At 41.0% G+C, this 72,089-nt stretch overlaps 3 protein-coding genes across 4 annotated transcripts in view; 1 reads left to right on the forward strand and 2 right to left on the reverse strand.

The window, feature by feature from the left end:
* Positions 1-7,096: 7,096 nt before the first annotated feature.
* LOC107388494 (glucoside xylosyltransferase 1) lies at positions 7,097-23,360 on the reverse strand. The gene is made up of 8 exons (XM_015964065.3): positions 22,967-23,360; positions 22,464-22,559; positions 21,089-21,266; positions 17,446-17,577; positions 17,115-17,366; positions 16,526-16,649; positions 16,172-16,344; positions 7,097-7,414 (listed from the first exon to the last, which is right to left on the reverse strand). The coding sequence occupies exons 1-8, from the start codon at positions 23,170-23,172 to the stop codon at positions 7,256-7,258; spliced, it is 1,320 nt and encodes a 439-aa protein (XP_015819551.1). The 5' UTR covers positions 23,173-23,360; the 3' UTR covers positions 7,097-7,255.
* Positions 23,361-28,460: 5,100 nt separating this feature from the next.
* LOC107388495 (YY1-associated factor 2) lies at positions 28,461-35,377 on the reverse strand. Its single transcript, XM_015964066.3, has 4 exons — positions 35,232-35,377; positions 34,849-34,971; positions 30,297-30,449; positions 28,461-30,186 (listed from the first exon to the last, which is right to left on the reverse strand). Exons 1-4 carry the CDS (start codon positions 35,255-35,257, stop codon positions 29,946-29,948), a joined length of 543 nt encoding a protein of 180 aa, XP_015819552.1. The 5' UTR covers positions 35,258-35,377; the 3' UTR covers positions 28,461-29,945.
* Positions 35,378-49,598: 14,221 nt separating this feature from the next.
* Positions 49,599-72,089, forward strand: part of LOC107372408 (periphilin-1) — a 47,894-nt gene continuing 25,403 nt past the window's right edge. For both annotated transcript variants that reach the window (XM_054732874.2, XM_054732875.2), the window contains exons 1-3: positions 49,599-49,774; positions 50,115-50,171; positions 57,337-57,410. In XM_054732874.2, coding sequence (XP_054588849.1) covers position 50,171; positions 57,337-57,410 — 75 coding nt within the window. In that variant the 5' untranslated portion in view covers positions 49,599-49,774; positions 50,115-50,170. The remainder of the gene's footprint in view (positions 49,775-50,114; positions 50,172-57,336; positions 57,411-72,089) is intronic.

A 72,089-nucleotide genomic window follows, 5' to 3' on the forward strand; every position in this document is an offset into this window, starting at 1 on the left:
ACTAATGCAGGAAATATGGGTAGAAGACTATTTTCATCTTACATACTTCCACTTGGCCATATCTTTCTCAAACACAAGATAAATCTCCACTGTTATGCAGATGACACCCATATCTATGTCTCCTCTGAACCTGATGCATCTTCCCTCCAACCTCTCTTTCTAGCTGTCTCTCTGAGCTAAAATTCTGGTTCTCGTCAAACTTCCTGAAGCTCAATAGAAATAAAACTGAATTTCTTGTCATAGGGAAACCCTCCACTCTAAACATATCTCCCAGCTTAGAATTAACTTAGATAATTCCTCCATCCTTCCTTCTTCACATCTAGAGTATGGGTGCCATCCTCAACAGCACACTGTCACTCAAAGCCCACATCATCAACAACATCATTCGCTCTGCCTATTTTCACTTAAACAATATCAATCAACTCCGTCCATGCCTCACTCCTCATGCTACAGCCATACACAGCCTTGTTTCAAACAAAAACAAAAGGTTCTTATTTTGGTGGCTCCTGAATCTTCAACCTAAGAATTCAGAGAAAACACTATGAACACCACTAACAGTATAAATAAAGACAGCCGTGAGCGGTAGCAGCTCGCCTGCAGCTTGGGAGAACATCCAGGGGGAGCATATTAACATTACCGCCAAAAGAATAATGTAAAACAATACTCACAGCTATATAAAGACTTTAACAATAGTAACTGTTCAAATCCTTATAAATGAGTTGTTTTAAAGAAGAAAGTAGCTCTGGAAGTCAGTCTGTACAGTTTAGACAAGTTGATGATGTATATTATGAAAGCAAATAAAACAGAGTTCCATTAAAATGGGGAAAAGCCCTCCTCCAAATTCATTTCCTTTATATTTATGCAGTTCATTCACTCCTCTGGATTCCTCCTTAACAGAAAACCAATATCAGTTCATTTATCTTTTGTTCCACACTCTTCACTTCCATTGTTGTAACCTCTAACATACAAGATTTTGTGCATTTGGTGTAATAAGAAAGTTGCTGTGTCTTCTATTGTTTGAGCATTTCTATGTGAAAAATGATGGCCTATTAACATTTAAAAACACAATCTCACCAAAATCAAATGCAGCTGCAGCTTGTTGCTAGTCAGCAAAAACTGCATCCAATCTGCAATAAAACACTCACAAGCTATTTAAACTTTTTAAATATAGCTATTGTTCCCCTTTGATGACTCTGCAGCAGCATTTTGTTTTACTTTCATATTTCTTATTTTGTTTTGCTAAGAGTGGCAAATTCACCTCTCAGCATTAAGCTAAATGATCCGTGGAAACCTTACGCTGCATGGTAAATTACATTAATTGTTTTGAGCCCTGATGTACCAGCACAATTATAATAGTCCCGGCAGTGTTGGCAAGTATATTATTGATCAGAATGGTTCAGTTAAATCATGCTAGCTGCAGGGGAGCTAGGGACGAGAGAGGAAAACGTTCCTTTATTAGGTCTGACTTTGGTTTATCTCTTCACGTAACTCACATAGAGACAGATGATTGTCACATTTACTTAGATAACCTGGAGTTTAAACATGTTTTGAATTAGGGTCACTTCAGCCGAGGGAGAATTTGTATAAGCAGCATGATGATAACAAGATCTGTTAGTTTACTAGTTGCATACAAAGCAGAACAATTTCAAAATTTTCGATTTATGTTTGCAAAACAATTTTTTACATTTTATTTGAACAAATTCAAGCAGTGTTGTTCATCTCCCAGCCCACCGTAGGGGGTTCTTCTTGGTTCGTGTTGGCCCATTTCTCTTCTGATTGGTTTAATTTATTTCAGGTGTTTAAACTGCTATTGAGCATCACATATAAGGCCAAGTAGTGCAAGCAATAACATGAATAATCCATTGGCAGCTCCTGACAGACCATGAGAGAAAATGTGATCTCTATTACACTCAGGGGGAAGGAAAAGCAGGCTGCCATGGCATTAGCCTGTCCACATAAACACACTTTGCATTTTTAAGCTGGAAACATCCATCTCTTTAAGAGTTGTGCTAAAAGATATTCAACATCACGGGGAATTTTCTCCACTGATATACTTTGGGCCAAAAATAAAATACCATTTTATTTATTTATTTGTTTGTTTGTTTGTTAAGCTCTTTTAGAGATTTTCTGGCATGTTGAAGTGAGATTCTATGGAAAGCTTTGGAACAATGTCATTATTAACCACTGTAGATAGTTCTACGAACAGACTCAGTTTGCAGAAAGAAAAACCTGAAACAAGTTTCCCAAGTGGATTTTGCCTCAATTTAATTTAAAGGTGTGGTTAACTGAAAAAAAAATTATTTTTATGATTATTTCTGATCAGTCACTGAGTTTTTCATGCAGCCTCAACATGAAAATAGTCTACTACATGTATCTCCTACATTAGCTTCTGATAGAAAATAGATGGTCAAAATCTAGGATTTGAAAAGCCTGACAGATCTACGTCTACAAAGGTTTGCCACATTTGTGGCATCAAGGAGGCAAAGCAACGAAAGTGTGAACTAGACAAAGAGCTAAAATCAGAGTGAACACTGGCACAGCCACACTTGTTAGCAAGGTATTTTAATACAATTGTAATTTCATTTTCAACCAGAAGGGTGTGAAATGGTAAAATTTAAGTTTTACTTTAATATGAATATTAACTCATTTAGTTTAACCAAGGGGACATTTTAGTCTGCGGTATTTTAAGCTGTGAAGGAGTAGCTAAAATTGCAGTTCCGCCCTCATCCACTAGGCACCAGAAGTGAGCAAATCCTCATTGACTCCCATGTTAAAAATGCCATTATCACAGCAGAAATAAACATGTTTACAGCCTGGTTCAAAAAAAAATTTTAGGTTAAATAGATCTAGTTTACATTCATTACAACTCTGAGGGGGGTGATTTTTTTGTAACTCTTCTGTTTAAGTGTAATAAAATGCTTAGAACTCTGAATAACTAATGAGAATCATGTGACTTCAGAGCTAGCAATGGGAGCTAGGTCCTGGGAAAGGCCTCAGCCTGGTCCTCACGTTCATAGATGTTCGGCCATTTTGACTGTCGAAACTTTAGTTGTGTCCTCGGTGTGTTCGTGTTTGGATGTTAATCATGGAATTATTTAGCCTGGCAAGCCAGACTAAATAAATATATTATTATGAGGAAGAAAATACATCAATTTTTTATATAAATGAATTAAGCACCTCTATCTGCTCATGCAAGTCTCAAAGAAAAGTCTTAATTGTCCAAAGGTGATGCCAAAGCTGTTTCAAACAAGTGCCGACCTGAGCAGATGCAACCTTTGCAGTTTTTCTTCGGGGACCTAACTGAGAGTAAAAGCTATTTTGAGAGAAATCAGAACAACTTTGTAAGCATGTAGGGTTAAATCAGGTGTCCAACCCTGGTTGAAAAGGGCCTCTATCCAGCTGTTTTAGTTGTTATCCTGCTCCAGCACATCTGATTCAATGGCTGAATTACATGTTCAGCAGCTCATCAAGATATGCAAAAGTCAATGGCCATTGATTCAAATCAGGTGTGTTGAAGCTGGGCAGCAGAAACTAAATAATGCTGGATAGGGGATCTCGAGGATGGCTAGGGTTGGGCACACCTGGGTTAAACATACTTCCATATACAGTGGGGAAAAAAAGTATTTAGTCAGCCACCGATTATGCAAGTTCTCCCACTTAAAATGATGACAGAGGTCAGTAATTTTCATCATAGGTACACTTCAACTGTGAGAGACAGAATGTGAAAAAAAATCCATGAATTCACATGGCAGGATTTTTAAAGAATTTATTTGTAAATCAGGGTGGAAAATAAGTATTTGGTCACTTCAAACAAGGAAAATCTCTGGCTCTCACAGACCTGTAACGTCTTCTTTAAGAAGCTTTTCTGTCCTCTACTCGTTACCTGTATTAATGGCACCTGTTTGAACTCATTATCTGTATAAAAGACACCTGTCCACAGCCTCAAACAGTCAGACTCCAAACTCCACTATGGCCAAGACCAAAGAGCTTTCGAAGGACACCAGGAAAAGAATTGTAGACCTGCACCAGACTGGGAAGAGTGAATCTACAATAGGCAAGCAGCTTGGTGTGAAAAAATCAACTGTGGGAGCAATTATCAGAAAATGGAAGACATACAAGACCACTGATAATCTCCCTCGATCTGGGGCTCCACACAAGATCTCATCCCGTGGGGTCAAAATGATCATGAAAACGGTGAGCAAGAATCCCAGAACCACACGGGGGGACCTGGTGAATGACCTGCAGAGAGCTGGGACCACAGTAACAAAGGTCACCATCAGTAACACACTACAACGGCAAGGAATCAAATCCTGCAGTGCCAGAAGTGTTCCGCTGCTGAAGCCAGTGCATGTCCAGGCCCGTCTGAAGTGTGCCAGAGAGCACATGGATGATACAGCAGAGGATTGGGAGAATGTCATGTGGTCAGATGAAACCAAAGTAGAACTTTTTGGTATAAACTCAACTCGTCATGTTTGGAGGAAAAAGAATACTGAGTTGCATCCCAAGAACACCATACCTACTGTGACGCATGGGGGTGGGAACATCATGCTTTGGGGCTGTTTTTCTGCTAAGGGGACAGGACGACTGATCCGTGTTAAGGACAGAATGAATGGAGCTATGTATCGTGAGATTCTGAGCCAAAACCTCCTTCCATCCAGCTGTTTTAGTTGTTATCCTGCTCCAGCACATCTGATTCAATGGGTGAATTACATTTTCAGCAGCTCATCAAGCTATGCAAAAGTCAATGGCCATTGATTCAAATCAGGTGTGTTGAAGCTGGGCAGCAGAAACTAAATAATGCTTTGAAGATGAAACGTGGCTGGGTCTTCCAACACGATAATGATCCCAAACACACCGCCCGGGCAACAAAGGAGTGGCTCCGTAAGAAGCATTTGAAAGTCCTGGAGTGGCCTAGCCAGTCTCCAGACCTCAACCCCATAGAAAATCTGTGGAGGGAGTTGAAAGTCCGTGTTGCTCGGCGACAGCCCCAAAACATCACTGCTCTCGGAGATCTGCATGGAGGAATGGGCCAAAATACCAGCTACTGTGTGTGCAAACCTGGTAAAGACCTATAGTAATTGTTTGACCTCTGTTATTGCCAACAAATGTTATGTTACAAAGTATTGAGTTGAATGTCTGTTATTGACCAAATACTTATTTTCCACCCTGATTTACAAATAAATTCTTTAAAAATCCTACCATGTGAATTCATGGATTTTTTTTCACATTCTGTCTCTCACAGTTGAAGTGTACCTATGATGAAAATTACTGACCTCTGTCATCATTTTAAGTGGGATAACTTGCACAATCGGTGGCTGACTAAATACTTTTTTGCCCCACTGTAATTCCCCTAAACATCCACAGCTCGTGCACAAACCGTAGAAGCAGGATATCAGTTGATAAGAGTTTACAACATAATCACAAAATACAATATCATAATTCCAGATAAGCCTAGCATTGCCATGAGTACCAAAATGCAGCTCAACTCATCTCACAGTGTTTTAAGCCCTTTTCACTAGTAACAGGTTCGTGGTTGGTCGCCAGCTTTTCCGTTACTGCTTTGGTGTAATTTCTGAGCGTAGCGAGCCAGGCTGAAAACCTCACAGCAGCAAACGTTCATCACCGCTCCAGAATTTTCCACCTACTGCCTCGCTGCCCGCAGCCTTTTCCAGGCTCAGTCGGACAAAAAGAAGCTAAACGCAAAATGTTCGCCATCACCACCGCCACTGTTGTGCTGTTTTTGTGTCACATAAGGTCAAGGTCAAATTTATTTCTATAGCAGTTAAAACAGCAAATACTGCCCTTTAAGTGCTTCTTCCACTTAGATGATAAACACAACATAAATAAGCAAACACTGAGGTGAAATCTTGCATTTCTTGATAAATCAGCTGAACTCACTTCAGTTATTGCTTTACTTCGGTATCCTATCATGGATTTAAAATTTAAAGGTAAATAAAAAAAGATATGTGGAGAGATAATTCTCTCCAAAAACACAGGAAGCCTTCTTTTCACTCTCGCTGCACACTGAGCTGCTCCTTGACAACAAAATGGATATATCAGGCTGCTTCTTAGCATAGAGACGATTTTACATTCATCACACAGACCCATCGCCTATTCGAAGCACGTCCGTCGACATGACTATGAAATGAATAGCCAGAGGCTACCGACCCAGACACATCAGCTCCTTTCAGGCCATCTAACAACACTTTCTCAAGTCTTCACATTGATTCTCTTATTTTGAGCTCACTGCAGCCTTCTAGGATGTAGTTTGGTCTTTGTGTGATGAGAGCAGCAACATGTGGAGTTCAGGAGTATGTATGTGTGTGTGTGTGTGTGGGGGGGACAACACTTGTACTTGACAAATTGACACAGATTTGAAGATTTGAAGTTCAGGCAAAAGAAGCATTTTTTTCCCCATAATTTATTAGCCTGAGGACAAACACAGTAAACATTGATTTCGCGACACCTTCACAAGTTGAAATAAGCACTTTAAATGTCACACCCATTAGTTTTAGTCAAATTTTAATAAAATATATCTTTATTTTTTTTATTCCATGACATAGAATGAATATGAAATGTTTTATATTAAATATTCTAATGTTTTACCATAAATTCAACTTTTTTCCCCCAGTTTTAGAGAAAATAAAATCTGCCTACAATTTCTTTTATCGGCTGTGCGATGATTTAGCACCAAGACAAAAACAAGGCATTATGATGCTGGCTGTGGTCATGCACCATTTCACCGTCTACAGTTTTAAACATAAGACTCACATTACAATGTGTAATAAAAGATGCAAACCGGAGTATGCTGAAATAAAAATAAAAAAAAACAAATTAAAGTCTTCAGAAAGACATCCCAGATGACTAAAAACAAACACTGATCACATTAAAAACCTCGCCACCTCTTCTTATTCAACAAGAATGCACTAAAGAGTACCTGAAAATGAAATGCGTACAAAATTATATTAAAGCTCTTTAAAAAATACCCCATAATGTTTTCATCTCAACCTGAATCGATCCAAAAGTGATTTTTTTCTCAAAAAACGGTGTAAATAGAAGCTGATTGTCAATAAGACAGGAGTGTGTCTTCCTTGTCACAAACAAATCGAAAATCTCTGCAGGATAAAAAGTGGAAAACTGTTTATGAATTATTTGTATATAAAAACAAACATTCTATAGATTTTTTTCCTCCATGTATCCAGTTTGTTGTCTCCACAGGAGTAGCACAAAGTCAACAACAAACATTAGGCACCATTTATGGAAGCTTATCTTGCTGCTGAACAGACTTGATGCTTTGTTTTAACCTCTTGGTAAACAGGTGGCCAGCTCTGCCGCAGTAGGTGTGTGTGGTCGTCTGCAACGAGGCCTCCAGAGGATGAAGCAGGGAGGTCTCCATGTTCTCACCAAACGGAAACTAAAACAAAAACATACATCAGGTTAAAATTAGAACAGGACCGATTTCATTTTATTCTGTGGTTTGGTCTCTGGTGGCTGCAGCTACTTTAAAGATGATGATTTAAAAATAAACTGCTTATTTAAATAGAAGACTATATTGCCATGGTCTGCGCCTCCCTCATGTGTCTCCTTGTGTTCTCCATCCCCCTCTAGGATCCCCGTATGTGTCTCCTTATGTTCCTCATGTGTCCCCTTGTCTGCAGCCCCTCCAGGTCCCCCCCCCCCCCCCCCCCCCCCCCCCCCCCCCAGGTATTCCCCCAGGTCCTGTGCTCCCGTTGGTCTCCCCTAGTCACCCCTCTGTAGTTTTTCTATAGGTTCAGCTTTTCATTTAATTAGTCTCTTTTAGTGTGTTTCTTTCCTCACCGGTTTTTTTTAGTTCTCCTTCCTCCTTAGATCATTAGTTATTTATCTTACTCTTCTTGTCTTTAGGCTTTGTTTTTATTCTTAGGTCATGTTATTTTCCCCTCTTCAGCTCACTTTCCTCTCCCTGATTAGTTAATTGTTTTCACTAGGTTTCTCTCCCCACGCACCTGCAGCTTATCTCCCACTCATCCTGCCCCAGTGTATTTAACCCTGTCTGCGTCTCAATGTGGTTGTTGGTTCATTGTTTCGTGTCAGTGTTGTTTTGCCCCCCTTTAGGTCTCTAGGTTTTTTAGCTTATGCCCAACTAGCTTTTCTTTGGTTCTGCCCTATTTGGTATTTTTGGCTTCGTACCACGCTTTGTTTTTTCGTTGGACTTGTCATCTTAATAAAGATGTTTTATTTTACATCCTGTCCTGCTTCGTGTCGTTCTGGGTGTCTGCACATCGGGTCCTACTCCTCCGCTTCTCAACATGACATACAGGTGCTGGCCAGTAAATTAGAATATCATCAAAAGGTTGAAAATATTTCAGTAATTCCAATCAAAACGTGAAACTTGTACATTATATTCATGCAATGCACACAGACCAATGTATTTCCGATGTTTATTACGTTTAATTTTGATATTTATAGGTGACAACCAATGAAAACATCAAATCTGGTATCTCAGAAAATTAGAATATTCTAAAGGCCAATGAAAAAATGTTTGTTTCTCTAATGTTGGCCAACTGAAAAGAATGAACATGAAAAGAATGTGCATGTATAGCACTCAATACTTAGTCGGGGCTCCTTTTGCCTCAATAACTGCAGTAATGCGGCGTGGCATGGACTCGATCAGTCTGTGGCACTGCTCAGGTGTTATGAGAGCCCAGGTTGCTCTGATAGTCGTCTTCAGCTCCTCTGCATTGTTGGGTCTAGCGTATTGCATCCTCCGCTTCACAATACCCCATAGATTTTCTATGGGGTTAAGGTCAGGCGAGTTTGCTGGCCAATCAAGGACAGGGATACCATGGTCCTTGAACCAGGTGCTGGTGGTTTTGGCACTGTGTGCAGGTGCCAAGTCCTGTTGAAAGGTGAAGTCTGCATCCCCATAAAGTTGGTCAGCAGCAGGAAGCATGAAGTGCTCTAAAACTTCCTGGTAGACGGCTGCATTGACCCTGGACCTCAGGAAACAGAGTGGGCCAACACCGGCAGATGACATGGCACCCCACACCATCACTGACGGTGGAAACTTTACACTGGACCTCATGCAACGTGGATTCTGTGCTTCTCCGCTCTTCCTCCAGACTCTGGGTCCTTGATTTCCAAAGGAAATGCAGAACTTGCTTTCATCAGAAAACATAACTTTGGACCACTCAGCATCAGTCCAGTCCTTTTTGTCCTTGGCCCAGGCGAGACGCTTCTTGCGCTGTTTCTTGTTCAGGAGTGGCTTGACACACGGAATGCGACACCTGAATCCCATGTCTTTCATGAGTCTCCTCGTGGTGGTTCTTGAAGCGCTGACTCCAGCTGCAGTCCACTCTTTGTGGATCTCCCCCACATTTTTGAATGGGTTTGTCGTCACAATTCTCTGCAGGGTGCGGTTATCCCTAGAGCTTGTACACTTTTTTCTACCACATTTTTTCCGTCCCTTCGCCTGTCTGTTAATGTGCTTGGACACAGAGCTCTGCGAACAGCCAGCTTCTTTAGCAATCACCTTTTGTGTCTTGCCCTCCTTGTGCAAGGTGTCAATGATTGTCTTTTGGACAGCTGTTAAGTCAGAAGTCTTCCCCATGATTGTGGTGCCTTCAAAACAAGACTGAGGGACCTTTTAAAGGCCTTTGCAGGTGTTTTGAGTAAATCAGCTGATAAGAGTGGCAGCAGGTGTCTTCTATATTCAGCCTTTTCAGAATATTCTAATTTTTTGAGATACCAAATTTGGAGTTTTCATTAGTTGTCACTTATGAATATCAAATTTAAATGTAATGAACATTGGAAATACATTGGTCTGTGTGCATTGCATGAATATAATGTACAAGTTTCACGTTTTGAATGGAATTACTGAAATATTTTCAACCTTTTGATGATATTCTAATTTACTGGCCAGCACCTGTATATTTTCATTTTCCAAGAATTTCTCATATAATAATCCTATATTTAAGTTCATTTCAAGTCCAGGGCTGGGCAAAAAAATCGATGTAATCGATTCATCGATTTTGTAGCTCAAAAAGATTTTTATTTTGCAAACTCAAGTTTTTTGCCACATTAGTTTTAACGGATTTTTTCGCGTTTTGTCCTTGTGGGTTACCGTAGTGCGATACAAGCCAGCCCCCTCCCCCGCGCAACACAGTCAAAACAAAATGGCAGTGTGTAGCAGAGAACTGTTTCCAAAGAAAGGCACGGTAAATTCAATCGTTTGGAACTGGTTTGGTTTTGATGCAGCAGACGAAAAACAGACAAAGCCTTGCTGCTAAATTCGTTTAAAGGCTTTTGCTACTGGAAGCAGCAGTACAGCAAATCTATTCCAGCACCTGAGGAATAAACATCCCGAAGAATGGGAGAAGTGCAGCCAGCTCCGTAGCCAAAACGGCACCTCTAGCACACCTGCTAAAATGCAAACTACACTTCTCGAAAGCTTCACAAACTGTGTGCCTTACGATAAGAACAGAGCGCGATGGAAAGCGATTACAGAGGCGATCACGTTTTATTTTGCCACAGACATGCTGCCAATTTACTCTGTCGACCAATGACGCTTTAAGCACATGCTAAAAGTATTAGATGCTAAGTACTTTGTCCCCAGTTGCAAGTATTTCGCCGATGTAGTGCTGCCTCACCTGGACAATACAACACAGAATCTCATTTACTTTTTATTTTGAGATTCGTCTACGCATTTTAAGTCTTGAAGACAATCACAGCAATAAAGTAGCACTTTTGACAATATCTGATGTCTGCAGTAATTTTTTTAAGTGCACTGAAAAAAAAAACCCGAAAATCTAATAGAAACTCGAAATTTCCTTTTAAAAATGAAAGATTTTTCTTCTTGGCAAAATCGCCCAGCCCTACACTGGTGTGAGAAATTCGTTCTCCGCATTTGACCCACCACCTGGGGGAGCGATGAGCTGCAGACACAGCCGCGCTCAGGAACCATTTGGTGGTTTAACCCCGCTATTGAACCGCTTAATGCTGAATGTCAAGCAGGCAGGCATCCAGTCCCATTTTTAAAGTCGTTGGTATGACCCGACCATGGATTTGAACTCACCATCTCCCAGTTTTAGGAAAGACATGCATCTAGGCCATTGAGCTGGTAATTTATATTTAAGGGTTGAATATGGAACACAGACACCCTGGCGACACCTAGTGTTTAGAGGTTGTAGCTGCAACTGAAAACATTTTCCAGCCATCGGGGACTTGATTCACTGCTGACACGTTCAGTGACCAGCCAGGATCATGTCCAGTTTCAAATTGTACAGGGAAAGAACTAATTTCTACTAATGTGTTTATTTTACAACAGTATTTATTGTTAGAACATTTTCTGGGCTCAGAATCAGCTGCTTGACTTATCAAGTCTGCCATTTTACACAATCTGAGTTTGTCATAAACATGGCGACTGAAGCGGAGTTCGCTGTGGCACTTTATTCTGATCTAAATGACTTGGACACATATTTAAAACCACAACAAGTAGAAGTGCTAAATGCCTTTCTTCAAAAAAATTTTTTTTAAAAGATGGTTGCGCCGTTGCCAGACGCCATTTTTGCCAACAGCTAAAAAAACTACAGCGTTGCAGCCGGCATTTCCGTCTTTTTTCTGATTCGTTTTTTTTAGCTGCCTAGTCCCTCCCCTCATGTGCCTCTCTGCCTGTGAGTAACCAGACTCTTTCTCTGTGCAGAACAGGGAGCCTAAGTCATGCCCATCTACTTCCGCACCATGGGTTCCCAGAAGAACGAAAAAATGAATGCAAAGTCAACGGGGCTTAAAACGCTAGTTTCTAATTCCGCTTGTTTTGTTCCATGGATTTCACATATGATGTCCAAGAATTTTAAAGACACATTTTGATACTAAGAACGTGCTTATTTTTGAACAGGGAGAAACGCTATTTTAGGTTTTGTGTGAAAATAAGTCCAGGACTACAAATTAGCTTCACGAAAGTGACGTCATTGAACCAGGCACGGAGAAAACTGAGGGAAAAGGTTTGTAAGTTCAGCGAACTTCCCACAGAAGGAAAGAGCCACCATAAATCTGGTCATGTGGTAAGTAGCAGCTATATTTGGGGAGAGGAGATTATGTGGTGATGTCACATTAGCGACGTGCTGATTTTTAGTGTGTAATCATGCTAATTACGAACTTTTACAAGCTGACAGATCTCAAAGTATGTGACTGGCGTGGTTGAAATACCCATCATTACTTTTCATTTAAAGCGCAGTACAACTTATGTGCGATCCAGGGTGTAAGGCTAAGTGGATTAGAAAATGGCTCTTTTAGCCCCGTTGACTTGCATTCATTTTTTTCATTCTTCCGGGGACCCATGGTGCGGAAGTAGACATAGGCTTTCTATTAAACAGAGGACGAGTCTGGCAGGCCAGGCTCTAAACCCAGTGTCGTACCCGACAAAATTAAAATTAGATTTTTATTTATTTTTATAGCTTTTGAAGGAAAAACTGTTCATTCTGCACACCCCTAAACTCCCCGAGGTGGCATTATTTTTTTAAATATAGCTTTTCATTAAAATGTTCTATATTCCTCCTTTAATATAAAAGGTTAACAGTGCCATAAGCATTATGCAAATAATACTTTCTTCCTATTAAAGAGTTTTTCTCTTTACTGTCGCCACATGCTCGCTTATGCTAGACCCCTTGAAAGTTATTGTGTACACCAGAGGTGCTCAAAATGTAGTCCTTAAGAGTAATCCTGTGCAGCCTTGAACTGCATTTCATGAAGATTAAGCTGCTGATGCAGAAAACCAATTTTTAAACATTGCCTCAGACTTTTTACTAATGCAATGAGTCAAGAAATGCAGACAAATTATATGCATTAAATGCATTGATAATTTGATAATATTAACACAACAGCTTCTTTAACCTATGCTAGTATACCAACCACCATTGTGAGTTAAGGGTTAATTTATGTATGAAATGAGTCTACATTCATGCTTTGCCCAACTAGTCAGTTATGGCTTCTAAAAAGCTAGCTCACACAACAATAGGCAGGAATTCAGATGGCTACATCCACTTTTTGTTTATGATCAATGCCAAAACATGAGTCATATTCAGCAAATTAATACAGAAACTGTTTTCACATGGTTACTCTCTGTATTGTCAGCAGAAGGACAATAAAACTGTATTCACATCATCTGAATTAGGTTGCTGTCGGGTTCAAACAATACCACTTTCCATTTGACTAATAATCTCACTTCAGAGTGTGTTGGATGATGAATATCCATCACAAGTGCTTAGTAAAGCGTGAAAATGCTGGAGAACAACACAGCTGCAGCGTTTCCTGTTAGCTTCCTCTGTGTGTCGTTTTTGTTTTTAAGAGCAAAGTACAAACTTTTAGTTTTCTAGAAAGTTAGAAGATAAATATAAAAATGTGCATTTGTCAGTATAGTTTTTAATTTTAGTGAATAAAAGAAATTGTTTATTTTAATTTGGAAAAGCACCACGTTACCAAAGTACAGTTTTTATTATCGTTCCTACACGGCACTATGCACTAGTGCCATTAACCGTCTCCTATCGATTTTTGTGTGGATGTGGCTTTTGTGATGTCCACACGGCCATCATGATGTCTCAAACTAGCATAGGCACTAAAAATTTTACAACTCTTCAGTGGGCTTGGCCGGGTAATGGTAGTGGCCTTTATTACGAGCTCCTCTGCTGGCTGGCTGAGCCTGCCTTTGGGAGCTGGGCCGACTCAGGAGGAGCTCTCTGCGAGATGGAAAAAAAAATCTGAGTTTCTTCCAGAAAAGCCTGCTCTAGGCTTCAGGATGCCGTCATTGGAGGGATGAGTGCAAACAAAATAAGGAGGTACCAGAGGAAAAGAAGAAGGTGAGCTGGAAAATGCTATTTTAGAAGATCGTTTTACAACAAAGACAACAAGACCATCAATAGTACTGCTTTCTGTGCTAAAACCAGGCGGTCCTAATGAACAGTGTGTGCATCTGTGCTGTCTGAGAGACTGATGGAACTAGGAGGACCGAGTGCCCCATAATGAAGCCTGCTCGTTTACTTAATAGCTAACATTGGCTGCACTGATAGCGACCAAACTAAGGCCTGTGCTGGTAATGGATGGAGACCACCTAATGATGCTTGTCCTGCTCCCCACAATATTGCTGCCTACATGTTGACCAGTGGGTTAAAATCCTAAAAGAGCAGACAGAACAGGAGCCACTAGAAAAATGGATGCAGAGTCCTCTCAGGCCGATTTGCTGATGCAAATGTACTGAACATTTAAGCTCATTAAGTTTAAATTAGCGCTGTCAAGTGGGTGCCAACAACAGCTACTAAGTGTGCTTTTAAAAGAGTCTCCTCTCAATAAGGTCCGTGCAATGGAAATCATTTTGTCTAGGTCAAAAGAGCTAAAGAGAATGTTTGAATGAATGCCCTTAACTTAATCCTAATATGGGATTAAGAACATTAAAAACATCAACAACAAAAAATGGGACATCTTTGAACAACATGACTTGGAAACAGCTTCTTGTTCCCAACGAGTCAAAAAAAAAAAAAGAAACATTCAAGACCAATAGGACTGGACGAGTCAGCAGAGAGTCCTCGTCTTCATCAACTTGAGCTGATAACTAGTCAGTTTGTTTTCTACCTCATCTTATCTCCTCTGCATTTTGTTGCACAGAAGTGAGCTGCTCTGAAACAATCAGCCCAGACCAAGCTCTCGTGTTCTCCAAAAGGAGAAAAGTGTAACCCATCTTACCACAGAACAGCTGCTCTGGATGACTGAGGGCTCCAAAACACATGTTCCTGGCTACGCAGAAGCTAACATTTTAAGCTGCAAAGAGCGGACAGATCTGCTCAAATAGCAGCAGATGAGAAAGCATAAAGGTGGACACCACCTATCCAGCCCACGAGCTTTTCTTCTTTCCTCCTTCAAGCAACAAAGAGCCCAGAAGACAGGGTTGATGTTGATGGAGGAAAACAGCATAGTCAATCCAAGTACATGGGTAGGGTTTGGAGTACACAGTGGGGATCTGGTGGTGCTGTTTGCAGGTTATTAACTATGCATTGGTGGGCGACTGCTCCTGTGACAAAAGAGCAGCTTTGGAGTACCCATCAATAAGAAAATGGCCGATTAATAGTTCTCTAAATCGTCTATTCTAGTCAAGAAGGAAGCCAAGAAGCAAAAGCCACCTGATCCTTTTAGGAATTTCCCATTCCAATATCGACATCAGAAGTAATTCGTATTCACTGCATCAAATTCATTAAAAATCTTCTATATAAGCAGTCCGTTAAGGTTCACATTTTTGCAAGCAATGGTTTAAAAAAATGTGTCTTTTTTCATTCTTACTGTTATTGGCTCTTGTTCTCTGACTGAGTAATATCACTTGATCAAGCCTTTCATACAATCCCCACTATGAAATAGATAAAAGTATGTATGATTTACGCTGATATCGTATCAGATTGATATCGGTCAACACTGAAGGCTGCAACATCTGTATCGTATGGAAGTGAAAAAGTTGCATCGGGACATCCCTAGATCCTTTCCCTTCAGCTGTTTAGGAATTCTTCCATCCAAAAGGTTTAGGCCCTGTCCACACGTAGCCGGGGATCTGCCAAAACGTAGATATTTTTCTACGTTTTGGCCTGTCATCCACACGAAAACGGAGATTTTTCACACGAAAACGGATCTTTTTAAAAACTCCGGCCAAAGTGAAGATCTGCGTTTTCTCCGTTTTGGGTGTCTGCGTGTGGACGGACAAAACCGGAGTTTTAAGGTCCGCAACGTCACTTTCCGCGACAAAAAAATGCTGACATCACGTGTGCGACCTGTGTTTACACTAGCCGACAGCATGGATGCCCTCAGAGCTGCGCTCGCTTTATCAATTGTCCAAGCGCTTTTTGCTTGTTTGTTTTTCCAAGCGGAATTGCTGCTCCTTGCGGAAGACCACAGACGAAGGACGAGGTTAAGAACGGGGGGAAGTACTGCCGCCTACAGGTCTGGCATGTCCTTAACAACGTATTTATCCGGGTACGTGTGGACAGAGTTTTTTTTAAAACGAGGTGGTGAGGATGCAAGTTTTTGGAGGGGCGGATATTCGTTTAAAAAAAAACCCGGCTACGTGTGGACTAGACCTGAGATTATCGTACTGAACTCATATGCAGACAACCCATTACACGTCATCAAAGGCTTGTTATTTTCACTGGTATCTGCCCACCTCTTTGATGGCCTCGTAGACAGCTCGAAAAGCAGGCTGCTTATCATTGTGATAAACTCCTCTGTTACCATGGAGAATAAAGACACCTTCTTGTTCAGCCTGCTGACAATTGCTGCCATAGATGCAATGGTCTGGACGGTAGTTCCACTGGCAGGAGAACACATAAAGGCTTTCTGTAACAGAGCAACAAAAACACAAGAATTATTAACAACATCAATTGTTCCATATGAATCCACTACAATCTGAAATGAATTATAAATGTCCCAAAAAGTAGGAAATCTCTGAGAAAGCCATGTTTGTGTTAATATTAACACATTTTGAATGAAATGTAGCTAAACAGAAATGCCACCTCACCTGGATTATGGTGAAATATGATATTAAGAAGATCCTGGTCACCCCAGGTGATGTTGAGTTTGTACTTTTGGAGAAGAGGCATCAGAATTTCCTCCCATTTCAACGGCACGGCCGCCATGTCATTCTGGAGGGAGGAAACAAAGCAACAGTGGTGTATTTCTAGTTTTTACATCAAAACAGCATTGATCTGAGAAACTAGAGGACAGATCTTTCAGTCAACATCTTTCATCACTTCTAATGAAGCTGTTAAATATCTGAGCTCACAAGAGGAAATCTAAAAAATGAATTACAAGACTGACCTCTACTGGCTAAATGTTTTAGTGCAGGAGCGCAGATCCATTTTATTAAAGTGTTTTTTATCCGTTTCCCCATTTCACTGGCTGTGTTACCGATTACCTGAATGCAATATGTGAAATTAATAACATTTCAACTCTCAATGCTGAACTGTGTTGGGTTTAAAGCCACAAGTACATAATTTCTGTTTAAGAACAGAAAAGAAAAATATGAAAGAGCCATAAGAACATGGACTCCAAGGTGCCAAACCCCTCAGGTGTTCGACACAGACGACGGTTTTGAAAAGGACTTTCACCTTGAAGAATTTTTCCCTGAAGCGTGTCAGGTTCATGAGCATGACGCCAGAGTTGATGCCCGTATTGCCGTGGTAAGGGTGACGTGCAAAACGGTTGTACCAGCCAATCCGGGGCTCCTCATGCTCCGGCGCCATGGCAGCCAAGTGGCTGGAGTTAAACTGAAACAGCAGCGCCCAGATGTCCTCAACTGGCTGCAAAAAGATAATGTCTGTGTCCACATAGAGCAAAGAGTCCACTTCCTTTAGGATGAGCTGGAACAAGAGAAGAAAAACATACTTTTTTCTGTTTAAACTGATGCAGGTGGAAAGGAGTGAATGAGTTGGGACCTACTGGGAGGAAGAGCCGCTGGGAGGCACAAGGTTTAAAGAGTCTTTTCCACTCCACAGCATTCTCCTTAGGAAACGTGATTGGATAGATGGCGAAGGTGAACTTGAGTCGGAACGTCTTTAGCCACACCTCCAACTTGAAAAGAAGACACACATGCAGAATAACCTTTCCTTAACCTGCATTTACAATGTTAATCATTTTAGTTTTCAGTCCCTGTATTTGCAAATATGATGTTAAAATAAAAGAAACTGAAGAACCAAATGGTAAATGGCCTGTATTTGATATAGCGCCTTCTAGTCCTGGAACCCCCCAAGGCGCTTTACAACACAACCAGTCATTCACCCTTCATTCACACATTCACACACTGATGGGGATGAGCTACAATGTAGCCACAGCTGCCCTGGGGCACACTGACAGAGGCGAGGCTGCTGAGCACTGGCGCCACCGGTCCCTCCGACCACCACCAGCAGGCAACGTGGGTTAAGTGTCTTGCCCAAGGACACAACGACAGCGATCGACTGAGCGGGGCTCGAACCTGCAACCTTCCGATTACGGGGCGAGCACTTAACTCCTGTGCCACCGTCGCCCACAAATGATCTGCATGATTAACGACTGTTTTACAGACATGTCTTCTGCTTTCTTTGCTGATTTAGGCAACATTTGCTAAAACATGACGTGATGTGGAGCAGAAATGTTATCAAAACTGCAGCAGACTTTGTGTAACTAGAGGTTGACTGATTAGACCAACTTATGGGATTCTTTTAGTTTTATGTCAGTAACCTATGCAAGCAGCTTAACGCTCTTACACTTGACACTTTGCCCTTTAGTCAATGCATGTCCCACGTTGGGAGTGGCTTCACATCACGGGGGGGCTTGTGTGACCTGTAGCACAGGTAGGAATATGTAGCGGTCCACATAAGCTCCCAGGTCTGACTGATTATCGTTATCAGGGCAGGTAGAAGAAGCATCCGCTGGGTCTTTTTGCTTTTATGTTTAAATGATCTGTAAGCGCATGTGTGTCAAAAGCCAGTTAACTTTTCTCAGATACTGTTGAAAATTATTTCTTTACTTTATCTCCAGCTGCAATGGAACAACTTAACTGCGGTTTATAAAAAAAAAAACAAGATCCCACAATGCTTTGCCTTTGTGATACTGCCAATTAGAGATGTTCCCCATCACATTGTTTCGCTTCCAATCAGTCATTTGATTTTGAGTCCTGATGCGAAACTTCAGCAATGCATTAAATAATGTGATAACAGTGATATTCTCATCTAAGCTGTTCCTTTATTGTTATGTATTTCTTTCTTTTTGTATTTATGTCACTTAATCAGTTTATTTACCAAAAAAGAACATCACTCGTCCTGGAAGTACACTGTTAAGTACTGATATACCTAAAAATTGCCTCGTCGCTCATGCTTCTAATTATCTAAACAGTGTGCAGCTGTAATGATTGGCTGACAATTTGTCCAAACTGCTGACATTTTCATTCTCCTGAGGCAACATGCTAGCTCTGTGTTAGCCTGTTAGCTAACAGCTACAGGTTATGGTTAGGGAATTCGCCGTCTTCCGTAAATCAGGACATTACTGTTTTTATGCTGTTTATGAAACGGTTCATTTTGACGTGGACAAACTTGTAAATAGTAAAACCAAGTCATTGTCACTACGTTTGAAAATCTGTCTCAGTAATCATTTAAAACGTTTTGTCGGATCTTTTCCACCGGATTCTTTAAAAAAAAAATCACACGAACAAGCTCGTCTTCTGATCATGTGAGCAGATCGGAGCTGACGCTGTCAATATCTGTTACTTATATAAAACAAATGAAGGCGTAGTTTGAGCAGGAGCAGTATTGGCGAGCAGGGTGTGGCAACATCCTTTACTGATCTGTAGCATGAAACATTGAACTCATTTTCAAGAAGCAAGATTACCGTAAATCCTCTAATACAGGCCCGGGCCTGTATTTGACTCAAGCTCATCAAGCTCCAGGCCTTTATTGGAAGGAGGGCCAGTATTAGAGGCAGGCCTCTATTTCTATTTGAGCAAAATGAAGTAATGGTTCGCTGGAGTTTTTGACAATTAAAATTGCGCCCACATTTTCAAAGTTAAACACATTTCTTTTAACAACGGTAGTTTCTGCTTCAGCCCTCTCCCCCCTCCCCCTGCGCAGCGGCCGCAAACTCACTGATGCGCCTGCAGCCTCTCAGAGTTCCTGCTGCTCTAAACATTAAAATAATTATTTCATTTTCTGTTCCTCACTTCTGATGACCTTCAATGGTGTCTGTTTGTTGCAACCAGCAGGTACAAAAACTAACTTGTTTTTATTTGACTAGTTTTCTGTCCTGTCTGTTTATTATCTTCCTGCATCTCCTCTCAATCCTAAAGAAAAACTGCTGCCTGGGTTCATATATATTCACCTTATGAGTTACCTTTGAACTGCAGTTCTAAAATATCTACCGACCGCAAAAACAGCGGAGCGCTCGCTGTTTGGCGGCTGTATCAGTGATCAGTGCGTCGGAGGACAAGGTGATGCCCGCAGCGCCCCGCTCCACAGCATGCAGCGATACACATCAGGCGCAAATAAAAGACAGAAAACATTAAAGGAAATGAACCGACATGAACGATCGCGTGTCAGTACCCACGGTCTGGCACAGCGCGTTGCTGATCACAGAGAATGTGATCATACGATAATTCAATAGGGAGCGTGGTTTCACAGACGCGGAAGTGATAGCGTCGGTGAAACGCCGGCTGCTCTAGGAAACCCCCGAGCGTTCGAGCGTCAACGAAGTGACACGGAAATGCCGGGCTTTCCAGAAGTAAGTAAGATAACTTACTATGAGCTGATAGTTCGTTGGATTGATCGGTAGGTTGGAAACTCTGATCATGAATCTGAAGAAACGATGACTGAGTGGTGAGCTGGAAAGGCGACTTCCGTTTATAGCCGCGGTTTGTGACGTAGGTGCGACGTGGAGGGAATCCCCGCGAGGGGCATGCTGGGAGTCCCTACTTCGCGGATTTTCACCTATCGCGGCCAGGTCTGGAACGCATCTACCGCGATAAACGAGGGATTACTGTAGTTCATACACCCCCTACTACTGCTCTCCAGAGTGTTCTGCAGCATAATCAGCATGTTCTCTTTGAACTTGATAGTGTAATGACCTGGCTGGGGTTGTAAGCCAGGTGCATTCTGGGTATTGTGTTATATGTGTTTCCTATCGTTCTGCTAGTTCCTATGTGCTGATTTGCGTGTTGTGTGAGTGTTATGTAAGCCACAGGGAAGTTGATGTGTGTTCTGTGGAGCAGGTTGAATTAGCATGGTTAACTGACACCGTGACTCTGTGTGGTAGGAGCGTGATAGAGGATCGTGTCTGTAGCGTTACAAAGCGTTGAAGAAAAAGCCTAATAAAGGTCTGCGTGAACCCCTACTGCCACCTGCTGGTAGATTTGTGGACTTTAACCTTGCCGCTGGGACGCTTGTACTTGCTTGTTACCACATTCCATCCGGCCACAATAAGAGACCGGCCATTATTTACCTCTGCTGACTCCGACACCGGCCAAAATTGGAGACCCGGCCTTTAATTGAATACCGGCCTGTATTAGAGGATTTACGGTAATTTCTTGTTGCATTTCTGGGCTGGGAAGGACACTCACTGCACTTCTGAAGCTGTCATGAAGCTCATCCTCAGCAAAGACGTAGAAGTGCAGAGGCTTTTTGCTGAAGAGTAAAGCGGACTTCAACATGGTGAGAGTCTCCTCCAGCCTGGGCCCGCAGGCCACCACAGCCAGGTGACTTCTCTCATGACCTTTGACAACAGAGGCTGTCCTCTCACTAAAGGACGAGACAAAGTTAAATAAATAAGTGAGCAATTTTTGCTTTAACTTTTACAACAAACATACAGTGATCCCTCGTTTATCGCGGTAGATGCGTTCCAGACCTGGCCGCGATAGGTGAAAATCTGCGAAGTAGGGACACCATATTTACAGTATTTATTTAACAGGTACGTATTCAGTATTCAGTGCTAACTCAAGAAAAAAAATGTTTACTTGGTTTTTTTATAGTTTTATTACAAAAAGTGCATTTTATGATGAAATTGATGAAAAAAACAGGAATTTCTTGATATTTCGCATAGAAAAATACCGTGAATCGGTGAAAAATACCGTGAATCGGTGAAAAATACCGTGAATCGGTGAAAAATACCGCGAATCGGTGAAAAATACCGCAAATCGGCGAATTTCCCTTGAATAAGGCTCCAAAGAAAAAATCCGCGAAGTCGTGAATCCGCGATAAACGAACCGCGAAGTAGCAAGGGATCACTGTATAGTAAATATATCAAGCATTGTGATAGCAATAGTCTCGGCTACTTGTTGCTACTTTACAAATGATTCAAATGTTAAATTCACTTTATCACGTTTCCTTAATTTATTTTACTGGTAAATTGTCTTTTCCTTTCTACATTACAAAGTTTGCAAAGCCTCTAATCAGAATCATAATTAGCAAAACAAGTAATCACTAAATTTGCATTCAGTGAAAGAATAACATGTTTAACAGTAAAGAGAACAAAAAACAACTCAATCTTATTTATTCATTTTGTAACAAACAATTCTGATCTTTGCTAGCTATAACATACCTGGGCTAATTGACGGCAACATGAATGGGACACTAATTACAGTAGAATGGTGCATTGTTTTGGTATTTACATAAAGCTCAAAACAGAAAAATAAGCTCATGCTCATCACTGACATGAGTGGAGAGGTGTTATGGCTTTATTAATGCTAATCTCATCACAATGTAAGTGAAAGGGCAGATCCTCAGTGTGGGGTGATAAGATATTGCTGTGTCACATAATATGAATGTTAATCATTTGGCAGACCCTGTGTGTACAATGATACGGACATTCTTTTTTGTGTTTTTGGAGAAAATTTCGTTTGTTTTCATTAAACCAAGAGAACCCAGGAACACTGACACAGCTACAAAGGACCTGTTACCTTTGCTATCATTCATACAAGTTCACAAAATAAATCATACCTGAGAGATGATTCCAATAAGCAGTTCACTCCACAAACATCAGCAGGCAGTCTCCAATAATATGGTTTCCAGTAAGAAACGGACAGTGACTTACACCTGACAGGACAAAAACAGGACCTTTTGGATCTTTGATTCACCTCTTTGACAGTTTTTATTCAGAGCTGAACTGATTTGTCTAAAACAGGTGATGGAGCAGATGGCTGAGCTGGAAATCCAGCTTTAAGTTGGTGTTAATGAGTTAGCGGTGTTACTTAGCTTAACAACTACATTACTAGCAAACTGAGGTTAAAAGACAAAATAACGCGCAATCTTTGACAAATGACTTGTAAAAAGCGTAAAATAAAAATGCCATAAAACATCACAAGTTTACCTGATAGGTAAACTATTCGTGGGGTTTCCTACTTGTGTGTAGCTAAAGCGACTTTTAGAAAACTAAGCTAAGAGTTAATGATAACATATTCATTAGCTCGGGAAAAAAGAAGTAGCACAGCTTATCACGGTACCTGTCTGGTCCACCTTCTCGGTCTCGGAGGCCCGAAAGCCCAGGGGTTTTCCTGCTAAAGTGGTGGCTACTGTCGGGTATGGCATCATCTCTTACCCTCCGTTGCTCCCTGTCCTCCAAGGTGGAGGCTAGCTGACTGAACACGTACAGGAACGTGAGGAAGGTGAAGACCACGCACAGGAGAAATGCGTGTAGATAGCATCGCATTTTGTGCTTCGCATGTTATTTACTAAGGAAACATTTTAACAGGGGCTACACAGCTGCCATGTGGCTAAGCACTACCTCTGAGAACCTCGGTGAAGTTAGCATCAAGTTGGACGTTGGTTATTCGACATGACATTGGTTTACACCTACACGGTCAGCGATAAGTCTTCATGCCGCCCACTGCGGCACAGACTGCGCTAACCAGAGTTCCGAGGACTCGCTAATGGGGAACTGTGGTTCGCTTAGGGAATATCAACAAATTTGTAGTCCTCTGTAAAAGAGTATAAAAAAATAAAAAGCTTCCGGAATAATTTCCTGAATGACTCAAAGTTACTTCTGACTTGTGTTACTAAACTACATTTACAAGACACAACAGTTATAACGCATTTCACACAATCTGATCTTTTTTATTAGGATTTTCATCCAAAATTAAGGGATTTTTTCAATAGCCCCTAGGTAAATTGGTCAAAATACACAAAACCATTTCTCAATTGTGTTACTAAGCCAGACTAATGAGACACAGCAGTTTAAAACACGTCATACAATCTGATCTTTTTATTAGGATTTTCATCCAAACCTAAGGGATTTTTTTTCAATAGCTCCTAGGTAAACTAGTCAAAATACACAAAACCATTTCTCAGTTGTGTTACTGAGCCAGACCAATGACGAGACACAGCAGTTTATAACACATTTCACACTATTTGATCTTTTTCATTGGGATTTTTATCCAAAAAAAAGATTTTTTTCAATAGATCTTAGCTATATTAGTCAAAATACACAAAACCATTTCACAGTTGTGTTACTAAACCAGACCAATGAGACACAGCAGTTTATAACACAGTTCACACTATTTGATCTTTTTTATTAGGATTTTTATCCAAAATGAGGGATTTTTTCAATAGCTCCTACGTATTTTGCTCAAAATACACGAAAACCATTTCTCAATGTTGTTACAAAGCCAGACCAATGAGACACAGCAGTTTATAACACATTTCATACAATCTGATCTTTTTTATTAAGATTTTTATCAAAAAATGTATGGGGTTTTCAATAGATCCTAGCTAAATTAGTCAAAATACCCAAAAACCATTTCACAAATGTGTTACTAAGCCAGACTAATGAGACACTGCAGTTTATAACACATTTCATACAATCTGATCTTTTTATTAGGATTTTTATCCAAAATTAAGTGATTTTTTTCAATAGATCCTAGGTAAATTAGTCTAAATGCACAAAAACATTTCACAATTGCATTACTAAGCCAGACTAATGAGACACAGCAGATTATAACACATTTCATACAATCTGATCTTTTTTATTAAGATTTTTATCAAAAAATGTATGGGGTTTTCAATAGATCCTAGCTAAATTAATCAAAATACCCAAAAACCATTTCACAAATGTGTTACTAAGCCAGACTAATGAGACACAGCAGTTTAAAACACATGTCATACAATCTGATCTTTTTATTAGGATTTTCATCCAAAACTAAGGGATTTTTTTCAATAGCTCCTAGGTAAACTAGTCAAAATACACAAAACCATTTCTCAGTTGTGTTACTGAGCCAGACCAATGAGACACAGCAGTTTATAACACATTTCACACTATTTGATCTTTTTCATTGGGATTTTTATCCAAAAAAAAAAAGATTTTTTTCAATAGATCTTAGCTATATTAGTCAAAATACACAAAACCATTTCACAGTTGTGTTACTAACCCAGACCAATGAGACACAGCAGTTTATAACACAGTTCACACTATTTGATCTTTTTTATTAGGATTTTTATCCAAAATGAGGGATTTTTTCAATAGCTCCTACGTATTTTGCTCAAAATACACGAAAACCATTTCTCAATGTTGTTACAAAGCCAGACCAATGAGACACAGCAGTTTATAACACATTTCATACAATCTGATCTTTTTTATTAAGATTTTTATCAAAAAATGTATGGGGTTTTCAATAGATCCTAGCTAAATTAATCAAAATACCTAAAAACCATTTCACAAATGTGTTACTAAGCCAGACTAATGAGACACAGCAGTTTATAACACATTTCATACAATCTGATCTTTTTTATTAGGATTTTTATCCAAAATTAAGTGATTTTTTTTCAATAGATCCTATGTAAATTAGTCTAAATGCACAAAAACATTTCACAATTGTATTACTAAGCCAGACTAATGAGACACAGCAGATTATAACACATTTCATACAATCTGATCTTTTTTATTAAGATTTTTATCAAAAAATGTATGGGGTTTTCAATAGATCCTAGCTAAATTAATCAAAATACCCAAAAACCATTTCACAAATGTGTTACTAAGCCAGACTAATGAGACACAGCAGTTTATAACACATTTCATACAATCTGATCTTTTTTATTAGGATTTTTATCCAAAATTAAGTGATTTTTTTTTCAATAGATCCTATGTAAATTAGTCTAAATGCACAAAAACATTTCACAATTGTATTACTAAACCAGACTAATGAGACACAGCAGATTATAACACATTTCATACAATCTGATTTTTTATTAGGATTTTTATCCAAAATTAAGTGATTTTTTTTTCAATAGATCCTAGGTAAATTAGTCTAAATGCACAAAAACATTTCACAATTGTATTACTAAACCAGACTAATGAGACACAGCAGATTATAACACATTTCATACAATCTGATTTTTTATTAGGATTTATATCAAAAAATAAGGGATTGTTTTCAATATCTCCTAGGTTAGGTGAGGTGTGCCGGCAGTTGGGGTGACAAAGACTAGAACCACTCCGTTGCATCCCCAGAGTGACAGGCTGGTGGAATGGTTTAATCGCACTCCGGCGACTCAGCTGGTGATCCTCACCAGCAAACATCAGAAAGACTAGGATTTACATTTGCCAATGGTGTTGAGGGCGCTGATGTTCGGGAGGGAGCTCCGGATGCCAGTGGATCTGGTGTTGGCTCCGGAACCAGAGATTGTGGGGGGCCCGACCTGGATTATGTGCGACGCCTAAAGGAGGGGATTAAAGAAGAAGTCCACCAGCTGGCCTGGACCACCCTGCTAGTGGCTAGAGCTCACCAGAAGAGGGCGTAGGACTCCAGAGCTCATGGACCCTCATTGGCTTTGGGGGACAAGTTTTTCACTTTGGAAGTGGGGGGGACACGGGGGTGGGGGTGTATCTTTACAGTATGCTCTAATGGGAAACAGACTTCAACACAAACGGTTGTTTTCCACTTGGTCCTAGAGCTCAACCAGTGTCAATTTAATATAGCGTAATATTGTTTTTGGATGATAAAAAGTGCAGGGGTCAAAACGTGTCTTTGGAAAAAGTGGGGGGGGGGACAGGTCCCCACTGCCCCCCCCCCCAAAAAAAAAATGTTACGCCCATGCTTGAGAATGCGAGAGATTGTGTCTTGAGGTGGTGGCAAGGTTTTGATTCCAAAGGCCCACGGGAGAGGGAGGCGCGAGAGTCTTTCACAGGAAGTGAACGCAGAGAGCTTGAAAAGTCCAGGACAACTTTAGGTGAGGGGTGCAGAGCTGGTCAGTCGGGTTGTACGAGCAAGGCATGGACAATTGTGAAGTTGGTTGAAGTTAAGGCTGGAGAGTTGAAGGATAGGAATTTGTGATCCTGGAGGCTAAAAAGAAATATAGTCACATAGGCTTAAGAGCTGAAACAACACATTACCTATAAACCAAAGGGTTTGCCAAGCACTAATGAAGTTGAGCTGTACCCAAGGAGAGTAATCATCCAGCAAGTTGTGGTTGTCTCACTACTTATTTTATCCCCAGGCTGGGTGATGGGAGATCAACTACAGCTGCCTGCTGCTCTGCACCACCCACCTGGCAACTGAGCACTCACAAGTTGTTAGTGAAGGCCACTCACCTCACCTCAGGGTAGACAAGCGTGGTCCTGCAGGTTTTCTAACTATCTTTGTTGTTCCTGCTGTTGATTACCTGGATCAGGTGCATGACGGCATAGAAGCTGGGAGTTCATGCATGGCTGGAAAACATGCAGGAGTGCGGCTCCTTAGAAACAGGGTTGCCTACCCCTTCCTCATATAATTTCAGTTACTATCACCAGCAGTGTGTAAATGTTAGTTTGTGATTAATGGAAAGCGTTTTGGGTTTCTTTTTGAAAGTGCTACATGAATCCAAACCATTATTATAAAGTTTATTATTGTTATTATTATTATTAACATCACTTAATTATTAGTAGTGTCATTCCAATGAAATGCCAAAATAAAACCATGATTAGCCAGGCTGTTACAGGGTTGAAGACAAATACAAAATGTATCTTACATTCATTGATAAAAAAAAGATCAGATTTTATGAAATGTGTTATAATTTGCTGTGTCTCATTGGTCTGGCTTAGTAACACAATTGTGAAATGGTTTTGTGTATTTCGACTAATTTACCTAGGAGATATTGAAAAAAATCTGTTAATTATGGATAAAAATCCTACTAAAAAAGATGAGATTGTATGAAACGTGTTATAAACTGCTGTGTCTCATTGGTCTGGCTTAGCAAAACAACTGTGAAATGGTTTTGTGTATTTTGACTAATATAGCTAGGATCTATTGAAAAAAATCCATAAATTTTTGATAAAAATCTTAATAAAAAAGATCAGATTGTATGAAATGTGTTAGAAACTGCTATGTCTCATTGGTCTGGCTTAGTAACACAATTGAGAAATAGTTTGGGGTATTTAGACTGATGTACCTAGGATCTATTGAAAAACATCCCTTAATTTTGGATTAAAATCCTAATAAAAAAGATCAGATTGTGTGAAATGTGTTATAGCTGTTGTGTCTTGTAAATGTAGTTTAGTAACACAAGTCAGAAGTAATTTTGAGTCATTTAGGAAATTATTCAGGAAGCTTTTAATTTTTTTTGTACTCGTTTACAGAGGACTACAAATTTGTTGATAGTCCCTAAGCGAACCACAGTTCCCAACTGCGAGTCCTCGAAATTCAGCTAACCGCTGTCTGTGTCGCAGTGCACGGCATGAAGACTTATCGCTGACCGTGTAAACCATTGTCTGCCGAATATCCAACGTCCAGCTTCAAGCTAACTTTGCAGAGGTCTTCTGGGACAGGTCAGGAAGTCCCGCGTAGTGGTAGGGTTGACGTTTACAAGTTTCTGTCACGCCTTTTCTATGACGTATTTCCGGAGTTACATTGAAATATATCCCCATTCATAAACTTTTTCACCTATCCAGTCCCTCCCTACGAAGGGGGTTGTAAACAAACGTAGAATAAAATCGTCGGGATATGAGAATTAATCTGTCGTTTTTGGGTATTTGACAAATGTAGGCTTTTATTTTTCTACTAAAAACAGAAGAAAAAAACTTATAGAAAATTTCTGGACAACTAGAATGTTTTTTTCTGCTATGAACAAAAAACAAAGCAGGTGGCTAAAAAGGAAGAAATAAAGGCAGAGTCGTATAAAAACAGCAACTTCCACATTAGCACCAAATTTAAATTGTTTAAATAAAACCAGGATTCCTATGAAAGCACCTGTTGAGATGGAAAATGTATCTAAAGTATCACTGCCCCCTACACAAAACTATCTGAATATATTAAGGAAGTAGGACTGATGGTGCACTATTCACAAAATGTTCCTCCATACATTTGCTTGAAAACAAAACAACCCAAATGTTTGTTAGAAACTCATTTAGGCAACTTAAAAACATCTTCAGAATGAAAGTTTGATGCAGGATCAGTGTGTAAAAAGGTAAATAATTAAAAAATTAAATGCATGATCCACCAAATGAATTGCAAATAAATTAAATGAAAGATTAGACCATGTTTTTAAAGAGATTTTCATGAATTAAAATTGCATGTAATTTTATTTTTTAATTATCTTTATTCATCATTGAACTCAAGTTACCTGCAGTAAATGGGTAACCCACAGATATGTTCCAAACAGTTTTACCACCAGGGGTGCATGAATAAAACTAACAATAAAAAAAAACCTCCCTAATAATGAGCCTGACAATTTCTCATAAACAAACGTAGTACAGTATAATCTTAACTGAGAAGCACCACTGATAGGTCAGATGTGACATAAAGCCCAAGTACTTTTCTGCAGTGCAATAGGAGACAACTCTAAAGTTGGAAATATGGAAGTACTTGAAGGCTTTTGTGTGCACAACAAAGTAAAGGTAAATTAAACATACATATAAAATAAAAAACATACCTATGCATCTACAACTAACTATTCTTTATTTCACAATAGAAACGTTTCTTTAGAATAAATCTTGTTTAATTATTGACTGATGGCCAAGCACATGTGGTTCTACTGTTCAGTATTTGTACTCAAATGCTAAACCGAGTTATTGCATTTGATGGCAGAAAACGAGATAAAACAGGCAAGAAACATTGTTATAAAGACAAATTGGAAATAACGCTTAAATTGTTGGCATCAAGTGCAAATAATTAAAAAATTTGAAAAGTAAACTGAGATGACTTCTCCACATCTCTTCCATAATCCCTCATTTATTGTGCAGCGACGGCGACCTGGGCAGGGCACTGAGGTCATCCACATCCAGGATTTGATGCTGTTGTTCCATTAGAGGTTGATCATGATGCATCACTTCTTCAGAATAAGCCTGACATCTGAATGCTTTATCGTCATCGGAAGGCAGTGAAATATCCAACCTTAAATGGAAGTGGATGCTATCCTGTTTAAGGTTTTATATATTTAAAATAAACGTGCACGTTTAAGTTTAGTCTCCTGTTGAGCTTTTAAAAGGTGCAGAATGAGGAGTTCTTCTGACTAGGGTTAGTGAGTCTCTCCATTGATGGAGGAGCCTTCTCCATGGGGTGAGGAGCATCTGGAGACGCCTCGCTCAGTGTTATCGGAGCTTGAGCCACTCTGACTGTGCAGATCTGCTGAAGCAGCACTTGCTGATGAGGATGTGGGTTTGGCTTTCTCTTTAAAGTCTGTGATAATTACAGTCAAGTCTCCAACTGTGACTTCCAGATGCTGGGCGCTGCTCCGGTCTATGTTTTTTAATCTGAGCCTAAAGAGCATATAAACAGAAATGTGATGAAAAAGCTGAGAAGTGATGAAGCAAAATGATTTAAAAAAGCAGAACCAGTCAACAGAAAAGTTATTTATTGATTTATTTACCTCGTCTTTCTATAGTTTTTCTTTTTCAGTGTGGAATCTTTGTCACTTTTGTCCTTGTCAGACTTCTCTCTCTTCTCCCTTTTGGGATGTGTTGGTGGTGCAAACTGCTGATTAACCTGCTGTGCAACAAGCTGAGAGACGGGCCTTGGTTTTCTGAAAGCAGGCAAGAAAATACAATCCCAGCATTACTTTCATTGTTGTTTTATTTAAAACACTGATGCTGAAGTGGGCCGAGCATGTGGTTTGCACCACTGAACTGAATATGCCCTTACCGTAACCGTGCAGATAAAAGGGACACCAACATGTTAGAGCTGCTCAGTCCGGTACACATGTAGCCGAGCTGGAATAAAATCAAATATTCTCACACCCCCCCCCCCCCCCCCCCATCTAGAAAGAAAAAACTTGTGGTTCAGCACCAACTCACTGTCAGCAAAAAAATCCAGTGCATTGTGAAGCACACTCATAGGCATGCCAAGCCTCTAGGAGGCAGCAGTTCCCCAAATATGTAGCCGAGAAAAAAAATTCTTTGAACGTGGAATAACTGGGTTGTGGGCAATAACCGTTCTTCACGTCATTCTTCTCGTGTGGTCTTCTACTGAGGCCCAAACCCAATACTCGCACCTTCAACCCTTGAGCTCTTCAATAGTGTGTTTCTGGCACAGGGTGCAAGTGTGTAGGGCAGACCTGGGCATTTTACGGCCCGCGGGCCACATACGGCCCTTTGGTTGACTTTGACCGGCCCGCGTAAGGTTAATTGGAAATTACAAAATAAATGTATTTTCTCATTTTACCTCATGCATGGGCTAAGGCTGCATTGCTTTTATTTTTAAGTTGTTTTTTACGTGCACAATGACGCAATGCGTATAGCAACAAGTGTCCGCGGTTGACATGGTGATTGTAGCCCCAGAAATGTCCGCTCATGCAAAAAAAAAAAAAAAAAAAAAAAAAAAGAAAGATGCCAAATACAGGATTTTCAACAAAAATTGGACTGCTAAGTATTTTTTTTTTTACTGAAGTCGAAGGTAAAGCCGTGTGTTTGGTTTGCGGGGAGGAGATTGCCGTGTTTAAGGACTACAATTTGAGTCGGCATTACGACAAGAAACACTCGGAAAAATACAAGAACTCATCTGATGCTGAGAGGGCACGGACATCCGAAGCTTTGCTAGCAAAGTTGCAAAAGCAGCAAGGCTGTTTTACTAAGCTTCACACATCCAGGGATGCAGCAACCAGGACCAGCTTTGTGATATCCCACAAAATAGCTAAAAACAGCAAGCCGTTTTCGGAGGGAGAGTTTGTCAAAGAGTGCATAGTGGACTCCGCAGCACTAATATGCCCTGAAAAAAAGGCGCATTTGAGCAAATCCCGCTGTCCAGGCGAACCGTGGGGAACCTGGAGCTTCAGCTGCAACGTGAAGTGGCAAGTTTGGACTTTTTCTCATTGGCCTTAGACGAGAGCTGTGATGTCCGGGGGATAACGGAGCTCACAGAGGAGCTGGCAGCAATGCGGTCGATGAAAGGGACAATGACAGGGAGTGATCTTTTTACAGAGGTAAATGCGTGCACGGACACTCTGGGATTGAAATGGGAGAGACTGTCAGGTGTCACAACAGACGGTTGTCCAAATCTTACAGGGAAAAATGTCGGACTTTAGAAACGCATGCAAGATAAAGTGACAGAAATCGATGCAGATCAAAAATAGGTGTTTTTGCATTGAATTATACACCAACATGTGTTGTGCAAGTCAGTGCTAAAAATCAACCATGTTACTGATGTTGTAACTAAAATAATAAACTTCATCAGGGCTCTACCTACATTTGTGAACAAACATTTTCAATGATGATGTTTACAAAATCCAGGTAAAGATCCTCTCTCACTGATGATCATTTGTCAGCTGTGCTTCGCTTCTCCACCTCAGACATTCAACCTGACTTTGATGCACTCGTTAAAGTCCAGCAGAGACTAGATTTCTCTCATTGAATAAGAAAAAAATCGCTTAAAAACACAAAATAAGGTGTTTGGACCACAAATGTAGGCAACTAGCAGTGAACTGGGACACTTTTTTTTAAACCTCTTTCTCAAGATCACAGTTCAGTGATTTTATTTTACAGACAATACTGTGTGTCTGTAGAATGCTAAGAACCTCTTTCCAACAATATTTGAAACTCAAAATGTGTTTTGGAGTGACTGTGACTAAAACTGTTAACTAATATAAGTCACAAATGTTTAACAAAAACCAAATGCGAACACTTTGTTTACCATTGCCTTGGGAAACTTTAATAAATCAAATTTTTGTAAGCCAACCTCACTTTTTCCGTTTTGCTCATTTATAACATATAGGCTACTCTTACCAGTTTGAAAAAACAATGGTATTTACTGCTTTTTATAAAGAAATACCATTAATATTATGCATAATTGACTTCAGCCTTTTGGCCTGGCCCTCCACAATATTTTCTATTTCTCATGTGGCCCTGTGGAAAAAATAATTGCCCACCCCTGGCGTAGGGTGTCTCGATTTTCAAGCGCGAAAAGTGACCACGCCCATTTTGCTCCCTTAATGCACACTTCACCCACAATATATTGCTGCATAGGACTTTTGAGAAGAAGGCAGAACAATGGCTCAAGCAACTTTTCTGAAAATATGTATTTTCAAACAAAAAAGTTCATTTTAAGACTATTAATATTTATTTATGCTCTATATGTTTTAGACTAAGATTTCATGTGAACAACAATGAATGTAAAATTTGGCAAGAAATTGTTTGTTTGAAAATTGTTAAGTAAAAAAAAAAACTAGCATAAACAGCAGCCGGTGTGCGTTGCAGTCAGTGACGTAATACTCAGTGTCCCAAATCAGCAAATGTGTACTCACTTATATACTACACACTCGAAGCCTTATGGAGCACATCCTCCAAATGCACTTCGCCAAAGACCATAGAGCGTAGCGGGAGTGTTGGAATTGAGCCATAGAGCACTAACTGAGCTTTTAAACAGCAAGTAGTCACACATGTGACGTCAGAGCACTTGTGTCACAAGCAGCATTATGGGGTGCCATTTGTAAAGTCAAACAGTCATAATCTAACAGCAATATTTTTGGTTATTTAGCATATCATAAGAGAAAAAAATTGGGAGTTCACTTTTTCGAAGTCATATTTTCATCATGTTATTCATACATTTATAAATGTTAAAGTTTCCAAATAAATATTTAGTTAGCAAGATAAATATTTAATTTGCAGTTAAATATTTATTTTGCAAACTAAATATTTAGGTCTGATCTAAATATTTAGTTTGTAAAATACATATTTAATTCACTAACTAAATATTTAATTTACTAATTAAATATTTATTTTGGAACTAAATATTTAATTTGTAAATTAAATATTTATTTTCCGAAATAAATATTTAGATCCCAGCTAAATATTTATTTTGGAGCTAAACATTTAGCTTGCAAAATCAGTATTTGGGAAATAAATATTTAAGTCTGACCCAAAAATATAAACTATAGTGTGGAGCTAAATAACATCATGGAAAATAAATATTTAGCTGGGATCTAAATATTTCTTTGGAAAATATTTAATTTACAAATTAAATATTTAATTTAAATTTTAAATATTTATTTCCAAAATAAATATTTAATTAGTAAATTAAATATTTAGTTAGTGAATTAAATACTTATTTTACAAACTAAGTATTTAGATCAGACCTAAATATTTAGTTTGCAACATAAATATTTAACTATAAATTAAATATTTAGCGTGCTATCTAAATATTTATTTGGAAACTTTAACATTTATCAATGTATGAATAACATGGTGAAAATATGACTTTGAAAAAGTGAACTCTCAATTTTTTCTCTTATGATATGCTAAATAACCAAAAATATTGCTGTTAGATTATGACTGTTTGACTTTACAAATGGCACCCCATACAGCATTACCAAACCTAAAACCTGATTTACATCCACAAGCCAAACCTGGCAATGGAGAATTAACAACTCTCCACTTTGGTCAGAGTTCTTAAAGAATCGTTTTTGGTGTCGTTTATCTTCCATTTCAAATGGATGACAGGACAAACCATAGAAAAATGTGATTGGGGGGGGGGGGGGTGCAGGTGTTGTGGGAAATTGTGTTCCCCTGAAATATTCTGTTTCTCTTAGGCAATCATGAGCAAATATTTCCAAACTCACAGGACTTATTGTTCATTACAAGGACTAAACAGTGTGGACGGTTCAACGTCGCAGCTGGGGGCAAAAGAAACGGATCTCAAAGGAGGAACATATCGACGTAACAGAGTGAACAATAATGTTTTTACTGTACTTTTGTTTTTAAGAGGACATATAGATTAAAAATACATTACAAGCATTATTACAAATGTCAAGATAGTCTGAAATGTGACCTCCTGACACGGGGGAACAGAATATGTAATGGAAACACAATTTCTCAACACTGAGCCATGAACTTCTCTGTCACGCATCTCTACTATAAACCACGTGGGCACGGGTTGGTCAGAGTTTTACTAGCTGATCGTGCTAATAAATGAACAGCTGGAGATGCACTCACCGGGTCGACGTCCCCTTCCTGACATCACACATCATGCACTTGAACGCCTCGGCGCTGTTCCTGAACGTGCACACGCTGCAGTCCCAGTACCCATCATCGGAAGGCTTAGACTGCCGCTTTGGCCTTCGGACACAAACAAAAACAAAACACGCAAAGGATGAAAGTGCATAAACCTCCCGCTCGACAAGACGCGTCTCAGCTGGAGGGAGGACGCGTTACTAACGAAGAAAAAACCGCAGAGGACCGTCGGTTCTCGGACAGCTGGCCCCCATGTTACAGGACCGACCTGCCGCCATGAACGCTTCCAGTAACAGCCTCCTCCACTGACCGAGCTTCCTGTTAACCAAAGGCTTCACTCGAACTCACAGCAGGGAATGTTTTACCTGGTGGGACTCTTCTTGTCTCCCATTACACCAAATATGACCCGGAAGAAAGGAACGTCTGTAACGTTACAGGTGGAAAAGAAAAAAAAAACTCCACGCACATCAGCAGCTTCTCAGCTGTCTTGGAAAGTCCAGCCGTCACGTGACCAACGCTTAACCAATCAGCTTTCAGACAATCTCAACGTTATAAATGTGACAAGAGCGGTGAAAGGCGCTTTTAACAGAGCAGAGACGCGCACGTATCAAGTCCTGATGAGGATTTAAAACCTGCCAGTCAGCCAGCACAGTGCTGAAAACCTAAGGGGCAGTCATACTCATTATGTTTGTTAGCCTTTCAGACTATTGCACCCAGACTTTGGAACAGTCTCCCTTCAAATCTCAGTCTCTCTAACACTGTAGAGGTCTTTAAAAATCAGCTAAAACTCACCTTTTCATCCAGGCGTTCCCTCCTAAATGTTCAAAAAGATGACTTTGTTCGGGTTCACACCTTCACTTTGTTTATACTCATGATTTTATTTTCTATTTTATCACTGCTATTGTTTTTCTGATGTTTTTATTGTTTAGAGGTATTTGCCCTGATCTTTATCATGTTGTACAGCGCTTTGTGATTTATATTTGTGAAAGGCGCTATATAAATAAACTTTTACTTACTTACTTACTTTATATGGAAAACGGGGATATTGATGAGTAAGAAGAGATGGAAGTGCCTGCTGTGAGTGCCTGGGGCCTCATTTATCAAGCCTACTGACGCAGAAAACGGGGTCGAAAACTGCGTAAGCATAAGCAACTTTCCACGCAAACTTTGGAATTTATGAAAGAAAACTTAGCGGAAGATGTGCGCAGCTTTAAGTTGACTAGCTGGTTTACGCACATTTTGGACATGGAGAGCACCTGCAGTGCTGCTGCTGAGAAGGATAAAATTATGAAATCCTGCAGCATTATCACTTGTACTGCTTCGTTTTCACACAGAACAAGACCCCCCCCACACACACACACACACACACACACACACACACACACACACACACACACACACACACACACACACACACACACACACACACACACACACACACACACACACACACACACACACACACAGCCTGAAGCGCAGAATACGGAATGCAAAATATCGAGTAGGACCTGGCTGCAGACATCAGCTGGCGTGTCACTGGAAAGAACTTTCAAGTGAGAACAAGATGGCGTGTCATTACTTTTACCGGAAAATCGACAAGGGAAAGACTTTTTCTCTTCTTTTTTGTGTGTGTCTTTGCTTTTTTTGTGTGTGTCTTTGCTTTTTTTTATAACAAACTTTATTAGTGAAATCGGGCATCTTACATAGCAACAAAGTAAAGCACAACAATGCAAGCAAACAAACAAAGGGGCCAAAGTGATAAAACAGTGTTCAAATGATAAGAATACAGAGCACAATCAGGTATTACACGGAATAGAGAGGGGGAAATGTGTTACCAGTTGTACAAGTCGTAGTCTTCAAGTAGGTTCCAAGTTTTTATAGCTTTTAAATTTCCTGAGTTTTTAATAGAATCAGCATAGTTTTTTAATTTCACAGAGGAAGACAGGTAAAAAAAAAAAGGATTGACATGGGTATATTTACACTTATTAATATACCGTAATATTTAGCTAAATAAAAAATAGGTTCAGTATGTAGATTCTATTACTCTCTTTGTCTTCAAAAAATCCAAAAATAACATGTTTCAAACAGAAGGAGACAACAGGAAGAACCTTTTGCTGCAGAAGAAGACATCAGACCAGAATTTAGAAGTATTTGTACAGGTCCAGAACAGGTGAGTAATTGTTTCAGGATGATTGTTACAGAAAGAACAGCAGGTGTCAATGTCCTTTTTAAATCTTTGGGAAATAAAATGTTTAACAGGGTAACAGTTGTAATATTTTAAAAGAAACCTCTCTAATTTTATTAGTTAAAATATATATGTGGGGTAAAAGCCAAGTTTTATTCCATGGAATATTATTTACAGTAGAGTTCCAAAATGAAATAATAGGGAGAGGAGATGGAAAGCTGTTGAAAAAGACCTCTGGTAGATTTATTGCATGATTTATTTGGAGAAAAGCACATTTTACCAACGTATGTTTGAGCGAGGTCAGTATGAGTCACCAAACCATCCAAAACAGAGGATCCTGTTAGCAGCATCGTGATACCAGACAGTATTGCATTCATCACAATCGTGAACTCCCTAGGAGAAACCACTACAGGATACTTTTCTGTAAATTCAGAGAAAGTGTAACATTGACCATTAGGTTTTACTAATTGGTTGACAAGAATAACATTATTATCAAACCAGTTTTCAATAAACAGACTTTTTTGTGAGTGATATACTTATTGTTCCAAATAAAACAAGTATGTGGTGAGAAATTGTGCTTAAAAATGAGGGACCATGCCAACAACATCTGCTTGTGAAAGTTTGAGAGCTTCATGGGGATTTTAGGAATATTATAATTACAAATCAAAAGAAATTTTAGACCACCTAGTTTAGAGAAAATGAAAGAGGGGATGATGTTCCATACAGAAGAAGGATTGAGTAAAAAATTTCTGATCCAGTTAATTTTCAGAGTATTATTGAGAGTTGAGAAGTCTATAAAATTTAAACCTCCGTGATTCGCTGAATTGATTAAAAGAGATTTTTTAATATAATGAACTTTCCTTTTCCATACAAAGTCCAATAGCATTCTATCAATATTCTTTAGAGTGTTATTGTCCACATACAGAGATTGAGCAGGAAAGCCTGGAGAGACCTTCAGCTTTAGAGAGAAGGATTCTGCCTTTCAATGACAAATCTCTTTGAAGCCAAGAGTTTAATTTTCTTTGAGTTTTCTGGATAGTGGAGGAAAAATTAGTTGGGCATCTTAAGGTGGGGTCTTTAGATATGATAATGCCAAGATAAGTTACCTGATTTTTAACTTGAATATCACAAACAGAGGCAGCTGTGGATTCTTTAATGGATAATAACTCACACTTGTTTAGGTTAAGATAGAGGCCTGAGGCTTTAGAGAAAGAACTAATTAAGTTTAGAGCAAGTGGTATTTGAGAAGCATCTTTCAAAAACAAGGTGGTATCATCAGCCAGCTGACTAATAACAAGATGTTTACCAACAATTTCAATCCCCCTCAAGGGACTCTGTGAGATGTGAGTGGCAAGAAACTGAACGACAATCAGAAATAAATAAGGGGAAATCGGGTATCCCTGTCTTATACCTCTGGATAATAAAAATCTTTGTGAGGTGCCAAATTTGAGTTTGATGGAGCTGTTATTGTTATTATACAGAGTTTTAATTGTACTACAGAAGTATGGGCCAAACCCACATTTTTCTAGAGATTTGTAGATAAAATTATGCTCCACCGAGTCAAAGGCCTTTTGAAAATCGAGAAACATAATGAAGCTATCTGTGTCGATGAGGTCACTGTAGTCGAGAAGGTCCAGGACACAAGCGAAAGACCTCGGCCAGAAGTTGGTCTTTCTTGGCGGCTGCTACATTGTTTTTGTGGTTTTGTTTCTACTCGGTGCGTTTCAACGAGGTAGGTAAGGATGAAATTAACTAACGCTTGTAACCATTCTTAGTTCCTAAATGTGTAGCATTTAAAGCTTTACCAGAGAATTATTGCAAAGGCACCGTGTTTCATAGCTAATTTTATCAATATTAACCATCGATATTAACACAGTCTTAAAACTAATGCAGGGAGTTCACAAGCTAACACAAAAGCTACATCAACAAAGCAATCAGCTATTGTAGGTTAGCTTTAACTTAGCTATTTGATTTTTCTGGTCTCCCTGTTTGTTAAAACAGTTAAAGTAATAATGTTAACTTTATATATAATTTAGATATGATATAAAGACCACAATTTCTAATACTGACTTGACTGAAACGTTATTAATACCCTTTTTTAATTAAAAAGCTTAGATTTTCAGAAATTTGTAAGTGGTTTCAATCACTAGTTTTCATACAAGGCTGAAGTTAGCTTCCGATTCAGGAAATGGCTAAAGGGCTAATACACCCAATGTTTCTCTACTCTGACCATTTCTAATCTACTCTAGCTCAAAAACTACAACACGTACACTCTTCAAACCTGTTGTAGATCATTCTAGGCTCGTAGCAGAATGCATAAAACATAGTTTGAGACTTGTTAAACCTGTTTTGATATGTGAAACTTCAAAAAAGACAGATTTGTGCATTTTTTTAAGTATCTGGTCCACACTAGAACTGGTCCTGTGCAGAAAGTACAACACCCACACTGTTATAACCTGTTCTAGATTACTCTAGGCTTGTAGCAGAATGCATTAAACATAGTTTGTGATTTGTGAAACCTTTCTCTGATTTGCGAAACTTCAAAAAAGACAGATTTATGAATTTATTTTTCAGCATCTGGCCCACACTGGAACTGGTCCTGTGCACCCAAAAAAATGTTTTTTTCTGGACAAGCTTAGCTTTCAATATCTCTAAATATTTTTCAGTTATTGTGTGTGGTATTGTGCTGGGTCATTCGACTGTGGTTGCGCAAATCAGGTGTCCTGCAACAGGTACAATAACTTTGAAATAGCAGCCGCTTCTCTAATTATTGCCTCCCTCTTTCTGATTCTGTTTCAGAATAATCCTAACCTTATAAAAAATAGATATTTTTTTTTCGACTGACTGCTTTGATCGGGTATGGTTTATGTAAATATTACTGGATTTAAGCACATTTAGTTGCAAATCATTCAGGAGTTAGAGGCCTTAAATATAGATCTAAAATGAATATCGGACTTCTTCAAGTGACACTGACAAAACTCCTTACATGTGCTTGTATTCTTCATTTGCTAATAAGATGTATTTTTATCTAAATTACAGGACAATCGAGGCTTTGAATAATGGAACCCAGGCAGTGATTTCAGATGGTGAAATCAAGGTAATGTTTAGTTATAGTAAATTAAGACTCTAAAATTGGACATAGGATAATGCAGTCCCTTGTTTTCTGTGGTAATGTTGCTTATTATTAACTCTTGTCTCTACTCAGACTTTGTATAAGGATCTCTGCAGCGGTAGAGTGAAGTCTGGCCGTATGTATCTGTGGCACAGTCCAGGTGTCTCGCTTAAATTAAAGCAAAGGCTAAAGTCACTGATGTTCCACTTTGCTGATGCACAGGTAAATGAATACTGACTTTCAATAAGCTGCATCACATTTATTTATCTCGACGCGTGGCCAGTGGGTCACCTGGGTCCATTATTAATCAACAAACAAAACATTCCTCTCAGCATTAGGCAACATTTATTTATGATTATATATATATACTGTACATATATATACACACACATCATAAAAAAATGTTGTCTAATGCTGAGAGGAATGTTTTGTTCATTTTTATGTTAACGTGTTTTATAGGTTGACGAGCTGACAGAGAGGATTGGTTCATGCTCAGGAATATAAACTAACAAAGAAGGGAGAGCTCCAGTTTCTGGACTTGGTGTTTGATGTCCTTGTTCCAGAGGTACAAAGCAGTCTTCAGCAGTGATTAGTATGCAAGTTACTTTTTGAAAACAATTGACAGTGTATGAATTCATCCTTGTGTGCATGTTTTTCAGGTGACAATCAGTGTTGGAAAATTGGGAGGGGATGAATCGATATGCAGCTGAGAAAGCCATGCTTCATCGAATTCATTTGTACCCAAGGCCGGATTAACCATATGGGCAACTGGGCAATTGCCCAGGGCCCACAAACTCTAAAGGACCCAGGGCAGCAAGGGCACAAGCAAATTACTGTATCTGTAATTTCCCGCTTTATGAGGACTATGGTGACTTGTATTGATGAAAATGTCCGGCTTTTCATCCAGGAGCAGGGATCGAATTATGGGGGAGCTGTATATCCTACACATCCAGGGAAGCCGGAAAAAAGTTTTCTACCTATATTACTTCATTTATGGACTCTTTTGAGAAGAGAGCACAGAGAGCGGCACAGCGCGTTGTTGTGCAGCGCTCCAGGCAGCTGCTTCCAGCGCACGGTCCATTCTCAAAGTGGCGCAACCAAAAAACTATAATTAGCACACGATCGTTCATGTCCGCACATGTTCTCTATTTTCTGTTTTATTTGCACTTGAAGCGCTCTGCCACTGCGGAGCTCATCACCTGTGCTGCGGTGATTTCACCTCACTGACGCAGCATCGAAACGCGCTCTCCGCTTTGCGGTCAGGAGATCCCTTTGGTCTGCTCAAAAGTAAATGATGAGGTGAAAAAGTAAGAATCCAGGCAGCAGATTTTCTGGAGAATTAAGAGGAGATGCAGGAAGATGAGAGACAGACAGGACAGGAAAATAGTAAAATAAAAACAAGAAAACAAAACAAAGTGTTGAGAAGTAAAAGGTAGATTTATCTCCACTACACGTTTTTACCTGTATGAAGCAACAAGTTATACACATGTTATATTTATACATCTGATACAATTCAGATCACCTTCAAAACTCAGTCACACACCCAGGGCCGTTTCAAGACATTTTGGGGGCCAAGGCAAAATGACCCCCCCCCCCCCCCCCCCCCCAATAACTGGGCTCCCCAGAAGCCTCTGTGTAATCCATACCCTCTCCAGGAGTGTTAGTTATACAGTGTTTATAAAAGCCCCTCAGACATTACTGACATGTTCTAATATATCAGATGAAAAACTAAATTATCAGACATGCTGTCTCATCTGCTTCTTCTCTAAACTTGCAAAAAGTAACAAAACTATTTGAAAGCCACTATTTGTGGATTCTCTGAAAGTTTCCATGGAGCGTGTGGCAACTTATTTTTTCATTGATCCTATCGTCTAATCTCACAGCTGAAACAAGTATCCTTAATAATCTGTGCACAGGAAGCTTACCGATGCTGTAGTAAAACAAAAGGTATAATAATTTATTATTTATACAACCTTGTTGCAGTACTAAAGCAGAAAAATGAGATTTTTCAATAAATATGCAAAATATTTACATATGAATTGTTTTAGAGCCCTTTTATTGGCAGAATCTGATATTAATTTTAGTTCTTACAAAAAAATGGGTCCCAACGTGGTTTGTGTGGCGTTGCCATAGTGTGACGTCATAGGCACAGATCCCCTGTCCTCCTTTTTGGAAATGGAAATATGGTCACCCTATATTCAACAAACTGTCCACCCGAGCTTTTGTGCTGCACAGAGACGCTTCGCTGCCTATGACTTTGAAAGTCAGTTGAGAGTCAGTCTCGTGCAGACTAACCAATGAAGAGAGGGCTTCAAGTTAAGACCCTCTCCTCATTAGTCAGTCCACACAAGGTGGGTCAAAGGTTACCCTAAGCTGGTTACGTGATGTCAGGCATTCAACTATTCAGTATATTTACTGCATATTACAGTAAAATATTCTGTATGTGACCATATTATGGTGATCCTTGGGTCGTGATGATGGAGCCCTTTAATATTGTTGCCCAGGGTACAACAAAGTGTTAATCTGGCCCTGTTTGTACCCAAAATAAAATGGTTGTGAAATTAAGTGTTTCTTTTGTTTTATTGCTTTTCACTCAAAATAACACAGAATAACTAACTAGCTACATAGTTATCAGCTGTAGTAGTTAAATTCTGTTGCAATGAGCTGCTGTGATGCACATATAGGACAGTGTTATGGATATTTTGAAACAAATTTTTGTTGCTGGTGAGAGAGTGTTGCTGAAATGTTTTTCACTGATTCTGGGAGTCCTGTACTTTAGCAACTGGTGTAGGTCAAAAGTTCATCTTGGGCTTAACAATAAAACTGAATATTTAGCAAGTACTATTTTGTTTGCACATCTTGAAAAGTCTTAGTTTAATGTGTTCTCATTTTTTCCATATGTGTTTTTTTATTCACTTTACAGCCTTTTATTGTTGTAATTATTATATAAATGTGCTACTGTCATAAAAATTCCCCGTCTGAAGGACAAAGGGATTTACTATTCAATTTTCATGCAACGTAGGTAACGACGTTATTTAAAAGTTTGCCAGTCCAAATTTGAAGAGAAAAAAAAATCTGAAATAAAAAAAGTCTTTTCCGGTAAGTTTTGTTTTAAAAAAAACTACTTCCTGTGAAAGTACTGACTTCTGGTTAAGGTAATGACCCACCATATCGTTTTTCTCTTCAATGTGAGAAAAACGACACAGTATGGTATTTCTCGTCAAATCCAAACTACTTCCGGCAAAGGTAATGACTTCCGGCGAAGGTAATGACCCAATGTCTTGTTTTTCCGGTTACGTCCTTTCCGGTCACGGCAAAGAAGACTCCAGCTGATGTCTGCAGCCAGTTACTTGTGAAAATATCAGCAGGAGGACAGATTGAGACAGAATGCCATGCGTCTGTGACAGTGTGTCCTGTCACTGTGACCCGATTGACCATGTGCCCTGGCAACTTGTTCAGGGGAGATCTCTGTTTGGCTGACTGATAAGCGTGCATGACTTTCACCTAAGAGTCTGGAGATTGAACCCCAATTGGACCATTTCTTTTTAGATCTGCCACAGATCTCTCTGAAGAATTCACAACATTGACGGCTTCAGCAACGCTGTGCCACTCCGTGGATTTTCTCCTATTTGTTTTGCAAAAGCACTTCCTTTCATTTCTCCACCTCACCCACAAGTACCTCAATTTCTGCTTCTGTGGAATTGTGCTTCCTTGATCTGCTTTGATCTACGGTCGCCATCGTCATTGGCGGAGCGCTGCAACAGCCGGCTTATGTATATGCATGAGATCCACAAGGCACTTTGCATTGACTATTTATGGCAGTAAGTGGGCGTGGTGAGGGCGGGATGTGACTAAAAAGCAGCTGAGAAACATTCTAGTTAGTCTCCGATTCATGAAGCGGAGATTGCGTGCAGCTGTGCGTACTCCATGTTTGATAGATCACAAACCTGCTTGGCGTAAGTACTTTTTTTTTGCTGAGCTTTAGTACGGTTTTAGTAAGGATTCTACGCAATGTTTGATAAATGAGGCCCCTGATGTTTACTCTATCACTGAACATTAGATTATTATACTGTTTTTAAATTAACTGTAATGAGTGAGATTTAAAAAGCAAATATCAGTATACTAAAATTAAAAAAATCACAAAAATTTCATTATGTCCAGATCGATGCAAAACTTTTGCATATTATGTTAACATGTTGCTGTACACAGAGGTTGTTGAGCGCCTGATAACATTACCAATAGCGAGAAATTAAGTTAGGGGTAGGTAAAATAAGCTATGCATCTTACTATCCCTTTTCAAACAAATGTGTTTATTGTGCTATTGAGATAACTTAAGTCGTATATATTAATGCAATTTATTGTTTATTATTAGTAGTATTATTACTTTTATCAATTAATGTTATTTACTTTTACTGTTGTTGTGTTTCTTTCTAAAGCTATATGAATTCAATGTATTTTATTGTTTTGTTCGAAAAAAATACATAAAACAAGCCAAAAAAAGATCAATGACACAACACAATCCTGTGAAGTCTCCTGTTTTGGCTTCAGCCCCTGCAATTTAGTTCTCTATTCCTCTTCCCGTGTTAGTGGTCTTCCCAGGAATTCCCTGTGTCCGTTCTTTGAGGTTAATTCCACTGAGTTCCTGAAAGTGTAATTACAAGTTCTTCAAACCAAAATGTTCACTTCTCTCTTAAGTTTTTGATATGTTTACCTTGCTTGACATGTTAGCGCTGTGACGTAAAAGGTGGACTTAATTTGACCTACTTTGACATTGGCATCAGTTTGTTGAAACATCTTGAGTTTTTACACCTTTACTGCTGGAGGTTCTGTTGAGATTATCCAAGGGGCATCCATATGTCCTGCTTTCTCTACTGGGATCTTGTCTGGTTCGGCTCAGTCTGATGTTACGTCTTCTTTTTTTGAAGCGCATCTTGTTTCAATTCAGTTTAGCAACACTTTGACAAGGGTTTGATAGCCTCTACCAACAACATATCCCGCTATTAAACCTTTAGCAACTTCAGTTGAATGCTTGCATGCCTCCAGGACGTTCGACATGCGAGTCCACGCTCAAGCACTGGAAACAAGATGCCTCTGCGAGGTCTCGCGATATCACACTAGGTCTGTACTGATAGTATATGCAGTTTGTACTACAAGTAAATAGAAGGCAGTATTGTAACACCAGTGGTTGGGTGAGCACATGTTGAACCAGGGCTGGCCCTGAATAAAGATGGTGGATTGAACACTTCCTGGTGTCTCGTCAATTCATGGTAACAGGATCGGGGTAAATTTAATGAAAGGCTATTATTAACAGAGTTGAGATGAATACAATTCGTCCACCAGAAGAGATATGAGGGTGCCATGTTATGGATGGATTTAAAAAACAAACAGGAGACTTTTGAACCTTATCTGAAAAAACACTGGTAGCCAATGTAGCTCAGCTAAAACGGGTATAAAGTGAGAACGGCTGTTTGATTTAGAGAGAGATCTAGCTGCTTGTTCTGAACGTTTGTAGAGTTAACTGCAGACTTGTTTACACCTAGCAGATTAGAGTTACTGTAATCTAGTCTTGATGTAATTGTCACCCCGCAGCAGCCGACTAACGGCCGCAGGTTCTGGATACAAGGGGGAAACAAGCGACTCATGGTCCAAAGAACAGGCAGGGGAACCACTGAAGACTAACAGATAATTTATTGGGAGGAGCAAGGACAAAAGTTCCAGTCTTCTACGGTTAAAAAAAACCCCATAAAAGCAGTTCTAAAAACGATCTAAAACATCCTGGACTGGACGGTGTCTAGTACTAGGAGCCACCGCTTGGTTCCAGCTGATCGTGTTGACCCACGTAGCTGGGACCCAGTCTGCTCCACCTTGTCCTTTTGCTGTCAGGCACAAAGTCGACCTCTTGCAGCAACCCGTCTGTGCTGCTACCATGGCTCCAGTGTCGTCCCCTTGCCCGCTGGCTGCTGTGTGCACCGCCAGTTTCTCCGCATCCCCCTGGCACAGCTCCGCTCCTTGGCCTCCTCGGCTCAAGGCCCTAACAAGACACAGAAACACCAGCACCAAAATTGTGCCACTCACATGTGGGAGGAGAGGCCAACCCACAATCCTCCGCACTTGGCCGCTTGTCCACATCCCGGGACGGTGCTCCAGGTGCCGATCTGCATTCCAGGGTGGTCGAACGTTCATTTCCTTGCCAGAGACGTCACCGTCCAGGGTTCTTCTCTTGCTCTCAGATCTCATTCATGTCTCTGATATCTGCTGCCCTCCTGGACTCTCCTCAGTTCCCTTTATACCTCATTTTATGAGTCCACTGTACCTGTGGGCATTCCACACCTGTTTCCATTTGTCCAAATTAGTGTCTCTGGGAGGTACCACAAAGGGAAAGACCATTCAAAACATAAAATAAGCATGTCAATAATAAAAACACAAATCTTAAACTTAAACTAAATCCAAACTTTTCCACTTTGTGACATAATGAAAGCATGTATGATCGACTCCAGATGGGGTCTTTTAAGGATCTGCTTACGACAGGTTATGCCACATCGTTAGAAGAAACTAAATTTGACACAGTGGCGTTTATCTGAGGCAGCGTAGAGAGATCTGATCTAACCAAGTCACAAAAAAATTATCATTGCTTTTATTCGTCAGGCTCCAGGCTCCAGAAGGTAAGTCTCTGCTCTAGGGGTGTCCCGATACAACTTTTTCACTTCCGATTTGATATTAATATTGCCGCCTTCAGTATTGACCGATATCAATCTGATCCGATATCAGCGTAAATCATACATACATTTTTTAACCATTGGTTGCAAAAATGTGAACCTTAACGGACTGCTTAAATCAGAGATTTTTGATGCAGTCTGATAAAATCCCATATTGTGTTTTTGGGGCCGATAACGAATTACTTTCAATTTTGTAACGGGACATCCCTAATCTGCTCTCTCACCCCCCAGTCAGTCGTGGCAGACGACTGCCCATACTGAGCCAGGTTCTGCTGGAGGTTTCTTCCCGTTAAAGGGGAGTTTTCCTCTCCACTGTTGCTACATGCTTGCTTAGTATGGGGATTGCTGTAAAGTCACTGACACAACAAGTTAGTGACTCGATGCAGTCTGCTGGGTTTTCTTAGGAGTCTTTTAACTAATTGGCACGATCAACTGAACTGAAAGCACCATTTAATAAGTTAGCTCAATTGGAATGTTTGCCTTGTAAAGACTTATGTTGTGAATTGGCGCTTTATAAATATCTCAATTAAACTGAATTAAAAGCAAGGCTGCACAGTGGCACAGTGGTTAGCGCTGTTACCTTTAAGCAGAAAGATCCCAGGTTTGAATCCCAGTCTGGGGTCTTTCTGCATGAAGTTTGCATGTTCTCCCTGTGCACACGTGGGTTCTCTCCAGGTGCTTCCTCCCACAGTCCAAAAACATGACTGCCAGTTTGATTGGTCACTAAATTGTCAGAAGGTATAGAAAATGGATTGATGAATTAGAAGCTTTCAAAAGAATTTAAGATAAAAAACAAAAACAAAACAAAAAGACACTCGTGACCTGCACCTTGACATGGTGAGTGGTCTTCTCACTAAGACAGGTCGATTGAAACTGTGTTTGCTTGACTGCTCAGAACTACTTTCTAAATTTTAATCTCAGGGCCCATAATGAACTCTGTTTATGTCACAGCGCCCTCCCCTGGTTGCAAAGATGAAAGTTTGTACTTCATAATTGTAAAGTGAAAACTAATTCATCCTGAGGTTTTGATTTACCTCTTGATGTGAAACCAAAGACCTAAAGGCAATGGAAATTGTCCTCGCAGTAATGAGATGGGGTTCGATTCCCTGCAGTGCCTTGCTGATTGTGTCTACACCAAGGGGCAGTAATTGGCTACTAATAGTATCCTGCGGACTTCCATTTAACTCAACTTTCTTTTTATTGTAATTGAAGCAGCGTTAATTTTTTAACAAGCATTTGTTCACAATATATTTTACAAGCTGCTCCTAAAGGTGTCTGCGACTCACAGTCCCCGCGAGTGGCTCGGTGATCTGAGCTCCAGCTCTAATGAAGAGAAGCTCCCGGAGTTCTGCGTCGCTACAGATTATCATCTCAGCTGGTTCTGTTAACAAAAGCGAAACTTATTGCCGCGTTTACTTTCATCTTTAATATAGTTTCCTGCCAGAGCCTGGCAATATAATTCCCCACTTGATCATATCAGGCCAAGGCGTAATATGCATTCAAAGCATTGCAGCATTATTACTGCAAAGCATGGTGACACGAATGCCACAAAAATCCCGCATCGCCATGCCACCATGGCCTGCTCATAAGACATGCTCTGGCGGCAATATTACGCTGATTTGCTGGCATGATTTGTCTTCTAAAAAGGGTTTTTATCTCTACAGTCACCACTGCATGCATACATTTATAATGTACATGTGTGCTTACCTGTTCATGCCTGTACTTTCAGATATTTCCCCACTGTCAGATCAATGAAGTCTCATCTCATCTCATCTTAACCCTCACAGGCTCAAAATAAGTTTTGATAAAAGGACGAACTACTAAGTCTTAAGTCCACATCACCATGTTAACTAGCCTCGAGTTACTGAGTGACAGCACACGCACAAAGCTGTGGAAAAATGTTTCTTTTTCAACGGTTTTAGCTCTCCAGCCCCTGTGTGTGTGTGTGTGTGTGTGTGTGTGTGTGTGTGTGTGTGTGTGTGTGTGTGTGTGTGCGTGTGTGTGATTTGTTTTTCAACATTGCTGGTACCGTTTTTTGTTTCCAATTTGGAAATGCAGTTTCAACTAATTTTACACTTCCTGCATCTTTAATCGGCTCAAATTATATATATATTTTAATTTCATGTGTGATCTATCAGAACTCTCTAAATAAATGTTGCTTATTGTTCATAAACCTATAGTACTGAAAATATGTTGAAATTTTGATAATCCAAGCTCACACTAAATAATTGAATACGTTAACTTCACAAATTACTAACTGTCTTTAATGGATTTTCCTGCTAATGTAGAATAATCTATGAGTTGCAGTTTTGAGCTGGACCAGATCTAAGTTGGACCAGATGAAAAAAATATATATTGAACTGTTATAAATCAAATAAAGGTTTCACAAATCACAAACTATGTTTTAAGGATTCCCATTAGTTTAAATAATCTAGTTGAGTTATGAAGAGTCTAGGTGTTGTAGATTTTGAGCTGAGCCAGTTTTAATGTGGCTTAGAAAAGTGCTTAAATCAGTTTCCTTAGAACTTTCACAAATCCAATAAATGTTTTCAAAAATTAGAAAACCACATGTCCCACGGCCCGTGGGCCACGGGTGCAACGCCCCTGCAACAAAGGGAGCATTTCAAAAGGCTGTCAGTAGGGGGCGGTAGCGCACTGACCAATGAGTAGCACGTTTTAAACACCAGAGGAAGAAGAAGAAGAAGGAGAAGTAGCGGAAGGGGAAAGATAGTATTTGGTCAGGACGAGTTTTTCTGAAGGCTTATTGGGTAGTCTTTTGCTTTTTCGAGTTTTCAATGAAAATTGCCTTTAATACAAAGTCTCCATGCATGTCGAAGCCACTAGGAGGGAAACGTGACGCCTTCTGTGCGTGGAAAAGTCTTGGAATAATATTTGGTGAGTAGCTGTGAGCTAGGCTAACAACATCATTGTTACACAGTCCTAACAAGATCAGTGTTTCCATTACTAACGTCCGTAGGTTTATGAGAATCTGAGTTTATGCAGATTGGGATTCATCCGGGCAAAAAACGAACGGACAAATAAATCCCAATGATTTTTTATTTATTAACACATCCACACCAGGGCCTTTTAGCTCCTATTGTTCAAGGGTTAACAGATGTGCACGCAGTCTAGAAAACAGGAAGAGGATGTACCTTGTTACTGCTAAATCATAACATGTTCAGGTAAAAATGTTGCATATCTCAGGTAAACTATTTTTGAACTTTTTTTTTTCCAGATAAGAGAGTTTCGACTCAGGTGAATACCTCACTGGGAACTTAACAAGGCTTCAGCAGTAAGTGAAAACAGTTGTTCTATTTCGTATAGCTCCGCCCTTTAAGCCATCGCTTATTGGATTAATTCCATCCCCTTAACCAACCTTTGAAGAGCTTTTGTGTACACCCGCATTCTTGGCAGGTCCTGACTCCATATAAAGGGGGCATTGATCACTGCTTGTTTCCTTTTTTCGTCTTCAAACTTCATTTGAATGAGCAATATGTCTTCTACCACCTAGGGCTGCAACAAACGATTATTTGGATAATCGATTAATCGGATGGGGTCTCGACACGATTAATCGATTAATCGGATTACATGGGGAAATTTTTAAAAACTGCTAGGGAAACGTTATTTCTCTCATTCCTTCACTCTATTTAACACAACATTATTAGAAAACAGTTCAATAGCAGAAAAACAACATGCCATCACCTAAATTGTCTTATAAGGTGTATAGACAGAGACCCTAAGCTACATCTATCTGTGACCTAAAATGCTTGGTCCAAGTTAAACAGCTTAAGGGCAATTCTCATCTGTTTTGTTTGATCTCATCTGTTGACATTTATTTTAAATGTTATTAAACATAGGCTGTGAATTAATCAAAATTGATCACTATTTCCAAAAATGACTGAAAAAATACCAAATAAAACAAAAGTAAATGAATGCCATCCTCCTTGCGATGATGCCCTGGGCAACTGCCATAAAGTCACATCAAGAAATGCTGCTGATCATTCCAATGATCCCAAATAGACTCACATTAGGCCACATGAAAGCAACTGAACCCAAAAATATATTAACCAGTATATAACTGCACTCTCACACAACACGTCTGCAGCAACAGTTAGGACTCCTCCCTCCCTTTTAAAAGCGTTTTTGCTTCTGAGGACATTGTGGTTGTAAAGCCACATGCTAGTAGTCTGGCCCCGGTGTGATCAACCAGTTTCTGCGGGAATGTGACGGCGGAACCAGGGCCAGATTAACACTTTGTTGTACCCTGGGCAACAATATTCAAGGGCTCCATCATCACGACCCGAGGATCACCATAATGTGGTCACATACAGAATATTTTACTGTAATATGCAGTAAATATACTCAATACTTGAATGCCTGACAACACGTAACCCACCCAGAGTAACCTTTGACCCACCTCGTGTGGACTGACCAATGAGGAGAGGGTCTTAACTTGAGGCCCTCTCTTCATTGGTCAGTCTGCATGAGACTGACTCTCAACTGACGTTCAGTCGTAGGCAGCGAAGCATCTCTGTGCAGTGCAAAAGCCCGGGTGGACAGTTTGTTTAATGTAGGGTGATCATATTTCCATTTCCAAACAAGAGGACAGGGGATCTGTGCCTATGATGTCACACTATGGCAACGCCACACAAACCATGTTGGGACCCATTTTTTGTAAGAACTAAATTAATATCAGATTCTGCCAATAAAAGGGCTCTAAAATAATTCATATGTAAATATTTTGCATATTTAATGCAAAATCTCATTTTTATGCTTTAGTGCTGCAACAAGATTGTATTAATAATAAAGTATTATACCTTTTGTTTTACTACAGCATCGGTAAGCTTCCTGTGCACAGATTGTTTCAGCTGTGAGATTAGACGATAGGATTAGGGTTGTCACGGTATGAAAATTTAACCTCACGGTTATTGTGACCAAAATTATCACGGTTTTCGGTATTATCGCGGTATTTTTTAAGCGGTGTTGCATATGTTCAGAAAGCATTGATAGTCCTGTTTTACACAAACTGAAATAGTTTTGAAAAGGTTTAACAGTGTTTATAAAACCTAAAATAACACAAAGCCTTAGCAAAAGTGCAACTTTTCACAAGTAAAGGAACAAATAGCTTCTTTTTCTGGAACATGTTACAGTAGTCAGTGCAGGTTTAAATTATACAAATCCAAACATTCGAAACATAAACAATATGTAAACAAATCAAATAAACACCACTTGTTTTCTCATACACTTGTTTTCTTCATTATCAAAATGAAAATCTAAAACTCCAGTCCACACTTGACTTGAGCGCTGTACAAGTCAACCTTAAAAAAATATGTATTTAAAACAAATAGCCACTTTAAACAAATTACTAAAATAACTACTACACTATGTAATCAAATCCAAATGTTCAAGTATAAATGGCATTGAATAAGTAAACAAATCAATGACAAGGAACTAATTGTATATTTCTCTTCATCATCAACAAATAAGATGCTTCATCCAGCAACAGGGTGTCCGGGACACGGTTTAAATGCTGGCAGAGGACGCTGCGGCTGCAGTATATAGTGACTCGTTGTATTCTCCCTCAAACAAAAGTCCTCGCGTCATGCATTTAAGCTAAAATGCTAATGTTAACTTACCTTGCACTGGCTGTAGAGACGTGGGTGATGGTCACGCAGATGTGCCATTAGATTCGAAGTGTTGCTGCCTTTTGCAGACACTTGTTTCCTGCATGTTCTGCAAACGGGATAGCCGTCTTCTATTAACTGTCCCTCAGCATTTTTCAGAAATCCAAAATATGCCCATACTTCCGATTTAGTCTTCTTTGAGGGCGGATGGATGTCCTGGGCGCTGCCGTCTCCTCCTTCGGCCGTTATTTCAGCTTCAAAGTTTTGGTGCCGTTGCAAACTAAAAAGTGCGTGTGCGCGCCGCGGGAACTTCAGCTGAAGAGACGGTGGCTGGTAAGGGTCATCGCGCCGAAACCGCGGCCACGGTAAACCCACCGAGATAATTTAGTTTTTTAAAAACTGGACGGTTATTTTTATTGTCAACTTTTTTACAGGGGTTTACCGCTATACCGGTTACCGTGACAACCCTAGATAGGATCAATGAAAAAATAAGTTGTCACACACTCCATGGAAACTTTCAGAGAATCCACAAATAGTGGCTTTCAAATAGTTTTGTTACTTTTTGCAAGTTTAGAAAAGAAGCAGATGAGACAGCGTGTCTGATAATTTAGTTTTTCATCTGATAATATTAGAACATGTCAGTAATGTCTGAGGGGCTTTTATAAACACTGTATAACTAATACTCCTGGAGAGGGTATGAATTACACAGAGGCTTCTGGGGAGCCCAGTTATTGGGGGGGCATTTTGCCTTGGCCCCCAAAATGTCTTGAAACGGCCCTGGGTGTGTGACTGAGTTTTGAAGGTGATCTGAATTGTATCAGATGTATAAATATGACATGTGTATAACTTATTGTTTTTTACTGGTAAAAACGTGTAGTGGAGATAAATCTACCTACATTTTACTTTTCAACACTTTGTTTTGTTTTATTGTTTTTATTTTACTATTTTCCTGTCCTGTCTGTCTCTCATCTTCCTGCATCTCCTCATAATTCTCCAGAAAATCTGTTGCCTGGATTCTTACCTTTTCACCTCATCAGTTACTTTTGATCAAAGGGATCTCCTGACCGCTAAGCGCGTTTTCGATGCTGCGTGAGGTGACATCACCACAGCACAGGTGATGAGCTCCGCAGTAGCGCGCTTCAGGCACAAATAAGACAGAAAATAGAGAACATGTGCAGACAAGAACGATCGTGTGCTAATTATAGTTTTTTGGTTGCGCCACTTTGAGAATGGACCATGCGCTGGAAGCAGCTGCCTGGATCGCAGCGCAACAATGCGGAACCGGTTCGCAGCAGCGCAAGTCTGCAGGCTCTCCCTCGCGCTGATCTGCCGGTTACGGCTCTCCCTCGCGCTGATCTGCGGCTCTCCCTCGCGCTGATCTGACTTGCTCTGGTCTGCGCGCAACGGCGGGCGGGAGGGGGGGGCGCTTTTGGAAGAGTTGTGCGACACAACGAATCGATGACGCAATTCGTTGCCAATGCTTTTAGTAATCGATTTTCATCGAATTTATCGATTCGTTGTTGCAGCCCTACTACCACCATTCGACTGTGCTCGGTGTGCTCCACAGGCTACATCTCTTCTGACGACCTCCATCACAGATGTTTCGCCTGCCTCTGTGCTAAACACGCGGGTCTAGCTTTGACCCCACAGTCCACCTGTGCATTCTGTGCACTCCTCTCTCTGGAGGAGAAGGCTCGTCGCGTGCATCAACATATAAATATTGGACAATGGGTTTCCATAGGTTCCAATAATATGTTATAGGGCTAAAATGGGAGGTGGCCACCACGGCCTTTTTGACCGTGTCACAGGTTCCGTCAAGCCCAGACAATTCCATGAAAGGGAAGAGAGGTGGAGCTGAGGGTGGGGCTGTAAGGCTGGGATCAACTGACGACACCCGGTCGAACTAGCTACAAGTTAACCTGAAGCTAACCCAAAGCTAACGCGGAGGTGGGAGCTAAGCTAACGGAAGTAGCAACCTAGCTACAACCGGAGTTAACTGTGCACAACACCAGAGCTTCTGAGTCAGAGATACGCTGGGCTGACCGCTGGGTAAAACCGGGTGGAACACAGAGGTCTCCTGAAAGCTTCTGAAAGCTGGCAGCCCGCGCAGCAGACAGAAGCCGCGATCAGACAGAGATGCGCCGAGCTGCGGGGAGGGGAGAACCACAAGCTGGCCGGCAGCCCGCGCAGCAGACAGAAGCCGCGATCAGACAGAGATGCGCCGAGCTTTTCAGTTTTCAAACTTCTGGTTTTGATAATAAACCTGGCAATAAAGGGGTTAAATCCGAGAAACACACACATATTTTATTATATTTTGTTAGGGCTGAAGCCAAGGATGAAATTCATGTAAAAAAGTTGGGACTTATGAAATATTATATAATATTTCTATGGGAAGCTTTGCAAGTGCATTTTTTTGTGCTCAAAGAACATTACCATTAGAAAATTAAAAGGAACGGTAAGGGTTAAAATACCACCAAGCTGCAGATATTTTAGCTCTCCCAAGGAGACATGTTAGCTCTGTATTAGCAGGCTTGCTAAAAGAAGAAGAAAATATCTTTTCTATAGCGCCTCTCAAGATAAAAATCACAAGGCGCTTCACAAAAACAAAAAATGTAAAATATAAAAAAGAATTTAGAAAATGATTAACAATATATTTAAAATGAGCAAAAAATAGGCAATTGTGATAAAAAAATATACAGAAAGAGAGAGAGTGGACAGGGAAGAGGGAAATCGGGATCCTAAGGAAGGTGGAATAGGTAGGGAGAGCAGAACAAGGAGAGGGTGATGAAGGTTACACCAAAATCAGCTTGAACAGGTGAGTTTTCAGCTGCTTTTTAAAGGAGACCACTGAGTCCACTGATCTCAGGCGCAGGGGGAGAGAGTTCTTGAAATGAACCCTGAAGTTGACTGGCAGCCAGTGAAGCTGGATGAGAAGCTGGGTGATGTGGGTGTGTTTGGAGGACTTGGTCAGAAGCCGAGCACAGGCATTCTGAACCCCCTGTAGACGGTTCAGGGAGGTTCTGCTCAGACACGTGAAAAGAGAGTTACAGTAGTCTAAGCATGAGGAGATGAAGGTGTGGATAACTGTCTCAAGTTCAGAGCGGGACAGAATGGGACTCAGCTTAGCAATGTTCCTGAGATGGAAGAAGGAAGAGCGAACAAGAGAACTGACATGAGAATCCAGGGTGAGAGCTGGGTCAAAGGTCACACCAATATTCCTGACGCAGGTTTTGGTGTGAGAAGCAAGCTGACCAAGAGAGTCTCTGACTTTGGGAACCAGCTTGTCTGGGGCACAGATGATTATCTCAGTCTTATCTTCATTCAGCTGAAGAAAGCTCCCAGCCATCCAGGTTTTGATAGAGTCTAAGCAGGTGTGTAGCAGCTGCAGCTAATGGGCCATTCCCATCTGTACCGGGTCGGCCCGGGCCGGGTGGCCCCAGCCTGGCCCGGTTGATTCCACACATCCTTGTCTTAAGCCCATGTGGGCTGATTCTACCCACCAATCTGAGGCTTGCTCTAATAGAAGGTGTGAATTTGCTGTCAGCAGTGGGTGTGTTGGCCCTGGTCGGCCTGAAGCAGACCCCCTTGAGAAGAGGGCTGAGAATGAGCCTTGGTTGGCCCGGAAAAATACCAGGCCACCCAGATATGTAAACAACCTACGCTACCCGGCCCGGGCCGACCCGGTACAGATGGGAATGGCCCATTAGACATCTCATGGGGCTTAAAGGAGATGTACAGTTGGATGTCATCTGCATAAAGATTGTAGGAGATTCCTTTGAAGGAGCTCAGGATGTGCTGAAGAGGAAGCAAATAGAGGAGGAAGAGCAGAGGCCCCAGCACAGAACCTTGAGGGACACCATGGGTAAGGGAGGTGGTACAGGACCTAAACTTGGAGACAGCCACAGAAAAGGAGCACTCAGAAAGATAGGAGGAGAACCACTCCAGAGCATTTCCTGATTACGTCCAGAAGGCATCCTAATCAGATGCCTGAGCCACCTCAACTGGCTTCTCTCGATGTGGAGAAGCAGATGATCTACTCCAAGCTCCTCCCTGATGACAGCACTTCTCACCCTATCTCTAAGGGAGAGTCCAGCCACCCTGCAGAGAAAACTAATTTTGGCCAATTGTATCTGCAAGCTCGTTCTTTTGGTCACTACCCTTAACTTGACTGGTAAATCAAGAGCTTTGAAACCATAACAGATCGGTACAACGCCCGCATCACTGCAGATGCAGCACCAATCCACCTGCATTCTGTCCTATTCCAAATCAAGACCATGACCTTGGACTTAGAGAAGCTCATTCTCATCCTAGCTACTTCACACTCAGCTGCGAACCGCTCCAGCGAAAGTCGGAGGTCACGTTCCGATGAAGCCAACAGGGCCACATCATCTGCAAAAAGCAGAGACTCACTCCTTAGGCAACCGAAATGTAACCACTCAATCCCTAGGCTGTGACTAGAAACCTTGTCCTTCAATGTGATGAACAGAATCGGTGACAAAGGTTGGCGGAGTCCAACTCTCAAGTCTAAGCATGTTTTACGTTATTTTAAGATTGTTCAGCTTTTACCCTAGTGGCTGAGTGATTATGAATAAAAAATCTCTTGACCTGGGTTCTGAAATGACACTAATGTAAAAAAAAATAAAAAAACATGTTTTTTTATAGCTCCCTGCTTGATGTATTGGCTAATTTTGAGTAATTTATCCCTGTAAAAGCTGTTAACTCATCTTTTATTGCTTTATTTATAAATGTTATTTTATGCTCAAATGAACTTTATAAAGTTTTCAAATTCTAAACACATTTAACCACTTACACATTTCTGTCTTGTTTTTGCAGTGTCATATCCTCATGATCAACCATTCCTCAGACAGACTTTTGAGGAGCGTTTTTCACTTCCAGATGTAAGAGAGGTATGAGAGACTGTTTTTCTCTTTCCTAACATTCATTTCAATTCCTCACTAAGGGATGCACCGCTCTGCAGATTCCTCAGGTGTACTTATCGTGGAGTCCACTTCACATTCTACTTTAAAGAGCAAGTCAACCCCTACCAGATTCTAACTCCACTCCCACTTCATGTTTGAAAAATGCAACAAATGCTGTTGCCTGGCAGACCGAGAGGGCGGAGCTGCTAACAAATACACACACACAGGCTCACGACAGCATTGTGACATCATAATGTACCAGATGACATCACAGCATACCTCTTAGCCAATAGCGGTGGCAGATTTAAATTAGAATACAGTGCAGAGTTTTTACCTGACAACCGCACAAAACTGACAGTTTTAGGCAGAATATTTAAATTTTAACTAAGATGCACTGAAGTGCCAAATTATTGACGACACGTGTCTGCAGCACGATTAGACACTCGTTTATTGAGTTTATCAGCAAAAAAAGTTTATTTGGGGGTGACTTGCTCTTTAAGTAACAAGCGTTCCTACACAAGTGCCACTGAACCAGTTTTTATCATTTTGACAAATCTCTTGTCAGCTCGGCTAGCATTTTCCTAGTCTGGAGCCAGGTACCTTTTCCTCCATCACCACATGCTAACTTGCTTTCCTCCGGCCTGACCTTCACCTTCGGTGGGGCACATTTGAGCAGTCTCCAGCCAAGGGGCTGGAATATGCTCGTTTGGCAATTGATAACCGCAGGTCATGCGCCTACTGAGGCTGATTCCCTGTTGATGGTTAACACGACTAGCTAGCCTGGAGAGTGACACTTGCCTGCCGACAGCTGACAACCATGCGCTTCAGGAACGGGAGCCGTTTATAGAGACTAGCTGGGGTTCCCAGTTTGACCTGGCCATGACGAAACTGCCCGTGGCAAATGTGCTTGAGTTGGACTATGGGGATGACCTCGAAGACACCTTAGAGCCCATCTTATCAGAGGATGACGAGGATGAAGATGTGTTCCTTCCTGCCACCCAGGCTGTGCTGCTTGGCACCCTGTCCTCTTCCCAGGATGGAGCGTCCTCCCCAGCTGCACACCTGGACATGCAGTCCATGTGCAAACAAGCTGCGACCAGGCTTAAGATCCCCTGGCCATCTGTTGTGACAGAAACAGTCCGATCCCGATATGAGGGAAAGAAGCTGCCTAAAACCCTGAGGGTGGCAAAACCATTTCTGCCAGTCTTTCCAGAGCTCCTCAAAGAGGTGAAAACCTTTTGGACATACCGCCCTGCAGAACTCCTGTGCAGGGGGCCTCTTTGCAGGATTTCGAGGACATGGAGAAGGCTGGTGTGCTCCGGGTTCCTCAGATGGAACCAATGGTGGCAGCTCACCTACACCCACAGCTTAGGGCAGTGTCCTCCAGACCTCCTGCTCTCCCTTCAAAAGTGGACCGCTTCCTGTCATCGCTAAGCAAGAGGGCGTACAAGGCGGCAGCCCTCACAGTCAGGGCCCTTAATGTCTCCTCCATGCTCTCTGCATACCAAGTTGAGCTTTGTGAAGACATGGCTGCAAGCCCGACCCTAATCTGTGGGAGGAGATTGCCCTGCTGACAGACATTTGTCTGTGCATTCAGCGCTGTGCGGTCCAGGCTATGGGGAAAGCCATGGGGATGATGGCGCTGAAGGAACAGACACGATGGCTCAACCTCACCTGTGTAAATGATGTGAATGAAATTAAATAAAGCGAAAATGAATACACCTCTCAACTAAAACTACTACATCAAGTATTTTGTATGACCACTGTGATTTTCAAGGACCACACCGAGTCTTCTAGGCATGGAATGAACAAGTTGGCGACATATTGCAACATCTGTCTTTTTCCATTCTTCAACCTCTTTTAGAGCCTGATTGGTGGATGGAGACTGATTCAATTCAGTTCAGTTCAAAGATACTTTATTAATCCCAGAGGGAAATTAGAGTTTCAGTACACACAATTCTGAGATCAGACATACATACATAGACACATGACAAGAATTCCTGTCCCGAGTCGCACTACCGTAATAGATCAAGAGGGTTTATATGAGGATAGAGTCAGGGGAAGGGAAAAAAGGCACTTCAGAGTTACCCTCCACAGAGAGGGCAGCCTTGCTATTAGGGCTGCAACAAACGATTATTTGGATAATCGATGAATCGGATGGGGTCTCGACACGATTAATCGATTAATCGGATTACATAGGGACATTTTTAAAAACTGCTAGGGAAACGTTATTTCTCTCCTTCCTTCACTTTATTAAACACAACATTATTAGAAAACAGTTCAATAGCAGAAAAACAACATGCCATCACCTAAATTGTCTTAAAAGGTGTATAGACAGAGACCCTAAGCTACACCTAACTGTGACCTAAAATACTTGGTCCAAGTTAAACAGCTGAAAGAGCAAGTCAACCCCTATCAGAGTCTAACTCCACTCCCACTTCATGTTTGAAAAATGCAACACATGCTGTTGCCAGGCAGACCGAGAGGGCGGAGCCGCTAACAAATACACACACACTCAGGCTCACGACAGCATTGTGACATCATAATGTACCAGTTTACATCATAGCATACTTAGCCAATAGCGGTGGCAGATTTAAGTTAAAATACAGTGCAGAGTTTTTACCTGACAACGGCACAACACTGCCAGTTTTAGGCAGAATATTTAAATTTTAACTAAGATGCAGTGAAGTGCCAAATTATTGAGGACACGTGTCTGCAGCACGATTAGACACTCGTTTATTTAGTTTATCAGCAAAAAAAAGTTTATTTGGGGTGACTTGCTCTTTAAAGGCAATTCTCATCTGTTTTGTTTGATCTCATCTGTAGACATTTATTATAAATGGGGATGTCAAACAACTAATTTTTAAATGTAATTAAACATAGGCTGTGAATTAATCAAAATTAATCACTATTTCCAAAGATGACTGAAAAAATACCAAATAAAACAAAAGTAAATGAATGCCATCCTCCTTGCGATGATGCCCTGGGCAACTGCCATAAAGTCACATCAAGAAATGCTGCTGATCATTCCAATGATCCCAAATAGACTCACATTAGGCCACATGAAAGCAACTGAACCCAAAATATATTAACCAGTATATAACTGCACTCTCACACAACACGCCTGCAGCAACAGTTAGGACTCCTCCCTCCCTTTTAAAAGCGTTTTCGCTTCTGAGGACATTGTGGTTGTAAAGCCACATGTTAGTAGTCTGGCCCCGGTGTGATCAACCAGTTTCTGCGGGAATGTGACGGCGGAACCGGTTCGCAGCAGCGCGAGTCCCCCCCCCCCGCCTATCTAATAGCGTTGCGCTTACGATTTTATAGACTTTTTTTTACGAGCTTAGGGCATGTCTAGCGTGTGTAATAATCCGGGGCTTGTGTGAATCACTTTTGAAAAGTTTTTAACTTACCCGGACACCGAGCTCTCTCCTTCCTCGCTGATGATTCTGACATGCGTTTAAGATGCTGCATCATCACTGTAGTACTCCCGTGCCATGCTAATTCTGACCTACAAACGTTGCAGGTAACGAATGTCTTTGCCTGATTTAACTGAAAATGCTCCCAAACTTTAGAAGTTTTTACTTTTTTTGGGTCTCGCTGCTTCTGCCCTGTTCCTCTTCCAAACACCTGCCGGCTCTCCGGTCTGCACGCAACGGCAGGCGGGAGGGGAGGGGCCTTTTGGAAGAGTTGTGCAACACAACAAAGCGATGACGCAATTCGTTGCCAACGCTTTTAGTAATCGATTTTCATCGAATTTATCAATTCGTTGTTGCAGCCCTACTTGCTATGCAAAAAAACACCTCAGACAGATATGCACACAGACTTCAGACATTACACAACATAAGTGTCCACTAGGTGGGGAGGTAGGGTTGGGACTCTCCTCACTTTAGTGCGTGCAGCTGCATGGAGCAGCGCTCATCACCTCCGTTAGGACAGGGGAGGGAGATAATGGGTTAGAGAGCACAGTGACTCCTAGATACGGTTCCACGGCCTTCATCGGTCACAGTCCCACCCAGGCTGGGATAGGGACAAAGAGTTTCCATAGCGACGGCCACATTCCACATTTCTTCTGAGGGGGGAGTTATCACTTCAGCCTCACAGGCACCAAGTGCACCAGATTCAGATAAAAATTGTTTTGGAGACAGAAAGAGATAATTTCCTCTCTGCCTTAGTGTTCTGTTGGTCTACAACCCCTCTAGATCCAATAATGGCGTAATTAATCAATCCCAATCCGTGCTGATCCGTCCACTCGCTCCTTGATGGTATCTACCTTTTGTGCCAGAGCCTGAATCTCAGCCAAAGTTCCAAGCTTACGACTCATCTCGACAGTTATGAGTTTGTGCGTTCACAGCACGATTCATTCCATCCCTGAGCTCCGGGATTGAGCCAATATTCCTGATGCTCGCTTGCTGCTTTAGAATTCCCCACAGGTGTTCCATTGGGTTCAGATCAGGAGACATACTTGGCCATTCAAACACCTTCACCCTGTTCTTCTTTAGAAATGCAATAGTAGCTTTAGATGTGTGTTTGGTACCGCTGGGGTAAACGATTGTATTTAAAACAATTATTCGGGCGATTATTTTATCGAATAGTCAACTATTCTAGTGACTAATTAGACTATTAATCTAACGATTATTTTTCTGTTGAACGATTAATAAAAACCAGAAAATCTCAAATAAATACCCCAAAAAATGAAATAAATTGGTTCTATAAGAGAACAATCACTACAGGCCTTCCATCTTGTATAACACTGCTTCTATTGTGATGCAGTGGGCTGTGTTCTGGTGACATGTAGAGCTTGGGAGTGCAGGCTGCCGGAGAGATGGTTCGAGACAGAGTTTTTTTCTCCTAGCTGCTTTGTTTCGGTCAGTCATGTATGTGTGGTGTTATGACGCTTCCTGGGGAGTTTGGCTTGTATGCAAAAAGGAGGGGACAGTAACACAAGATTTAAAAGTTAAAATGATGAACAGGTCTATTTACTATAAATAACTTCACCCACTGGTCGGTAATACTAACAAACAAAACTAATACAGGGAAAACTAATGGGAAATTACATTTTCAATAATCAGATAACTAAAGATGTCCTACTGAGCAAAGATTACTTCCTTGAGCCTGCAAGGCTCCAACAAAAACTCCCCCCTCAGAAGATATGTGGAATGTGCCATCGCTATGGCAACTCAACTTTGCCTCCTTTCCCAGCCCGGGCGGGACAGCGGGAAGGCCGCCGAAGCGTCCACGGTCCCTGCAACCCTCCAACCCTCAATGCCCCTCCCCCCATCCACACTGAGGTGACATGCTGTTCTAAAATAAAATGTTTTATTTTATTTTAATTACCTTAAAAGACTCAAAGTCTCTTTTTACACTTTATATTTATTTAATCAGGATCGTTGTCAAGTCGACGCCAGAAACAATGAAACACAACTTGAATATCAGATGAACAACAAGGCTTTATTCAACCGGCATTCATACAAGTTATCAATCATGAACGAAACATTTCTCTTACCGTTGCTTATGGGTGGAGAGCTGAACACCCCAGTTAGAAAACGTAATCCATGAACCTCGTCAAATAGAATCCTTCAAACAGCTCTAACAGCTCTGAGCTCTGCTCTGCTCCTTATACATTCCCTGATGTGCGTGCAAAGCTGCACACCTCCACCAGGATTACCTTGATTACATCCTCATGATCACATTATGTTCGGCTCTACCATGATTATCCTCATGATAAGTGTGATTGACAAACAGTAGTGATCAATAACTTGTATAAAGCAATTATACAACAGATGACAAGTTCATTTTTATTACATTCCACTCTTGAACTTTTCATCTAATTTATGTAACATCATGGATCCATCACCATTTCCCCATCAAAACCAACGTCATTTATAACATACCTTGTAGTTCCACTTTAATTTTCATCGTAGTCTTTGCATTATTACCCAATTTATTTCTCTTCTTAATCGAATAACATAAATAATAAGATTACACAATGTTAGAATGCTGATTATAATTAATGCTGCAATCATAGGTGGAATTAGCACTTTATTAGCGGTAAATATCGGAAGCCTGTTCAATCAATGTAGCAACATGTTTTATTTCCCCTTGTGCCACAAGAGTAGACACCATGAGCCTGGAAAGGTTGGACCTATGAGAGTCAATCAATTTTGCCACTTCAGTGGAACCATCCAATGCGCATTTGAATTGTTCCAGTGAGAGTGTCCAAGGGGAGTGTAAAACCTCCCATTGTATCTTAGTCAGCCGACTAGATACAGTGTAATTACTCAACCAATAGGTCACGTTATTCCATTCCCACATATGTATACCCTTGAGACAACCTGAAAAGGGAACTGAAGGTACCTGTGGGGAATTGGTCATTGTAGCCACGCATAAGGTGTTAGGACCCACCTGCCAAAACTGTTCCTCTGGGGGTGTGACCGTCCAATCACAGAGTACGACCCTTGAATCAGTGAAACATGGATTGCTATGTCCTTTTACCAATGGGCAGGCTAAACCCTTATCAGTCTCATCACAGTGTTTTACTTCATATGTTCGATTTGTTTTAACATCCCACCACTCTCCACTAACATGGAGATACCAAAACCCTTTAGTGGTTATCACCGGCAGTATCTGATATCTACACACAGTCATTACTGATGTCATATTATACTGATCCCAGTATCCAGTACACATAGATTTATTACAAATCGTCATTTCTGCATGTAGCTGTAGCCATAATGAACTACTGATGTTCCATAATGTTTGCCATGCATGATAGTTATTACTCATTACCTGTATTTGAAACCTATTTCTCTGTGTCTCAGCATGAATAGTCTGCAAGGAACAGACTGTCCAATTACCTATGTGTGACAAATTATGCAATGCATCATAAGTTTCATTCCAAAGCTTTAGATTCCATTTAAATACACTTTTCCACACATCACTTCCTTCTAACTGACTAGATACAGTCGAAGGCATCCATCTTGCAGTCTTGGTGACAGCTTGTGCGGTGTATTCTCCAGTGTTGGACAGCATAGTTCGTGTCACCTCATTGTCTGCTGTGTTAGCCAGACCATACAAAGTTCCAGTTCCTCCTAGCACGGTGTCATACCATGCTCGCCTCCTCCTGTTACAAGGCGGAATAGGAGGGAATTTCACAGTCCATCGCACATATTCGGCTACCCTTATTTGTCCCATTTGTTGACAAGTGTGAACCAGGGGAGCTACAGCTGTCTGCGTAGCTCTAGCTGTGTCGGGCAGCACCCAGAATATGTACAAATAGGCGTATCCTCCTGTGATTACAGTTCCATTCCTGATCCGGAAATCGCGATCAACCTTCATACTCCAATTTGTGCCATTTTGTATGCAAGTACCATTCCCCTGATGGTATGCACAGATGCGCGCTGCAGAATTAAAGGTTACTGTTGATCCTTGAACCAACACCCCCGGGCTGATCACCCTTCCTCGGATTTTAAGACATCCTCTGCACCGGTACATCTTACCGGTAGATGTTAGGTTTCCCAAGTAGCAAGCGTCATTTGCTCTGCATGTGAATGTGCCTTGAGTGCGGTTGGACATACTGCTAACCAATTCCAGATGGCCCATGACCCCTTCTTCCAACACTTGTCCTTCCGTGAGCCCCCAACAGAAATGTGCCCTCAGTGCGATGACAGCGAGGACATGGAGGACGATGACCAAACATCCGACACCACCAGGTCCGCGGAGCCCATCCATCGCCTCGACAAGGGTTCAATAGGGGAAGGGGACCCAGTCAACCACCGTCACTCAGACACCCGCCTATGGGATACATATAAAACTGCAGATAGAATGACAAGCATTAATTTTCTCTCCTGTAACATTTGTTTATCGGAATATTAATCCATTTTTCCTCTCCGGGGAACAATACACTTACCACAGCATCTTTTCCCTGTGCAATAATCTCTCCAGCTCTGGGAGGACCATTGAGCTGCTCCACCCACACTTTTGCCCCCGCAGTAAAGTCTGATGATCCAAACCCAGTTTCACCCCTCTGAGTGATAGTGGTAGGTTTAGTAATCTCTTCAACTTTGGACATTACACACCGTTTGATTACTAACTGAGCTATCTTGTCTCCTTTTTCCAGTACCAACGGTTCTTTACCTGTATGCTGACACACCACACCTATTTCCCCTTGATAGTCTGAGTCTATTACCCCAGCTAAAATGGTTAGACCCCTCAAAGCTAAACCACTTCTTGGACACACATGAGCATAAGTTCCTGGTGGACATTGAATTCCCAATCCTGTTTTTACCACTGTCACTTTATTGGTTACTAAAGTGATGCTTTCCAAGATTTTAAGATCTAATCCCACAGAGCCCGCAGTTGCTCTAACAGGGAGTTCTGCCTCAGAAGTTAGTTTCCACATTCGTATAGGAGGGTCAGTAGAAGTTGTTTCCCTTCCTGCCCTGGCAACCATTAGCATCAGTGGAGTAACTCCATCCCCCACGGGTCTGTTATTTAACTGATGTACTGCCCTAGTCAGATTTTCTCTCCATTTGTCCAAAGAATTAGTAACCGATAGTTTCCTTAGTTTCTCTTTCAGTAACCCATTCATTCTCTCAATGAGTCCACTAGCTTTCGGGTGATATGCTACATGATAGATCCATTCTACCGCGTTGTTCTCTGCCCATTCTTTGATCTTATTTCCAGTGAAATGGGTACCATTATCAGTCTGAACCTGCAAAGGTAGTCCATAATAGGTCTCTATTAATGACAGACATTTCAATGTAGCCTCCTGATTGGCGTTATGACACAGATGCACCACCAGTACCCCTGACACCGTATCCACGGCTGTGCATGCATACTTACAGTTTTTACTTTTTGGCAATGGTCCAATGAAATCAATCTGCCAACACTGTCCCGCTTGTTTACCTCGATGTATCTGTCCCTGTATATGTCGAGGGATTCTCTTTTTCTGATGTTGACAAGGTTCACAATCTTCTATGGCAGTTTTAATATCATCAATGATGAGATCTATTCCTCTGTCCCTCGCCCATTTCAATGTTCCCTGCACACCCCAATGTCCAGCAGTAACGTGAGCCCATTTGGCTAATCCAGGACTTGATTGTCTTACAGCCTGAATTTTCACTATCTTATCTACAGTCTGATTATGCAGGGATTCAGGATCATTGTTATTAGTATGAGCATCCACATGTAATACTGACACAGGAATATTTTGGCATTTCTCCCAAATGTCCTTCCATAGGTCAGCTCCCCAAACCTCTTTTGAATGTATCTTCCATTGTGTAGCATGCCAAGTTGGCATCCATGTTAACATTCCTTGGGCTACTGACCAGGAGTCAGTATAAATACTTACTCCCTGCACCCCAGCCGTCATTATTACCATGTGTACTGCTTTCAACTCCGCCCATTGACTACTCTTTCCTGTCCCTGTGAGTTCCATAACTTGTTGTGTACCAGGGTTAAATGCCCCAGCCTTCCATTTCCTGGTTCCTGCCACATATTGACAGGAACCATCAGTGAACCAGGCTCGCTCCTGCTGCTCTGGGGTGAGTTCGCTCCATCTTACCCCCAGTTTCACAGGAGAATCCTGGATTGGTTTTACCTCAAAAGGCACTTCATCCATTTCTGGAACGTCTGCCACTTGCTCGTGGAGCATTGATACTCCTTTTTCTACAATGTTTCCCTTTATTTTATCAGGATTGCCATGAATTACCGAGGCCTCCGCCCCAGTGTCAACCAATGCCATTACTGTCTGTACTGATTTTTTCCAATAAATCTGTAATTCCACATGTGGTCTGATATCATTTATTGACCATCCTGAGGCACTGGCAACAACCTGAGCTTGACCTTCATCCTATTCATCATCATGTTCCCTTCGGTGCTGTTTTTTCTTTCTACGCTTCACTGCCGCCACCTGATAACACTCATCTGAACTCTCCTCCTCTGAAGATTCCTTGGGAGGGGCGGAAGGTTCAGCAGGCTTCGACGCCACCTCCCTGATCACATTCTGCAACATTCCAACCAATTCTGACACAGACATCCTGTCGTCCTTTTCAGGACAATGTCTGAACTGACAATGGACCTTCAGTCCCATTTGGCTGCATTTCTCCATCAATGCATTAGTGGGCAATCCATCAATCTCCTCAAACGGCACTCCCGCTTGTCGCAGTGCCCTCCACAGATCTGTTCTAGAGGGGCCCATTGCCCCCCCTTTACGACCCCTTGAATGTGGATCAATCCTGGGTTTATTTTCAGTTCTAGCTCCCTCTCTCCTCGTCTCAGACCAATCACCCAGCGTGGTGAGTTCGCCAAGACGATCTTTTATCGCGGCAAAAGTCTGGTCTGCCGCGCCAAACAACAAGCTGGTCACCATGGGTTTATAATGTGGTGGGGCATGTCTGATGAGGTGATCTCTAGTTGCCTTAGAGATGTTACAGTCCACCACTCCAGCTCCCCCGTTTCGAGCCACTTGCTCTCTAATAGTGAGTCTGGTGAGCCGCTGAATGGCATCTCTCACTGTCTGCCATTGCCCTTTAATCTCAGACCAGTCCGCCGTGGTAGGATAGATTACATGACATGCCAGAGCATATGCATCCCCCACATTGAAATCTTCATCAGCTGGCAATGCCCGGACTGTAGCCCGGTATTCAGCATTTATCTGTGCATCAGTACTTAATCCTGAAAATCTCATGGCATCACCGGCATCTATGGCTATATCACACGCGCCATCCTCCATAAGGCGATTAAGCCAGGAGTCAGTTGGTTCGCCTGGGCGCTGTTTCAGCTTCCCATTCATGTGATTTAACTCATCTTGTGAATAATCCTCTAGCGTTGTTAGCAGCCTAGGGGCGGGTTGTGGCTGCTGTTGTAACATCCTTCTTATATTACCCGCCTCATCGAGTTCCGGCCGTCCCTGATCATCCACCATATCTACCAGTATTGGTGGAATAATTTGCTGTTCTCGCCGACGCCTAGTAATAGGTCTTTGTTCTGACATCTTTATCCCCTGTAATGATGGATACAAGGGCTGAGGTGGTGGGTCAGGTTTAATCGCCCACTCCTCCTCCTCATCATCCCCCCAAAGATCCCCGTTCCATTTCTCTGGGTTCCAATCTTCACCAACATTCTTTACAAACGCCCGGATCTGAGCAGGACCTGCTCTACGAGGTCGCTTCTTTTCCTTCCTTTGCGCTCGAGACACAAAAGTCAGCGTTTTATCCAAAACATTCTGAGCATGCTTTAGCTCTTTCCCCATCACACACACTCTCTGCTCAAACTCTGAGCATGATTTTTCAACTTCTTCAGCATGGATTTTCTCCTGCGCCGCTCGCTCTCTACAACTGCTCAATTCTAACTCCTGTTTTTTCCATGCTTCTGCAAAAAGCCACATCATATCTCTCACTCCTGCCAGCGGCGCTTTTTCTTTAACTTCTATCCGCGTCAAACGGTCCAGCACCACGGCGGGGCTGACCACTCCATTTAACTCTCCCCACGGCCCAGGGCGTCCACCGCGCTGCCTTAACATATCACCAATGGTTCGGAACTCCTCCGTTTCCCAGCCGGGAATCGGCACGGGAATCGGCGTTCCCTCCCCAGAAGCACTCGGCTCCTTTTTGCTTCTCCAAAAACACTTCATTGTTGCTGGAATAGCTTGACTGATCCTGTTCGTGACGCCAAAAATGTTCTAAAATAAAATGTTTTATTTTATTTTAATTACCTTAAAAGACTCAAAGTCTCTTTTTACACTTTATATTTATTTAATCAGGATCGTTGTCAAGTCGACGCCAGAAACAATGAAACACAACTTGAATATCAGATGAACAACAAGGCTTTATTCAACCGGCATTCATACAAGTTATCAATCATGAACGAAACATTTCTCTTACCGTTGCTTATGGGTGGAGAGCTGAACACCCCAGTTAGAAAACGTAATCCATGAACCTCGTCAAATAGAATCCTTCAAACAGCTCTAACAGCTCTGAGCTCTGCTCTGCTCCTTATACATTCCCTGATGTGCGTGCAAAGCTGCACACCTCCACCAGGATTACCTTGATTACATCCTCATGATCACATTATGTTCGGCTCTACCATGATTATCCTCATGATAAGTGTGATTGACAAACAGTAGTGATCAATAACTTGTATAAAGCAATTATACAACAGATGACAAGTTCATTTTTATTACACATGCGCTGCTTCATCGTGAAGTTGGGATAGTCCCAACCCACCACCCCTCCTAGTGGACACTTATGTTGTGTTGTCTGAAGTCTGTTGCATATCTCTGTCTAAGGTGTGTTCTTGCAGAGCAAAGCTGCCCTCTTGGCGGGAGGGTAACTTTGAAGTGCCTTTTTTTCCCTCCACCTGAACCAATCCTCATGTAACCCCTCTTATCTCTATTAAGGTAGCGTAACTCAGGGTTGCAAATGACCACAGTCACCAATTCTTGTCATGTGTCTTGCCCATGTATGTCTGATCTCTGAATTGTGTGTACTGAAACTCTAATTTCCCTCTGGGATTAATAAAGTATCTTTGATTTGATTTGATAAAGATGTTCTATTGAGCACAGATTACTGGGTTCTAGACCAAAATAAGGATCTCGAAAGGTACAAACAACTCTAAACTGGGTGGTTAAACCAAACTCAAGGTGATATTTTAAACACCCCCCCCCCCCCCAAAAAAAAAAAAAAAAACAGAACTCTAAATGTAACCAAAAGGGAGATCTACACCAAACAAAGAATAACTCTAAACCAAAACTAGGGATGCACCGATCAGGTTTTTTGCTGCCGATCACCGATATCTATATCAAAGAATGCTGATCACCGATACCGATCACATGGATTGGCCAGAAATTTTCTACAACATTATAATGAGTGCTACAAACTACATCATCTGGGAATAAAGGAAATGTAACCTAATCTAAAATGGTCTGTATTAAGGTTGTCACGGTGTGAAAATTTAACCTCACGGTTATTGTGACCAAAATTACCACGGTTTTCGGTATTATCGCGGTATTTTTTTTTTAAACGTGCTACATTTTCACACAATTAAATAAACCCTGTATGTCAGGAAATATTGTCTTCAGTTTGTGTCTAAATTTTGCCTAAAATGTGTTATTTTGTAATTATGTTGTTTGTTTACATTTTTTCCCTTTAGTCTTTAAAATACCAATATTTGCCCATAACTTCTTATTTTTTGTCTGTTTGATGTCATCATTTAAAAATATTAGATCAGATGATACTCAGTACTCAAGTAGCCTTCTAATCAGATACTTTTTTTTTTTACCCTTACTTGAGTAATAAACCCTATATCAGGAAAATATTGTCCTCGGTTTGTGTCCTTCCAGTGAGCTTTGCAGATGTGGGAAAATGTCATCAGGCAGTAATCATTGTTAAATTCATAATTATTCTCGGAGAGAGACCAACTCTTATCTGCCCCTGGGAGCCCCGTAATGCATAGCGTCATTTCAACATGGGGGTGTCCGTGACACGGTTTATATGCAGGTAGCGGCGCTGCGGCAGCTTTATATAGCGACTCGTTGCATTCTCCCTCAACCCAAATCCTCGGATCACGCATTTTAGCTAAAACGCTAACGTTAGCTTGCCTTCCATGCTTTCGTTCTTTTTTAAACACAGAAACAGTTTTGTTTACCTGTTTGTAGCTACAGTTTCGCCGACGGCTGCCGGCTTCTTCAGACTGACGCTGATGGTGGCGCGTCACTTCCTTCTCCGTTTATCTGTGGGCAGCAGAGGACGTTGTCGCCCTCTACTGCCCGCTCTCCCCTCTCCGACGATGCAGTCCCATGCGTGGTCCAGCGTGTAAACTCCGTCGTCCCTATTCATGGTCCCACATCCACGTCTCCTTATCTCGATTGCTTCCTTGATCCATCTTTTGTATTTTTGTTGTTCGGTGGTTATGATCCGTGTGCTGTCCCAGTCCATTATATGGTTTATTCTTAAGCAATGATCTGTTACGGCTGACTTTTTTATTGTACTTTCTGCTTCTTCTTTTGCTGCTCTTGTGTGTTTACGATTTGCCTCTTTCTCGCACTCCTTTCTGTGTTCTATTGTCCGTGTATTGAGTTGGCGTCCGGTTTCTCCTATGTATGTTTTATTGCATATTTTGCATGGGATTTTCGTAGATGACTCCGGGCATCTACGATGGAAGACCTGAAACAAAAAGCCATAGCCACCGCCCCCCCAAACTGCAAAATAAAACTATGGAAACGCTACGTGGATGACATACTGGAAATCATACCAAAAGGACAAACAGAAACACTAACACAACACTTAAACAATATTGACGACACGGGCAACATAAAATTCACTTATGAGTTAGAGACAGACGGCAGTATAGCATTTATGGATATGAAAATAACCAGGCAGACCGACGGGACCCTAAACATAAACACATACAGGAAACCAACACACACAGACCAATATTTATTATGGACATCAGAACACCCCACCATACACAAAATGTCAGTAATCAGAACATTATATCACCGAGCAAACATAATAACAAAAGAGAGAGACCGTAAACAGGAGGACAAACACATACAATACGCTTTAAAGACCTGCGCATACCCGACATGGGCAATAAACAAAGGAAAACAACAAACAAAAACAGAAAGCAAAGAACAACCCAAAAAAAGAACCAGAAACCCAGAAA

The sequence above is a fragment of the Nothobranchius furzeri genome, chromosome 4 (genome assembly GCF_043380555.1).
Source record: "Nothobranchius furzeri strain GRZ-AD chromosome 4, NfurGRZ-RIMD1, whole genome shotgun sequence".
Classification (NCBI taxonomy): domain Eukaryota; kingdom Metazoa; phylum Chordata; class Actinopteri; order Cyprinodontiformes; family Nothobranchiidae; genus Nothobranchius; species Nothobranchius furzeri.

Bases quoted from the DNA above. Each gene is read 5' to 3' on its own strand.
- LOC107388494 (XM_015964065.3), bottom strand. From the start codon at position 23,172: ATGCGATGCTATCTACACGCATTTCTCCTGTGCGTGGTCTTCACCTTC. The intron at 22,560-22,966 runs GTACCGTGATAA...TTGTCCTGTCAG, and splicing joins CGAGAAGGTGGACCAGACAG to GTGTAAGTCACTGTCCGTTT. The intron at 7,415-16,171 runs GTGGGCAGATAC...TTTTTGTTTTAG, and splicing joins TCTACGAGGCCATCAAAGAG to TTTCCGTTTGGTGAGAACAT.
- LOC107388495 (XM_015964066.3), bottom strand. From the start codon at position 35,257: ATGGGAGACAAGAAGAGTCCCACCAG. The intron at 30,450-34,848 runs GTGAGTGCATCT...GCCTGCTTTCAG, and splicing joins AGGAAGGGGACGTCGACCCG to AAAACCAAGGCCCGTCTCTC. The intron at 30,187-30,296 runs GTAAATAAATCA...TATGCTCTTTAG, and splicing joins AAAAACTATAGAAAGACGAG to GCTCAGATTAAAAAACATAG.